Consider the following 66,896-nt stretch of genomic DNA (forward strand, 5'->3'; position numbering starts at 1 on the left):
TAACAGATGGATTTGCTTTAAAAAAAATGATAATACTTTTGAATATTTGAGGTCAAGTTATATGTTCAAAGAATATTTACCAACGTCATAAATGATTTCTTTAGATGCCGGAATGTAGACTTATATTCAAGTAAAATATTGGGGGATTAAAAAAAAAAAAAAAAAAAAAAAAAAAAAATTGAAATTGACTAAAAGGACATTGACTAAATATGTATTCTGATTACATAATAATGGACCTGGATGGTGTTACACCTTGCTCGAAAAGAAAAGCGTGATATTTTGTCATATCACTTGCCCAAAAAACAAAAACCCAATTTTCGTCAAAATTGTAAAGTATGAAGGCCTATATAGTAGCATGGAATCATGCATACATCAACAGGAAAGTGATCAACGATACAGAACGGAAGTATTCTGAAAGGGACACAACACTGACGGAAATAACAATTCCATTGAGTAAAAGTACAGATAGAGGAAGATGGTGAATGAATCCCTCAGTATATATGAATATATTCTAGTTTGTGCTCCTCATTTCATTGACGGTGTGGAATTGACTGAAATCAGCGGAAAAGGGCTTGATAATATGCCGACAGCAAACAGCAGCCATTCACCGGCTTGCCTGTATGAACCCACTACCCTGGATCAGCAATGATTGCCAGGTACGCTCAAAATAGATCTTACAGCTGCCAACTATTGCAAACAATATCCAGTCTGTGCGTTTCTCTCTCTCTCTCTCTCTCTCTCTCTCTCTCTCTCTCTCCCTCTCTCTCTCACTCTCTCTCTACCTATCTATTTTTCCTTGTCTCCCTTTTCTCTAGTTTTTCTTCTTCCTCGCTCCCCCCCCCCTCTCTCTCTCTCTCTCTCTCTGTCTGCCGTCCTGTAAACACTGATTAGCAGACGATATTCGGAATAATCTTACAAACATTCTATTATTGGTTGCATATCGTTTTATATTGATTCAGTATGTGACTTCAGCTGAAAATATTCATTTTTTGGCATACTTGGTAGATTCAATAGAATCAAGAGTAAATAATATGGTTGTTATTTTAAAATTTTCCTTTTTTCATGAGTCGCATCTAAGATTTAGAGTCAATGAGCAATGATAACGTTTAATTTAAGTTGTTATAATGTATATATTTCTATAAAGTTGAAAGAATACATTAACATTTACAATTAATATGGGAAGTCTTTGGGGAAGCCGACTGGACACAGCGGGAAGTATAGTTCCTGCTGTTACCATAACAACGCCAATACGTCATTACGTAACACGTCTAGTTGAGGGTTATTGTAAAATTAATATTTCCCTCCTTCAAGGCATGTTTATTCATTCTGAAAAAGAAGGATCCGAACTTTTGGAAGAAACACAAAATTTGTGGTTTATCGGTTTCCCTGCGCTTGCCATTTCCAATTAGATATTGTCACTCACATTACTTGAAATCTCCTAGCCACATTTCTTAAAAGAACTTTTCACGAGAATTCATCATCATTCGTTTGTAATATGACCTTATTTCAATGGATATTGTGCTCATAGCTCTCATCTATTTTGCTAGCATTTATTAAGCTTGATTTACAGTGTAGAAATCTTTTCACTTTAAGAATTAATGAGTCACAATGCTAGTCATACAGTGATATTAATAAGCTCATAACACACCCAATTAAGAATGTATTCAATCAGATCACCAACACTGCATGGATATTGTATCAATTCTGTAATCTGCTTCGGTCAGGAATTATAATCGTCGCTTCTTTGGTTGTTCCAGCTCGATCCGAGTTGTTTGAGCATAATGAGAAACATAATTGACTGAAATGATTGTCATTCGAATGTTTCATCAATGGGGTCTTTACAGTAATCCTTTCCAAAAACCTTCACAGCAATTACTTCAAATAAAACAGAAATTGAAGTCCTAATTCCTCATATTTGCATGTATGCCGTTTTAATGTCTGTTTTAATTCTTTGTTTCATCCTCGGAGTGCATGGAGTTTGAAGAGGGATTAGACGGATCAGAATTAAACGAAACTGATTGCGGGAGGAGAGCGGATCAAAAAAATAAATACAACAAATGAATAGTGAAATGATTCAAAAAATAATTAAAATTTGCAGCAATCATGTAAAAAGTGGAAATAGGAAAAGCAAGATTCATTAAGTGCAAGCAACAATGACAAGTATTTGGAAACATGACTTGTTGAAGATTAATGAGCCGCCATAGTTCTGAGGGCAAATATTAAACAACTGGTTTAACTTGAAAAGAGAAAGCGGTGTCATCCCAGCGGATAGGATGATCTAATCATTAGTTTGTGTAAGTTCCTTTCAGATATAGATGTCTCTCGGCTGAGAATTAATGCTTTACGGTGCTTCCCCTATTTCAGCCGGGGATGGATAATCAAGGGCCTACACGATAATGATTATGATTATGTAATGATATTGAGGCGTTTTCATTCCTTATACTGTACGTGTATGTGATTTTCTATTGGGTTGTTAAATATATGCCTCTATTCTATATTAGGGCATGTTCTTTTATAACGTCACAAACCAAGGGCTGCAAAATGATTTATTATAAGTGTTCCAAGTATTTCTAATTAGTGTTCATTTCATGGATCTGATATCCCTAATGATCTTCCTTCTCAAAAAAGATCTCTGAAGTGGGTTAAAACAATTAAACCAAATTTCTAATGATGTTTAGTTTAAGGTCAAATGAGCTGAGCGGTGATCCATTTATCTTGACCACAACTTGGGGTCAAGACGACTTGTTATAAATCCACTGCTTCTCAAGCCAAGAAAGCTACTTACAATCCTCCTAAGTCCAGTAGCGCTCGGCCCGTGTCGGCTTGATCAGGGGATACCTAATGTCCCAAAGCAATTTAACGTGAGCCAAGTGGCGATTTAAATATCAATTAAAGCCGCATTTTACGTCTCTTGTTGCCCATCACTTATGCATTACCGACCGGAGATAAAGGCTTAATGGAGCGATGTGATAATTCCTTTGCTTTCCATAGTTTGGTCAGATTCATAAGACTTACCATTCCTTGAACACATCATGTTTCAGATTTGGTGGCTTTTAAATTTAATCATTGTGCGACTTATAAGCCAAAGCTACGTAAAACAAATTAAAGATGAGGCCATTGAACCATTTGAACGTATTAATTTTCTTTAGAATTTTAGAATCGACATAACGCACCTTAAAGATAAACTTGAGTTTTGGTAAAAAACGAAAATGAATTCTCACAGAATCTAACAAAACTTACACTGAATGTTCAAGATTACAAATAAATGTCATGTGCCAAACAATTTTGGAAGAAAATGTATACTGGCTGAGTAATGAGCATAGAAAGATAAGGAAATCCGGGTAGTACTAGCCCCGACACCATGTGTGTTGTCCCATATACATATTTCTGTGTAAGTGATTGTTACTTTACCAAGACTCTGCCAAATTTATGATGATTTTGATGACTCCAGAACCTTGCATTACACACCATTACTTACATGCTATATGATCAACTTTTCTGATCCATTCCACACCTTTTCTTTCACAATGCAATCGCATTACCAGAACTCAAGCTTATCTTTAAGTAGACTGACGTGAACTGATTCTCTTCAGAAATATCAGAATGGTTTAGATGAGGTGGGGGGGGGGGGGGGGGGGAGGGAGGGGAGGGATTTCGATAATCATGGAAACAATTAATAATTAATTGGCCCTTATTTAATATGAAGAAAAGAGGAAGCTACTCCTAGCTTGATCATGATCATGGAGGGATCTGAAACTAAATATGAATATAATCAAATTTAGGGAAATGTTATCGACATCCATGAAATCATGAATTTCGGATGAAAACACATTTTCTTATATATATGAAAATACATTTTTTGTATTTTTTTCGCCACTAAAGTTATTTAGGTAAATACGCAAAATAAACATTTCTACTAGAAACGGAGATGGCCTATGAAGCATATTTAGTAGTCTGAACGCATACAAGGACTACATTTGACACAGGAACGTGTCTAAAATAAAACGATCACTACACTAAAAGAAGTCTTTAGAAGAGATAAAGCGAGTTTACAGCCCCCCTCCCTTTTTCGAATAGTGACGTCATCCATGATATCGGACCAATAACAATCAATCAGTGCAACTCGAAAGATACCTATATAGCTGGGCTACCCCCCCCCCCCCACTACTTCTACGCAGGACAATGATTAAACACACGAGGGTTTGTGCTTTTTTTCTTCCAATTGGGCGGGGGGGGGGGGGGGTGACGTGGCAGCACCTGCTTATTTCTGCTACAGAAAAAGAGGGGAAAATAAGTAATCATCTTTGTCGTCCTTTTTAGAGGCCGCTATAGGATGCCCATGGCTTTTCCAGGTCGTAGAACACAAGGTTTCAAACGACTACAAATCAGGGGAAGACAAAATATCATCGACAGTCCTCTACATAAGACAACACAGATTGTGTTTTCATAAATGAATTTGCTTGTGTTGTAGGAATAACAAGACCTGGATCGTGTACGGGACATTGGGTAAATCAACTTATCCATGTCAAGAAATGCTGAAGCTAAAATACCATCGGGTGGATAAATGTCTAATCAGGCTGAAGGAGGAGGACGAGGGCAAGGGAGAGAGAGAGGGGGTGGAGGGGTATAGAAAGAGATATAAAGACAAACACAGTTAGGAGAGGGCGAGAGAGAGAGAGAGAGAGAGAGAGAGAGAGAGAGAGAAAGAGAGAGAGAGACTAAGAGAGAGAGAGAGAGAGAGAGAGAGAGAGAGGGAGATGGGGATGGGGGGGGGGGGGTGAAGGTCGTGACCCCAGGGAGTCGATTTATAACAAAAAATGCCATGAATGAAAAAAAAATATACTGAGAATATATGTATATATACTAATTTGTCAGAACGTCAACCCTTCAGTAGAAATACGGAAATATGAGAAATGATATTCGTAAATTGACAATGAATTCAATGATTCATGTTTCTCAAAACTGTTCAGTTTCTATTTCATCCAGGCAACAATAAAATCCTCGAAGTAGCCCCCAAATCAATGAGATCTATCTGAATCCGATGAAAGATCTTATTTTTGTTTACTTGTACGTATGTCCTGCTTGATAATTCACCAATCAACACCATTTAGCTTTTCCTCTGATCTAACAACTTCTCATTATGGCGTATTGCATGAAGAGGTTTCAGAACTAAACGTGTCAATAATACATTCGCACTTATAGCGTTAAAAATAAGAAAGAGTTTGAGAGGTTCACAAGTTTTGATCGATGGGTTAGTTGTGATTTTCAATGCACATGGAAGTCTCATTTTCTTTAATGACAAGCACAAAGGCCTAACGACGGGAACCAAACGCTTTAGATTAAAATCACTCGATCAACTGATTTGAAACCTGTGACGTAGATGATTTGTAAATTTACGCATTTGTCACGTGTGTCGTCACGTCACTATGGCTATCAAGAAATCTAGATCACGAAGTGATTTGCCCCCTATTCTTGATATTGTGTCTGACAAGCTGAAATTTAATCACATATCCACAAATTATTGTGCTTCTTTAAGATATTGACAGTAGTAGTAGTAGAACTAGTAGTAGTAGTAGTAGTAGTAGTAGTAGTAGTAGTAGTAGCAGTAGTAGTAGTAGTAGTAGTATAGTAGTAGTAGTAGAAGTAGTAGTATCATCATCTCGTCACCATCGTCATCAGTTTTTGAAGGGTTAGAAAATTAATACATAATTGTAGTTATACTATAGCAGAAATCTGTATACAACATTGCCACCCCATTGTAGCTAGATATACCAATTCAACAGCATAGCTCTACCTCGTAACCATTATCAACGATTTTGTTCAAACATTCTAATTCTTCTAAACTCTCAAAAAGTTCAAGCCGAGAATCTTTTATAGTTCATCGAAAGGATACCACAGGTGATGTTAGATATACCTGTCATCAAAATAGAAAATGATGTCATATAATGTGGTACAAACGGATGAAAGTACAAACTAAGGGTACCGCTATTTCTTTCCTCTCGTCTTCCTTGCTTTCCTCTCCGTGACAGAAACAACGTCACTCGATTCCACAAGAGGAAGTTTTTGTTGGCTTGGCGCCTATTTTTGTCTTTACTGAGAGCGCGGCGTGTTTTATCAGTGGCACACCGCGGCAACAAATTAACCCTAATCGGTAGCGTGGAGATAACAATGCAGAAGAAAACACGAAGACGCCCGACATACCTGGCTGGAGACGTGACAGAATGAAGACAGAATGAGCAGTAGGGTGGGGGAACCATCGGGATGGGGGCTCAGGGGCACTTTATTCTGCCTTAACAAAATAATGGCGGGAGCCGAGGAGAGGATTATTTTCTTCATTTTTATTTTGTTTAATCAATGGATTTTGGAGAGGTACAAAGATTTAAGCAACTATAATATTGTTTTTTAAATACAAAAAATTGTATTTTCTTTTGGACCCCTGGGAAAGAGGAAATAGACGGACGGAGAAGCAGAAGAACATGTTTCAGAGAGAGAGAGAGAGAGAGAGAGAGAGAGAAGACACAGAAGGAGGAGACAGGAGTATGGGTGGTAGTTATATCGGCCATATACCCTACTTTCCCTACTTATTTTTTGCTTTTTGCATTTTTTCTCAATAATCGCCATAATCTCATTGGAATACAATAAATAACCCCATGTCCTCCTCTCGCCTAGCATACGTTAGTTTAGCTTTGTCATGTCACGGAAAGTCCATCCTTGCATGTCTTCCTGATTTATTGTCAGTTTTCGAGAAAGCTGCTTCCTTTTCGTTATAATTATCAACAATGGTACCATCATGAACAATAAATGGATCGAGTTATACAAAAAAAACTCATTTAATGAATGTGGGTCTCGTAAAATATCAAGAGCAGTCCCCGTTGGCGACGGCTATTCACAATGAGTTGATGATATCATAACTGTGTTGACCATCTAAATATAATGATACAGCATTATCGCATCATTGATTAAGGGGGAAAACGGGGATTATAAGCAAACAACCTAAATATGAGAAACCCCGTTGGTCTCATATTACATCGTTAAATCCCTCCCTTGTTGTATAACTTTTCCCCTCTTACGTTTGTCAGTTTGTATCCTCTTGACAGAAATTGTCATTTTACGAGTGGCTCCGAGACCACGGTTTTCCTGATCTCTGACATTTTCACCAAATAAGGATTTTTCTAGTCCTTAAAGACAAAGTCGAGTTCTGGTCATGCGATTGCATTATGAAAGAAACGGTGTGGAATCGATCAGAAAAAGTTGATTATGTAGCGTATCAGTGTTGGTGTGTACTTCGGGAGTCATCAAAATGATTAGAAATTTGGCCCAGTCTTGGTAAAGTAACAAGCACTGTACACAAAAAGATGCTTATGGGACTACACAAACTTATGGCATAAAAATTTGGTCTCATTTTTAAGCTTGTGGCATAAAGACCGGGTCTCATTTCTAAACTGTTACTTGTTATATTTACAATATGAAGGCATTTGAAGAGCCATACTTCCGCACTTGCATAATAACAATGAAAACGATCACAAATTATTGTTCACCTCTCCCAAGAACTCAACATTCTCTTTTAACCCTCTGCTTCCGTAATGTTTCAAAGTCGTAAATATCTACGAGTGCCATGCAGACTGCACGTGCATGGAGGAGTGAGGTCAATGCATCTATCATTCCTTTCAAAAGTCGGGTTAAAGATGATGTCCGATTGATAAAAGTGTATAACAAATGGGAAGCTCGTTATGATAGATGATAAATAGGAAGTTCATTTAAATTCAAAGAAATGTTGTTTAGGCCTAGACAGCAGTAGCCCATAAAATTTAGGGGAAGGAGGAGGAGGTTAAATGAGGTTAAAATTTGGATGAGGAGAGAAGATTAGAGATTTAAAAAAATAGGGCAAAAATATTATACACAGGGACTAATGCTAATAGTATACTCGTATAGTAAAGAAAACAAAAGAGAGTGTGAAGAAAATGATGAGATAATAAAAGGGAAAGCAAGGCAGTTGATGGAAATAAAATTGGATTGAATAATTGATGATCATCAACAAATATACAGGTCTTCGTAAATGCAAGTTCATACTTCATTCTTGGATTACTGTGAATTGATATTACCAAGGAGATATAACTCCTTGATATTACTAAATAATTTCATTGTTCATAAGGACAACTTTCAGCAAGTCCTGATTTTTTAGAGTTACATTCCTCCACTCATCACACTGTCAACAAATAGGGTGAAGCTATGCCATTCCTTCGATCATATTCCGTCGTGTTTCATTTATTTCTCTCTCTTTCCCTTTCCTTGTCTTTCTTTCTATTTACATACTGTCTCGTTTGAGCCTTTGTCAGAGTTCTCTTCCGTCTACATTGAAGAAAAATAATCATCACGATAAAACTTTTCTCTCTCTTCCTCTTCCTCTTCTTGCATTCTTCGTGGTATATCCCTTAACAATCATTCTTTCCTGAAATGTTTCGTCCTTCCCCTTCCTTGTTCTTTCTTCTTATCCAAATCTCACCCCTTTTTTCCTAAATCCATACACCTGAGAGACCTGCCTTAACGAGGAGTTAATCTAATCCGTGGTGCTCAATCTGAAGACATTATTGATTATTGGTGTCTTGCTCTGGTATGCGGATACATAATTATTCTGGAGCATTTATCATTTAATCTTGACCCCCTAGTAAACCTATAATAATTTTAGTTAAATGAATTTTGAGGCATTACTTCTACAATGAAAATATTCCTGATGCATTCATTCTGATGGGCATGTGATATGGATTTCAGTTCAACTTTAGTTATTAATTGAAAATTCACCCATCCTCGCTGTAATTCAATGGTTCCTCTCAAGTTTGAAATTGACCATTTTCAACATAATTATAGGCGAATTACAATAATGTTCTCCCATTGGTTCCAACGATCGGCATGTACGTAGTCAGCCAGAGGTTCACAGGAAATAGTGAGATAATTCCTGGCAGTTGTTAAAAACGGCGTTAAAGTTTCTGACATCTCCATTTAAGCTTTTCAACGAAGTATTTCCTGGTTTCATTTTTTTCTCCAGATTCATGGTAGTCTATATGAACAGAAGAAAGAGTATGGCTTTTGTTGTTGTAGTTACAATACTTCTGAGACTTTAAGCGGTGAAGAATTTGAAGAATAGACCTAGTACAAAACCAATTACTTAGATTCTCATTTTGTTTAAGTATACTATACAACTCGATAAGCTTGTTACAAGGCATTATTAAGCAGCCTTTCATTTCTCGCTAATGCCCTTAACTCCTTATGGATGAACTTGAATGTTTTAACAAAACTTTTTTTAAATCTTCTTAGCGGTTCTTTCATCTATCACTTTCCTCTTCCTTCTCAATGTCATAATCTCGGACAGAATGCTTCCGTGAGTAGTCATGATTTCCACCCTTTTCCTATGTGCACCGTTTCCGCATTCTCACTTGAATTTCATTCACAACTAACATTCTTGCACAACTTGCACATGGGAGCGTCAGTGCCCTCATTGATAGGCAAATCGAAACCAGGCATTGTAGCACAATAACGGTCATATTTTGATAAATCTTGGGTGGAGAGTTGTTAAAAAATTATTATTTTAAGGCGTACCTAAACCAATTTGGCAATATTTGACCAAGTATTTATCAAAGTACTGTTTGCGTCTGCCCCCTCTCTCTCCCTCCCCAACTTTGTTATTCGTTCTTTCCATCACCCATCTCGCTATCCTCCTCTCTTCCAAGGCTACGACAGAAAGTATTATCGGGAGACGGTCATCAACATAAATGTATAAACAGCAGTAAATCATCTTTCAATTTCCATTTTCAGATGCATTCCTTTGAGGGTGTTTATTACAAAATAACCGGGCACGCGAAGCGGTAACTTAATACGACTAGAATTTCATCTCGATATCTCCCGAATATGAGAGGAAAGGAAACGTCATTATCGAGATAGCTCAAAGCCTTCTATTGATATCATCACAGAGTAAACGTCACATCCTGGGAGCTTGATAGCCTTTCACCACGTACTGTGCCATACTAAACCAAGGAGATCAACATACCGTTTTTCACTTTGCCTTGTGGTTGATGTTTATAGAGTATTAGATTGAGAACATGAATATTATGTTCTACTTTCTGTTAACCTTTGTTCATTCATGGTTTACTTGAACCCATTGTTGTAGCCAATGAGAGTCGATAGTGAATGTAGAGAAAATACCATCATTAACTGGCTGAGGAGAATCGTTTCTCGCTATAAAGACTATTGCCTGATTTACAATAAAAATATTAGAGGTAATTTCTTTTCGTCGGGAATTGTATTTTTTAAAGTTTCATAGTTTAAAAAAACATTCCATCATGAATTGCATACTTTCTTTCTATATAGATGGTGTGAGAATTAGTGATTTGAACGAATTGATACTGGTATCTTTATACTTCAGTATAGGCCTACATCAACTTCAATACGGGATTGAAGGGGAATATAGAATGCAAATGGGAGGGGACCTCGCAAGATACGTCGCAGAGTTACCAATTTGTGTTTGATTGATCGCAACTTCAAAAGTTCATAACTTTCTTATTTTTAATCAGAAATTGCTCAAAGATTCACTGACCTGTTCCTCTCATTTTCTGCTTCTATGTAAATAACCTTAATACCAGGATGGACTCCCACTTGAACGTTGTAAGCTTTAACGGACGTGATACTAGTGCACAACTTGTTTGCGGCGGTAAATAAGGGAGAAAAATCAATGCAATAAACAGATTTCCCAGGAAACATAGTTATGAAACGCGAGTGTAAAAATCAATCTTTTAGCGATCGATTTTGCACTGGCACTACTTTCATTTGAGTATGTATCAATTTCACTAAAGGGGGAGAGGAGGAGAGAATAGCGAGGAGTACAGAGCTGGGTAGACTTTCAGGCCATTAAAGATGAATATCAGTACTCATCATTTTATTGTGCCGTTTGCCATTTAGACATTATACTGCATCATTTTTTGTTAACTGTCACACCAATCCTGAAGTTTTGCCAAAGACTGATTGTTTTTTTTTAATTAATATTAATTGAATCAAGTTGAAATTTTTCGATAATCTTTTCTTTTCTTCATTGCTATACCATGTATACAGTTTACCGTATTTGTGGCTTTAAATAAGGTGAGGGGGGGGGGGCGTACGCCGGGTCTATCACACTTTGGTACGCCTGTTATTACTGTGAGCATCTTTCCTGTTTCCATTATCACCGTCATCATCAACATCATCAACCTCACCACTAACATCATCATCATTATCAACATTGTCACTATTAACATCATCATCTTCATCACCACCATCATTAGCATACTCGTGACTACCATTATCATTACCATGCAACATCAATTTCAATATTTCTTGTTTTCTATATACTAACCTATATCGTCATTATCTTTGGCACCACTGTCACAACCTATTTACCAAGCCAATCATCTTTATTATTTTCATCATCAAATTCGTCATCACAAGTACTATAGTTCAGTATTAGCATCACCATCTTCATCAAGCTCGTCACCATTTCCATTTTCATCGTCATCTTCGTCATTACCCCATTACCAACAGTATATTCATGAACTTCGTCGTCATTTTCATTATCATCCCCACCAACAGTATATTCATGAACTTCGTCGTCATTTTCATTATCATCCCCACCTCACTACCACTACCAACATCATCCAGCCCCCCTCACGATGACCGATATCATCATCATTACGCCCCCCATAATGCTCACCGTCATCATCACCACCACTACCAACATCATATTCATCATCCAGTCCCCCCCCCCCTCCACTGATGCTCACAGTCATCATCACCACCACAACCAACATCACCTTCATCATGACCATCATCATCACCACCACTACCAACACCATGATCATCATCCAGCCCCCCTCCCCTGATGCTCACAATCATCATCTCCACCACTACCAACATCATCATCAGTATCATCATCAACACCACTACCAATATCATCATCACCACCACTACCAACATCATCATCATCAGTATCATCATCAACACCGCTACCAGCATCATCATCATCAGTATCATCATCAACACCACTACCAACATCATGATCAGTATCATCATCAACACCACTACCAATATCATCATCACCACCACTACCAACATCATCATCATCAGTATCATCATCAACACCGCTACCAGCATCATCATCATCAGTATCATCATCAACACCACTACCAACATCATGATCAGTATCATCATCAACACCACTACCAATATCATCATCACCACCACTACCAACATCATCATCATCATCATCATCATCCAGCACCCCTCACGATGCTCACCATCATCACCAGGCAGGAACGGACGGACGAACGAACCACGGACGCTGGTCGCTAGAGGTCATGGTTATACCAGGCAAGTTTCTTTTGTGTCACTCGCATCCTTGTCATTCCGATGGACCGTGGGAAAATACAACTCCATCTCTCTCCTCACCATCCTCATCATCCCCCTCTCTCCTCCATTCCCTTTGAATCATCTTACTCTCCCCTCCAATCTGTGTGTCATCCCCCGGCATTCCGACCTGATTATCTTCCATAAGAGAGAAATCTGTGACAAGCGAGGTGCCCCCAATCCAATGAGAGTGTTTGCTATTATGATTATTTCCATATCATAATCATGCAAGCTACTCCATGTGGGTGTGATGCAAGCGAGAACCAGGTAATCAGATTTGTTTGGTATGAAAATGATTACAATATTATGGCTGTATGAAAGTGAAATCAAAAGTTTAAACAGGAGTCAATGTTTATTCGGGAAGTACGTGGTTACCAGGTTATCAGAGATCTAAACAAAGCATCCAGACATCCATGGTATCAATAACAGTCTTTGTTATTGTCTGTGGATATTCTCATCAGCTCTCTCTTTTAAAGATAATTATATGTAATATCATCATCATCATTATCATCGTCATCATCATCATTATCACTATCATCATCGTCATCACCCTCATTATCGTCCTTATCAATATTATGTAATAATTTAACTTCATTATCATCAGGTTTCTCTCCGTCACCCTTATGTGCACTGTTTTCTTTAGTACTAAATCCATCTCCTACTATTTTTCACTTTTCATATATCAATGTAGAGACATTTTCAAACAACATGTATCGATTTCATATAGCTGGTTTCCATAAAGTATAGCCTACTTTATTATTATTATAAAGTAGTATAGCTCCCAAAGCCCAATTTCCCTTTACACAATACGAGGCCCTGTGGGTATAACATATAGAACGTGAATAAAGAGATAAATCAAACGGTTGGTACCTCCAGATCGAATGCTCATTTTCACTCGCTCTCAAAAGGGCCTATTCATCGACTTTCAATTTACCAAGTTTCCGGTCAGAATATAAATTAAGCCCCCTTTTCACCCCGACCCTCCTTTTTGACAAAAACTTCCATTTTGTGGCGTGGCCCTAATCAGGTTACCCTCTGTGCGCAGTACCCATGGCACGCGAGTCGAGTTAGATGCCGAAACTAAAACCACCGAAATCTAATTTCAACTTCTAACAAACCAATTACGATATAGAACCAATGGTTTTGATAAGAAAAAAGTACGAATGCCTGCAGTTCGTTCTCTCTTTTGCTGATAGGGAAGATTTTTTTTGACAGTGCTATCACAGTAAGGCACACAGTTTGAAGTGTAGCCTAGTTTATTGGTATCCTGGTAGTATATATGTGTCGTGTCCATAGTAACGTCAGATGAGACTAGTCTTCAAAAACACCCCTGTGTCTTTATTTACATGAAAGAAGCCTAAAACAGTAAATGGATGCTCATCATAGGTTATACTGTAATTATGATGATATAGATTATGATGTACTGTTTGTCAGTCCATAATGAAAAACAACACGCATACATAACGACAAGCTTTATTTGGAGTCATTTGTTAGCTTTATTTGGAGCCTTTTACTGATGGCTATCGATATATCATGAAAATTGTATATTTTGTTGGAGAAAAAAAAACTTAAACAAATTAATTTGTTTGCTAAAATACAAGATATTCAAGGATTACCAGGCTTTTCCATTTGCTAGCCTTATCCTTTCTTTTAGTGTGTACAAGATGCAGTGTATGCTGTTAATTATTTTGACCTTTCAAAAAAGCTAATGCAGCCGTTAGGAAAAAGCCAAAATCAATGAATAATTCCTGAGAAATCCATTGATTTGGAGAAAATTGCGATTTTATTCAGTTGGCACACAACACTAATCATATAGTTATGCATGAAACTTTGAAATATTGATATCATTTAATTTTGAGTTCAAGCTGTCCAACTTATGTTTTGGAAAGTAATGGGATCTCGATTTTGTTCGTTTCAGTAAAAAGCGACCATTGACATCAACACTGAGAGGTCTGAAAGACTAGACTGGGTTACCTCAGCGAGCTCTCGATTCTGGCTCTGTACTGGATTTTGGAGGTCACAATAAACGAGGCCCCCTGGCCCGAGCCGACCCCGGGACGCGTCGGAGAGGCACACGACATTCCGATACCCCACTACCCAACGGCACGCAACCCTTTGCCAAATAAGGAAGGCGCGAAACGAGAAGCGTGCGAGATCGGGGCTCGCCAGACCAAATATGGAGGGAAATCCACGCGACCCGGGTCTATGGCTGGGACCAAGCGAATTGACGACCCAGGCGGGATGGCAGTCGCTTCTCTCATCCGACGCCGAAAACATCCAACCCCACCCTGCATACCATCATCATCATTAATCCACATCAAACTTGACAAGACGTGCATCTGTTTTTCAGACCAGGGGTACGCCATTTCGAAACAGAGACCCCATGCTTACACCAAGACTTCTCCAGAATAACAAAAAACACGACTAGGCAGCATAAATCAAGAACTCTTTTCATCGCGAAGCCTGCACGTGGCACCAAATTATTGGGGTAAAATGTGTTAAAAGTGGGACTTCGCCATTTACTCGCTGTATCAGCTGTGCTCTATTTTCGGGCTTCGCATAAACACTTCTATTATTCTTCTCCTTCCGTACCAGACAGTCTGTAAATTGGCTAGGTTTCATGCTTATTAAATTTTCTCTGGCATTTATCACGGAGAACTAACTCTTTTCAAGAGTTTCATTGAGAGTAGAAATGCACCCCTCCTTCTCCAATGTTTTACCACTTGTTTTTATTCGACCTCCTCACATTACCCCTCTCTTCTTACTTAGCAAACCTTTCCTCCATCACGATCATAAAAGATTAATCAAAGCTCACAGAGAAACCGATGAGTGAGTCCCATTTCCTTTCTCATTTACATGCACGGTGGCCCTATGGTATACTCAATGATACAAACCATGTTTTAATAATACACACTAAAGCCCCCGGAAAGAGTATGGGGAGTTTGGAATGAGGAAATCTTCTCCCCTGGATTTCAAGTCCCTTGGATATGCTTTGAGGTGTATAGATAAGATGAAGTGGTATTAGCTGTATTTGGAAAGGAATCAAACATTCTGTAATTGAGAATGTTTTCACATGGTTTGGGGCTATTTCCGCCATAATGGATAACACACTAAACCACATGAGTTTTGGGAATAGGAGTACAAAATATTCCCCCCCCCCCCCCAAAAAAAAAAATAATTGTCGAATTGCTCAGAATTGAACAAGCAGTTTAAGTTGTTAAAGTTTAATAACTTAGGGGACAGTCACGTGATATTCATCATGAATTTTGTAGACCTGTAATAACAGACTTCTGGAGGTAGAGAAAAGTTGTTTCAAAGAGAGAGAGAGAGAGAGAGAGAGAGAGAGCGAGAGAGAGAGAGAAAAGGAGAGAGAAAGGGGGATAGAAAGAGAGGGGAAGGAGGGATGGAGATAAAGATAGTAAAGAAGGGCGAAGGAAATAGAGAGACACCGGGGGGAATGAGAAAGGAAGAGAAATAGACATAGGAGAGGGAGAGAGAAAATAAAGAAGGGGGGGGGGGAGTGAATGAGCAACAGGGAATATTTGAAGCATATGCGACCCTACAATATTCAATGGTCGTTGTCGCGGTTGAAATCGAGTCTAAAGTGATGAAATTGTGAACAACTCTTTATGTTGTGCAGCTCCCTCTCAAAGTTGATATTACTAATAGCTTCAAAACAATGTTTCTTGACTAAAATCGACCGATTTTTTATTCCCGTTTGGAAATTATACATCAGAGCTGAATATTCCGAGATTTTCATAGTACGACCGTTTAGGCGCTATTTAAAATTTATCGGGAGCATCGATAAACTTGATATTCAATTTCTCGAAATCTTTAGCATTTTAGAGCCCATTTTTTTTCAAAGTTGCTTCTTCTAACACTAGGTTTCACAATGGTAATGCAAATTTTAAATTTCATAATCCAATCCTGTTGAAATATTACCAAAATTGTATTATCTTTGTATTTGACCTTCCAAAATGATAAGCCTTTTGCTGCACATCTTGTTATTCTTTTAGTTCTTAATCTGTTTAGTGGCACCACATCCTCACGAGCTGAACATTAATAAATGAGTGATTATTGGTTAATAATATCAGTAAATGAAATAACCATGCGGGAGACTTGAATGTCTTTTCAGGGGGCGGGGGCGGGATGGGTAGTTTGTCAGTGTCTTTTTCAAATATAATATGTGCTCCCTCCCCGTGTCAGAGAATCCTGGATCCGCCATTGATAATTAAGCCTAACCCGAATTCAGTTTGTAACACCAGATTGCATTCGTAGAATTAACTGTTTGAAGTACAATAATGTTCATTTGGGGCACATTTTGCTCGCGGGATCGAGACGGAAAAAGCAAGCCAATAATCAAACCACAACGAACCCTTCTGAGAATAGAAACCACATTGAGAAATCACAAGTATAATGCTCACAAGTTCAGAGTGATTTCACCATTCTATGGCACCCACGTGGATTCAAAATACCACAAGACGGTTTATTCAAAATGTGGAGACCGCTCCTAACGAAAGAATTCATTAAGGTCGAAATCACCGGGACAAAAGAAAATGATAGATTTTTTTGGATGCAATTAGTTTGCTGATTTTCATTTTGATAATGAACATGATGAATAGGGGATATGAAGAGGAAGGTTAAATGACACGGGGGAAGATAAGAACGGAAAGAGGAGGTATGTATGTTGAGAGAACTATATTATAATTAAAGAGGGTGAGGGAATGAGAGCTACAGAGAGAGAGAGAGAGAGAGAGAGAGAGCAACAGGCAGAAAGAGGAAAAGAGAGAAAATGAAAGAGATAGGGGAGAGATTTGTCTTCATCTTAATTCGTTTCACAAGAATTATCGCTGAAGAAATAAATGATGAGATCATTGTTAAAATAAGGAACGTGTCAAAGACGACAATAATAGATGAGAGAGATAAAAGGAAGACTGACAGGGAGAGAGAGAGAGATAGAGAGAGAGAGAGAGAGAGAGAGAGAGAGGAGAGAGAGAGAGAGAGAGAGAGAGAGAGAGGGAGAGAGAGAGAGAGAGAGAGAGAAGGGGGAGTGGGCAGAGGAGAAAGAGAGTGAGAAGAAGGAGAGATAAAAGAAAACGAAAACAAAAAATTGAACGTACTATGTCTTGACGACAATAATCGTGATTCAACTAAAAAAGCAATAATACGATGTCTGATGGATATACGTGGTCGGGAGAAGAAAAAAAAAAGAAACTGAGAAAGAAGAATTGTATTATGTCTGCGCTACGTCTGCGGACAGTCTTGTGAAAATTGTTAGCTTTTGATCAAATTGTGGTTGATGCTGGTCGATCAATGACCCCTAGGAAAGTGAATGGAGTTCCTCTCAGCTGCGCAAATCTCGAACTTAAAGGCAGAGTGCAGACATCAAGGCAGTTCTTATGAAATTGTACGTTTAAGTTCTTCTTTAAGGTATCCTAACTTTAAATTTTAAAATGACAGCTGTTAAGCATCTGTGACAAAGTCGATTCATGTGATCTGAAGTTTACTGTTTATCACATAGTGCAGTATGACTGAAAGGTTTTTGTCAAGCAATACAAACGTAGAGTAAAAAATAACAAATATTGCAAGATATACCATGCTCTGATTTTTTTTCCTCTTAAATTCAAATCGAGAGGGATGACAAAATTAATGGCCGCTGTGATGCGATGCACAGTAATGCCATTCCATTTGTGCTATCGTTCTTCTGTCCCCCTACCTTTATACTTCCTTTCTTACATAATTACATTTTTATCTCCTACTTCGCCTCTCTCGTAATGTCATTTTATTGATATCGATATCAATAATAATTAAATTAATTGGAAATTGTTTTGTGAAAAATACAAAATATTAACGAAAGAAGACTGAAACCTTTTTGATATATAGGCCTATATAGGATACAGCCCCCAAATCCACTGTGTAAATATATAGCAGGTTCCACGAGAAAAACAAGACAGAAACAAACAAAGTCACATAATTCAAAGAAATAATTAGGGTATCACTACATGATAAGGACAGGTCATGTGACCTCTCACGTGACTTAAATACATTTTGAAGCAACGATACAGTTTCTTTATCCGTCAGCTATAGTATTGTGTGAATATGACGATGTTGTGTACGAACCCGTCCTGTTTGTCATTTAATTAATAACGGTATAACGGAGTGACCTTCTAGAAGTGTTTGCCTAGTGATATAGCGGTAAGAATTAGAGGGAGAGCTTCGGACCCGATACCACTAATTAATCTTTTCTCTCTGTCATCAAGGCGAGTGGTGCAAATTACCAGAATAACGGATAGAGAGAGAGAGAGAGAGAGAGAGAGAGAGAGAGAGAAAATATAAATATTCATAGAATAATTGTTACTGATATAGGCCTATATACAGCAGTAACTGAAAGCAGAAACTCTTATAGAGTATATTCACGTTGATGGCTATATTATAAGCGTCACTGTGGCCGGGGGCAGGGATAAAAAGTAGTCTATTATGTAGCACATTTCTATACTTATGATAAAACGCACTTTACTACAATGATATTATCAGAATAAGTAATGCTTTAGTGGTTATTATAATATCGAGATATATCGAAATAATTATCGTTGCGGGGTATTCAGTGAGAGATTTTGAGCTTTTTTGTTTACATTCAGTAAAATGTTTCCGTTTCACTTACGCATTTAATCATTCAGCATGACATCACATCGTACCTTAACAGTTATGTGAACATGATGTCTACATAATCATCATAAACGACAATTCTGTATCATTTCTATAGAAGGCAATATTTTTCAATTTTGAATTCATATCAAAACATTGATAACATCGAATCGATTGCCAACGGACTGTTATAACTCCACATATTTCGAATTTCATTCTTTGAAAGCTTTATCGATCGGGAGAGGTAATCGAATGCATGGTGGAAATTGGGAAAGGTAATATGAACAGTTTAATGTAAACCAAACTGTTTTCCTATGATTTATTCAATAATAAAGTAAGAGGAAATGGTTGATTTCTAAACATTATCTCGCTCTAATAATTTGGAACGACATTGAAAGCGTTTCATCTCCATTAATTATGAGGATAAATAAGATAGAAAGCGAATGGAGAGAGAGAGAGAGAGAGAGAGAGAGAGAGAGAGAGAGAGAGAGAGGGGGGAGGGGAGAAAGAGAGAGATGAAAATAACATAGACATATCACATAACTATATACGCATCATCATCGCTTGCCGAGAGAGAGAGAGAGGGAGAGAGCGAGTGAGGGAGAGGGAGAAAGAAGCTATCTGTCAATCGATGAAAAATGAAAATACGGTTGGGCATCTCTAATCATATTGCATTACGATTGAAGCACTTGTGTCCCTCATGATACCACGGCCTTGAATAGAAAAGGATAGATAGCAAGAGAGAGGACGGGGCCAAACGGATCGTACGTGACGGGCGAACAAGCTGAGAATGGAACAATCTTTGTCGCTAGAGGGAAGCATTCCATTTGAGCTCACGGTGCAGTCCTGGGATGTTGGTGAACCTCGACGCAATGTTTACATCGGCAGTCCTGTGTTTGACATATCCTCTAAAAATCATTCAGCCAATCTTCAAGACTTGCTATACAATGTATGACATTAGAAGACATTTTCAGATTGTTCTCATGGAGGATTTGGAAGGAAAAGGGGTGTCGAAAATGGCGTGTGAGTCTTCCATGAACATGTGCAGAGATATGACATTCAAGGAACGACTCAAGATGAAAAGGTGACGACGTAGCGTAATAAATGACCTGAATTTAATCAGAGAAGAGATCAAGAACATAAAGAACCATGGGTAAGTAAGACTTGACCTTATTATGTATTATTCTACCCATTTAGCCCATGATTTATACAATTTTGTATGATGTGAAGGCATGCAAAACTGCTGTAACTCTTATAGACACAGCGTTAATCATCTTTCTCTGGGCATCGTATGCGGTTATATACCTGCAAACTGCCGACATTGACTGTAACTGATTTATTAGATAGAGAAAAGGGAGGGGGCAAGTAAACAAAAACCCGCTTTTACAGGAAGGTAAAACTATTCATACTGTATTCTCCTTTAAAATGCACCAACTCATTTGGTATGAGATTAATTTTCCAATTCAGGACAGATTTATCAGCGCATAAGTCATAACATAATGCGGTTCAAACGCATTTAAAAATACAAAGAGAGCCACTGCCCCCACCACATAAGCCGTACACATACTTAGGATTAGCCAGCAAGAGAACAAAATCACCTATAGAACATTATGATGATGATGATGTGGTAGCCCCGCTTGTAAAGAAGATGGCCGTCTCACAGGAAGAGACGAAGGACACTGCCACAGGGTATGGTAGAGGAGTTGAGTAGATGATTCATGTTCGCCTGGAGGATACATACTCTGTGGTTCCTTGACTTGAAAGAGTCTCAAGTACTTGGTGACCGCTCAGAGTTTGCGGTTCCTAAAGACGGATCCGAGTGTGCTATAGAGTGACCGCGAGAAGCATCCGTGTGGTCAGTGTACTACATGACCTCACATCATAATCAAATATCCCAAACTAAATGAGAAAAAAATATATATTTAAAGATAATTAGAGAGAGAGAGAGAGAGAGAGAGAGAGAGAAAGAGAAAAGGAAATGGGGGATATTGAAATGAGTGTGGAATCTGTAAACAAAGAAAATTAGAACGCCTGCTTTGATTAGTAATAAAGTTTTGCAAAATTCAAAGATTTGATAAATAGGTTTTGATGAAAAAGATGTTGTTTTTTTAAATAAAAATAGTCAAGGAGAAACAAATCAACCACGATAGGCCTACGGTATGATACATGAAAAAGGGAAATTTAGTCAATTCATCACGTCTAGTTTCGCGTAATGTGACAACAAACTTTCGTAACGTCATCAATGAATGTCAGCAAAACAATTTATTAAACCACTATTTCCAGGCAAATTTCCAATAAACCGTGTTTGTCTCAGATTGCGCCCTCCGATTCGATTCGAACACAAAATAGCAATCAATCTCGGAGTAAAGACATGGCCGTTACGTAATTTTTAAATTATAAAAAACCTCGCATTTACAACTTGTTTGAAATGTTGAGTAATTCTATTTTGTTGTTGCTGTTGTCACGCAAATAATTAAAAACAAAAATCATACTTATACTTGATGAAATTAACGTTTCGAAGACCAAAAGCTTAATGCTAACGTCAAATGAAATAAGAAATCATGTGATATTGACTCTCTTAAAATTGAAACGGTTTCTTATTTATCAAATCATAAAAGACCCTTTCAATGTATAGGTAAATTAACTTTGTGCGCATGTTAGTGAAGATCTCTTTATTTCCCTTTCGACATCATTGTTATAATAATGAAAAGAAAAAGTGGTAAGGGTAAGTAAAATCGAGAACAAAATAAAAACAACGTCAAAAATAAAAATAAAAACAAAAAACGAGAAACACACGTAAATGCGTCTCAATGCAGTGTAATTTTCATCGTTGAACAGCTGTCTACGTCAAGCAAGGGAATCGACATTTCGCTCACACCTCGACGAAATGTGTTTTTACACCCGCGGCCCATTGTGATATGGATAAAGAAGAAGAAACTTATGGGATCAGCTAAATTTAGAAGCTGCTAAAGTTTACATCATTCCTTTATCCGTTGTCTCATTTAGACGCTGTTGAGTGTCACATCGCTGTATAGTGGTCCTTTCATCCATACTGAAAATGAAAGAGAATATAACAAAAATTGAAGGACAAAAATGAAGAGGAAAAAAAATAGAATAAAGGGAAAAACATGCATACTAATATAAACAGTCCTAATTTCCGTCATCCCATTATGATCAACACGATTATGTTGATATAATTATAGTGAATACATTGTATTGAATTGTTGTGAAAATAACGGTAAGAAAATGTAGACAAACCAAGATAGTTAATTTGATGAGGACGGGTGGCGTCAAACCAAACATGTTCACAAGTTAGCACAACATTTCACCTAAAAAGGGGGAACGTCGTCAACAAATTTCCCGATTTGCCAACAGAGGTCGGAAATAATTTGTTTAATTGGCTGAATTAAAAAAAATATATCCGCGTACAGCAACATGTTTGCTGACAGGTATCGGGGAGGGGGTGACTCTCAGCCCTGCCTCTACGCAATTCATAACATTACCCATTTTCATGAATCTTGCCAAGAAGTAGTCTGTCAATCCATGAAAAGTAAAGAATAACACACATTAAACGACAGCATAAGAGTGATAGAAAGAGAAACAAAAAGCAAAAGGATGTCCAGCGAAATGGAATTCGATGTATACATGCATGAAAGTTGATTGCTTGATCGATCAGACCTGACAGTCCACCCGTAAACTGAATTCATTAGCTTCTAACATGATTATAAAGTACTGGCCTAAATATTTTCTTTAGGAGTCCAGTCTACCCTAATTCAAAACAAGGTCACTCTCTGTGCACGCCACTAAACCGATATTGGATTTTTCACGATGGAAGTAATTCAGTCAAATATACTCGTGCCGCTTGCATCAATTATTAATTTTTCATTTTTCCCTTTTCAAGGTCACGTGCTCGAGGTAAACAAGATCGGCATGATGACGAAAATTATTGATGTAAACGCTTCCTTGCATTTTTGCAAAACAACCCATTGGGCTTTTGTAGGAGGCTTTTCATCTTCGGAACAATTATTTTTTTCTCGGTTAATGAAACACCTATATCCGATGTCAAAGGTAATTTCTTTATTTTAATTCAACTCTAATATAAATTTAGTCAGATTCGATCTTACATTTTAATCGAACGAGACAGTGGCAATAGATTGTCAATAATTTTGTATTGAATAATATAAAGAGTGGAGAATTTTACTGCTAAAAAACTTATGATAATCATAAATACAATGAAAGTTTTGTTGGAATGAATCCGGAAGCATGTCATGAATAAGATCAATAAAGGAGAACAAAAAAGAAACACTTTTTCGTAAAGGAAAGAATGAAAAGCAAACGTTACTTCCTCCCAATCAACACTTTCCTTCTTATATCTAGAAAGAAACAGACTCCTGATGATGCTATTGTTATGATCTACACGTCTTCGGAACATCCAAGAAACTAGGCTTTCAAGGTTTTGTATGGCCTCATTGACCATGCATGTCAAACATCCTTTAGGTGTCGTAGTAACATTGGCCTTGGCCTTGCGTTGTATGACATCGCATAGTCTGCGTAACTCGCAGCCCTTGGCGACTTCATTGAAAGAATACATATAATTTTAATCAGCGACTATGACTTACAAAGGAATACAAAATGTGACAGCGGATTGAGTTGTATTTGGCACAGAAACAAAAATGTGGATGATATATCCTTCATACGTTTTACGTATGGATTTGTCCGACATTAGATGAAGCGATTGCAAACGGCGTGTGGATTTGTAGGCTAGGGGATGACGTAAGTGTAGAGCGATTGTGACGTCAGAAGACGCGAGATTTCATTCAGATGGTGAGCAGATTTTTCATTCAGGTGAAAGTTGCCTTGCTTGCTTGGCCGTCTAGTCGGTGAGTGGGAGGATGATGTTGATGATGTCGATGAGCGGTAAATGCCTCGAAGGTAACGAGCACAGACCGCTGGTCAAACATGACCAGGTTGAAGAGGGATGATGAATGAAAGAGAGACGGGAGAAGAGAGATAGAGAGATAGAGAGAGAGAGAGAGAGAGAGAGAGAGAGAGAGCGAGCAGGGGGGGGGGGGGGGGGAGGGGAAAACACTCACACTCACGGAAAGAGAGGAAAACTGAGAGTGACAATAACTAGCATGATGAAAATGATAAAAGCAAATACCAGTAGTTCTAAGAGCCGAGTGAAGTACCTAATATACTTTGTTTAAGATGGTCATTGTACATCGCTTCGATAGGCCCATGCCCGATCATAGGCATACAAGATGTGCTTTTCTAACATCTACGAACTTCTTAGAAGAGACCGTGTTACCTTTGAGCTCGAGCCGACCCTCTCCCCCTCTCTTTATCTTTCCCTCTCTCTCTCTTTTCTCTTTCCTTCTCTTTATTCTCTCTCTCTCTCCCTCTCTCGCCCTCTCTTTCTTTCTCTCTCTCTCTCTCATCTCTCTGTTCATTACACTATCCTATCAATAATTATTTATGATTGAATACATTCACATCTCATGAAGACAGTAAGGTAAGCTTGTACAATAATGATAATAAAACCACACGTTTTGACTGTGAACTAGAAGTTATGAAATAGGAAAGAGTAAACTAAACAATTAATAAGCATAGAAATATACATTGATCCTTTTATTAGGAAATTTATAGAACTTACAGTGGACAGAATACATGACATTGTATATAAGCTATGTATACATAGTATTTTACACGCTGGTCGAATGGTTGTAGCGAATAGAGATTCAATGAGATCATCCAAAAACACTTAAAAAAAAAAAATTAATAATATGGCCCATAGACCCTTGCTGTTTTACGTCTCTGTTGATACTCGACGTAGTGGAGGGATGGGGATGGGGGAGGGGGAGGGGGGGGGGGGGGTCACTTCCATGGCCCTGCTCCAATCATTGTATCACAGTATTGATACTATTGACCTTTAAATTTAACTAATCTATATATACAGATCAGCTACACTATATGGTTTCGATATCATAATTTCCCATTTTTATGAAACGGAGAGGAAAAATCATGAGTGAAGGACACGCCCATAATTATTTATAATGACCGTTTGGTGAACTCCCATGAATGCGGTGTTGATGGACAGTTCTGTAGACCAGTCAACCAGCGGGTGAGATACAGGGTGATACGAACCAGCCTTCTCGCTATGTATTCAGCTGAACTGGGTCGATTAAAACATTACATTCTGAACACACATGCTACGGGACTTTCATGTCAAAATCAATCTATTGCGTGTGAGAGGTTTTCTCTGAATGACATGATTGCGAGAGTTTTATGATGAAGCTGACATTGACATTGGTGTGAAAATATGGAAGACCACAAACACCACCATGCACCAACACGACGACCGCCACTACCTCCACCATCAACGCCATATACCACCATGCACCACTACCTCCACCATCAACACCATTTACCACCACTGCTACCATCATAACCACTACCACTACCACCTTCATCACTACCATGCACCACCACTACCACCATGCACCGCCACTACCACCATGCACAACCACCACTACTACTACTACCACCACCACTTCCACTATGCACTACACTCTTATTTCCACGGAGTCAAATTTCACTCTAAATGGCGTCAGCTGGGAGTCAACTCTTTTCCTAGTTAAAGTGACACGGATTCCGAATAAATTTGACTCGGATTGTGTGGCATCAGCTGAGAATTGACTCAATTCAGAGTCAAGATGACTCCTTTTCCGTGTCACTTTAACTAGGAATAGAGTTGACTCCCAGCTGACGCCATTCAGAGTGAAATTTGACTCCGTGGAAATAAGAGTGTACCACCACCTCTTCCACCACGCACCACCTCCATATCACCACCACCATGCACAACCGCTACTACCACCACTACCACCAACACCAACACCACCACCACCACCACCACCACTTCCACCATGCACAACTACCATCAACACCACCGCTATCGTTACAATTTCATGCTTTACCTCGATAGATATGTGCTTCTGCATGCTTATACCATACTACCATGGTATCTTTCTCACATCAAGATTCAAGCCAATGCTCCTTCATGCTTATGGCACAGTCACACGGCCACTTACGGTAGCTGCGGATGCTTACGGATAAAAGTCCGTAAGCATCCGCAAGGATCCGTATCATCCGTAAGCATCCGTATCCATCCGTAATTCAATCCGCAGGATCCGCAGACATACCCAGATCCGCAGCGGAATTTTGAAAATCTCAAAATTTTGCTGCGGATGAAATATACGTAAGCATCCGCAGGTCCGTAACATGGCCGTGTGACTGTAGCATAACAGACATGTCATCGCAACGCAAAAAATTAGGCACCCTGGCAAAGCTGAGCTAATAATTAACTCGGTTACTCACCCATTCCCTCTCCTAATCCCTCTCCGTTTCTCCTGACATTTCAGGGGTCCTTATGTGAGATACAGACCCCCGGAGTAGCCGAAAGCCAAACCGTGGTGTGCTCTAAACTTGGCCTCTTGCTATTTAAACTCTAATTATTGCGTGCCGATAAAAGAATTCGGGTTAATTAAAAGTTGAGAGCTAGCGGGAGTGTTTTCACAGTCCTCGGATCGGGATCGGCACATGGACATCAGATGTGGCGGCTTACAACAAGATTAATCTTCAATCTTTCACGCTAAAGGTGATTCAGCACCAGCTAAGTTGCAATTTTCCTGGTATTAAACCCGTGATTGGATATAATTGTTAACAGAATTTGATCAATCTTCAGAGATATTTATTTGAACGGGGCATCAACCCCTTTTACAACTAGCACTCGCTTGAGGATAATTTGTCTGTGTCTGAGACGCACGATTGCATTATCTACCATCTGAAACATCAAACATGAATTATACCAACGACAAAAGAATAAAAATGCTGTCGTTCCTTTTAAAATAATTTTCTGTCATGTGGGTGAAGATTGTCGTCATAGCATTAAAGACGAAAAGGAAAGAGAAGAACGGAAGAAGAAGAAGAAGAAGAAGAAGAAGAAGAAGAAGAAGAAGAAGAAGCAGAAGAAGAAAGAGAAGAAGAAGGGGAAGAGCAGAATAGTGAGAATAACAATAACACCATTAATTCATGATAGTTATGAATGATAATGATTATGATGAAAATAACAATGATGGTGATGTTGACGAAAATGATATTGATAACGATTATGACAATAATGATTTTAAGTATATACTTCAGTAAGATAGTATATCATAATAATTGATGATTAATCACAAATTCTTCAAACGGACTCAATAACAGTTATACTTGATAAAATATTTTTACCGTTGCTAAGAATTGCTAAGAATTGAAACCGACATTCGGCAAAAGAATATTATGCTTTCTCACTATTGATGTAGATTTTTACAACTTTCCTTAAAGGTAAAGACCAGTATTGGCAACGCCCCAATTTCAAAAAATGAAATGGAAGCTCTCATTACCAATCATGTGAAAGAATATGTTTTGACTAATACATGATGATAAAAAATTTGCCGGGAAACCGCCTACTAATTCATATATTTGGTAAACTTATTTCTCTCATGGTCTGGTGAGAGAGATAGGGTAGTCCCATATACATCTTTCTGTGTAGTGCTTGTAACTTTACGAAGAATGGGCCAAATTTCTTATCATTTTGATGATTCCAGAACCTTGCAGATGCTAGATGCTAGATGATCAACCTTTTCTGATCGATTCCACAACGTTTCTTTCACAATGCAATCGCATGACCATTACTGGTCTTTACCTTTAAACCGTTACGTACATAATCTTGCATTATTGTATTTATGAAATTTATGGCACAACACTAAATGTCATTATCAAGTCACGATACGACTTAGTGCTTTATTGCAATGTCTTCATAGAGAGCTGAGGCGTCTGGTCCGTTGGTGGTTTTCTAAACTCGTGCAGGGTTTGTTTGATGACGATTGTCCCCTGACTGTTAAAAAGCATGTACTATATGCTTGTGATTCGCCTGCTTTGGGTCCTCTCCGAGGGACTCGGTTTCGGATTCGGGACTTCTCGTGCAAAGCTATGTTAAGATTGTTGAGTCATGAAAGAGGATTTTGTTTAAATGTACGAAATAATGATAAGGGTTCTTTTCGTTGAGATGGTTCTTAATTCATGCTTACTCCGAACTATTACTAGTAGTGACCAAAGTAAACGGGCAAACGCTCATTTAACTATTGTTGGACAGCGGCATAACATAAGGTATAAGAGAGGCAAATTGAGAGAGAGAGCTAGAGAGAGAGAGAGAGAGAGGGGGAGAGAGAGAGAGGGGGTGGGAGAGAGGGAGGGAGAGGGAGAAAGAGAGAGAGAGAGAGAGAGAGAGAGAGAGAGAGAGTGGGAAAGAGGGAGGGAGAGAGAGAGAGAGAGAGAGAGGGAGAGTAAGCAGTCATTATAATCACGGTCATCAATCTTAATGGTTGACCTTAGACTGGTCGACTGGGGTTGCATCAAGTTCAATGACATCGTACTCGAAACCTCGAACCCCACTGAGACGCTAGCTTATGATAAAGGATACACGTTATTGGATAATCAGTTTTTCTATAATGTAATTAAGCCACTTAATGTTATTGAATAATATATGTATCTGTAAAGCGCTTTGAGAGGGCCTTCGGTCATGAAAAGTGTTATTATATGAGAATTAGCTAGTATTATTATTATTACTGCTTGGAATGTACACAAGTTGGAGAAAGAGACAAAGAGAGTTTTAATTTCTTTCGTATAATCATGTAAAGACATGACTAACACAATGTATAATGTGTATAATTTTGATAATAGGCATGGTATGACCAGGGGCGGATCCAGCCGGCAGCAGGGGAGGGGGCCAAATTCGTGAGAAAATATTAAGCTGCGAAACAGCCGGCCGATAATTCGACAAATCGCACCCCCCCCCCCCCCCCTTGAGCGCCAGGGGAGGGGGCCCATCTCCCCAAAAGGAAAAATTAACGTGTTTTTACACGTTCTTTCTCCAGGGGTAGAGATGACCACAAACAAAACATAGGCCTAATATGCAATATTTCTTTCCACCCCTTTCATCCAGACCCCCTCTCTCTCTTTCACTCTCTCTATCTCTCTCTATCTGTTTATCTCCTTTTTGCATGTTTCTTTGTGCATCATGGGAAGCGAAGCATCTTTCTTATCGTTTAATTCAAAATAAAATAATTCCATTGATTTTTAAATTTCGACCTCTCTGCGGGGCAATATAAAAGTGCCTTACGTGAAGGCACTTGACGTAGCTGATGAAATTGTTATGCCCCAGTATCTGATTTTGGTACTATTTTTATACTCTTTTGATACCTGTACTTCCGAACTACGTATACGGATGATTATTTGAGCAAAATAATCAATCATTAATCCGCATAACGGATATGAATGTCTGGACTGATACATACCAAGTATTGTTACAGCTCTCAAACTAATTTGCTGGAACACTGAAGTGCAGTGTAAATATATTCTCTTTTGATTGTCTGGTGATATGGCCGCGTGAAGAAACATGTTCTACAACACGTGCTAAAATGGTAGTGATTAATTAAAATCTCACGTCATTTTCTAGTTATAGTTCCGTCTCTTCAGTTATAGGAAAAAGGGAGAGAGATTAAAATAAACGTCAAGAAGTTTAAATAAACGTTTAATAATACATCGCGACATAAACATGAGATATTCCGGAAGGTTGCATTAATTATGATATTGGATTGGATTGTCTAATGGCTGAACGTCACTAGCTTGCGTGAGTTTCAATTTCAGTTCCTTGTCATGAATTAGATAGGGAAGCAATTAATGAGAGACAAAAAAGAGAGCGAGAGAGAGACTCAAACAATACACAGACATGACTATACAAAGATACAGGAAGGGTCGAGAGACAGGGGAAATCCCTCTATTGTGACGTAGGTTTTGGAACATGTTTTCATATCTTTATACACGCTTCTAAACTAAGGAAAGGGACTGACTTTCGACATGCAGAACTTCTTGGAATTTCCTCAAAATATAAAAAGGTAATAAAAAACAAATGAAACAAGTAAAAAATAAATTGCTGTTGGGATTTAAAAAAAAGAGTTTTAGGTGCATTATTCTATGAGTGAACTAATTATATTAGGTTCACCATAGGGGTACGTGCCCCCCCCTTTAATGCCCCTGGATCCGCCAATGTTTCTGAACGATAGAGTTAAAAACGAGTTCTAAGGCACGCGATAGGGTCGTGCCCTCATAATCAGCGCCTCTGAGGAGCTAGGAGGGACTAATAATAACTGGTGTCAAAAGTTCAACGGAACCCCTTGCTTTCTTTCTCTCGTCCATGGCTAACGAGCTCTGGACATTCTTCAAATTATCACCAGTAACAGTTGGCATTGATCTTCACTTGAAGAAGACGAAAGGACAGACAGAGGGACAAGGACAGAAGGGTATATAACCCAAAACAACATCGAACTCCATGCAACAGCCATCACAGTATGTAGGCGTTTTCTTCTAAATCTGTCTATGCGCGAAATGTAGGCCGCGATAGTGCGCTTCCCTAAATATTTCAGAACAAAAATTGCAAAAAAAACACACAACAATGAAAATAAATAAAATAAACAACAACAACAACAACAAAATATCTTAGTGTATGTTACTTTTCGTCTGCTTTATGATAACGTCAAATGTTAATCTTGGTATGATATTGGAATTTAACTTCATTTAAACGAGTTAGTACATTATGTGAATAACCAATATTTATATGTTATACGAAGAATCAGGAATAATTATGTGACCCGAATATAAAACATTGACAAAAATACAAGATCTGCTATCCACAACATAATGCATTCATGTGGATGTAAGCATTTAGTGCGTCGTACGTCTCCATGTCAACGATACGAGTAAAGGGAATCTGTGGGGGGAGGGGGGGGGGTACTTCAATGGAATTTCACAGTCGTAAACATCTATTCAGAATGTTTATTTCCGCTAAACCACATAAAAAACTGCGTGGGCAGATCACGTTGGATTGCTTGCATCAGATTTACGCACAAGCAAGATTGCATCATATCGTTCGCTATCTATATATAGCCTTCCGATGACTAGCCAATCATCGCGCGCGTTTCTTACGCATAGCGCTGCGCACCCAATTAACACCGTGTGCCATTGGCTGTAGTGTACGTCACAATCGAATAGTATGCATTATTCATGATAAACAAACCGGTGAATGTGTCAAGCACGAGTGAGCTGCCTCATGCATTCGTGAATCACAAAAAACACAACGTAAATTGATCAGCTTCAACATACTGCAGTAATCGACACAAGGCGGGCACATCCTTTCCAAAGGACAACACATTTTTATCATCAAATCAAGTCATCAAAAACTATCATCTGAACTACTTTTTCAGGCCATTTAGACGGAGAATCTGGTGGAAATCGGACGGGAACATGGCACCGCAGACATCAGACAGTGACAATATTGTATCAGCAGAGGAGATGATGGCTCAAGATTGTGTATGGATCTTCGGCTATGGCTCCCTGATATGGCATCCAAACTTTGAATACACGGAGAAGAAGATTGGCTATGTGAAAGGCTATGCGACTAGATTCTGGCAGGGCAGTATATCACATCGTGGCACGCCTGATAAGGTATGTATTACATCTTCAATTTCTTTCGCTTGAATACCTGCAGATCACTCTAGCAAAATTGTCAAAGTGAATGTAGAAAAGGGGAATGATCTCACAGCACAATATAATAAAACACATTAGGCCTACTACTGACTGTATTTATGCAATATTCCACATTGCTCCAGAGGAAAGTGTATCATTAATATTTCACACAATTCTTAATCTTATTTCACAAAATAACACATTAAAGTTTGTAAATTAAGATTTACATGTAATTGGTAGTTTTGATGGATGGAGAGGTGTTTCTATGTATGGACAGCAGGTAGTCATGGCCATGTCAGAATGAACCATTGTGAATATTTCTTAGACATGCAATGTGGTAAAACCACTGTGTATGGTCCAGTGAGTTAAATCATTGTGAATGCTTTTTTTCTCTCAAGTAGTTCATTAAAAAGACATGCATCATTGAAGTGAATTGAAAATGATAATGAATCAGTCTAGTACATGAATAATGTTTACCTAGGATTATGAGTAATACTCGAGGTGCATGAAAACCCCACACATCCCCTCATGAACCTATCTTGAACCTGAGCTATCTCAAAACCACAACATAGTGGTTAGAGACACCACAGGGAAGATATGTTATCTTGAGTTTGAAGATTTTGTCATGCCTATGACATCATGGAAAGAAGAAGGGAAAAGACGTTTAAGTAAATTAGAGAATACAGTGAGTCATTCGGACAGAACATATATTACGGTGACATTAATATCATAATCTTGGTTTCCTGTTGAGGATTACATGGCTGGAACGATATCAATGTCTTATCTCCTTGTCATTTCTGATAATGGCAGTCACAGAGTTAAACAAAACATGTAGTGTCCATTGTCCGATTGTCATGTCATTAGATATGACAGACAATGGATACATGTCACATTATATTGAAATATATATTGAGAATTGAGAAATTTGCCTTTGGATTTCATTTGTAGTGTTGAATAAGAATACATGATATGAGTTTGTACATGTATACACATGTACTTCATAATGTTTGTATACTATATCATTTCCATAATTTATATTTTGTCATTACCCTTTTTGAGCAATCTCTACAATAATGTTAATACCGGTAAGGAATAATTTTCCTTTGGTATTATAGGATTTTTGATGCTAGTTATGATTGTTTTTTTTTTTTAAACAACTTTTACTATGATCTTCTTTCTCTTTTCATTACAGCCTGGGAGAGTTGCAACAATGGTTGAACAAAAAGAGGTATGTAAAACTTTCATAATGATTGGAGGAATGAGACAATCTTCCAGGAAGATTTGTTTTTTATCAGATGATAACTGCCATGTAACCAACATAATCAGATCTGAGACTCATTGTCTAGTATCCTAAAAACATATTTAAAAAGAAAGAGACAAGGTTCCTGCTAATAAAGTAATATTTAATACAATGGACAAAATACATAATAAACTAGCATTTGCTTAATTTGAGCAGAAACACCAAGAAAACAAAAAGCTTGTCAAACAAATTAAAACAAAATCACCAGCAATTACTAAGTTGAAATTTGCTTCAATCAACTTTCAATTGAGATTATTGATGGGCTGTTCATCCAGGTATGCCTTGACACACCTTGGTAGTCACACAAGCCTAAAGGGTCAACCCCTCAACCTTCCATGGTTAACTGAAATTCATTGATCAGCTAGCTAGTATTGATTGGCAGATAATCCCTAACCTTGGTGTGCATTATTGGGACTATGAATAGGGTTAGTACGTTAGTGTCAAACAAATATACTTCCTAGAAGCACCATGTAAAGGCAGTCACTCTAACAATCAATTGCTTAACATTGTGTATACAACATGTACATATATTACTTTTTGTTTTGTTCAATCTGGCAATATCAAATACTAGCAAATATTTAGGCCATAACGATGACAGTATTCATCCAACATGCACAAAGGAGGTGGAAGGGTATTTTTTTCCCCCAATTTTCCTAGCACACTTTCCAAAATTTGCACTCCTGTTAAAGGAAACAAAAAAGTGAAGGATAAGTTAACTTCATCAAATAATGCCCTGTTCTTGTTGTAGAGATAAACCCGATATCTAATAGCCAACAAAGAAAGAACTTGGGGTCAAAGGAGGATGCAAAAATAAGTCAGTGCTGTAGTCTTTTTGATAAGGCACACATCAAGATATCATGGGTCGATACCATGCACTAACATGGGAGAGAAGATGATACACGTTCCTGTACAAGTTTCTCTAAATTGATATTGATGTGACAAGTGTTTAATACGACGACGGAGCATGTGACCTTTGCAAATGTCCAGTCGTCTGATGATTATACAGTATTGAGCTTATAGGTCAGATATAGAACATTACATAGGCCTACACAGGTCAGGAGGGATGGTGTGTTATTTACTGTTATTTACTGTTATGGTCAAGAACAGGGCTCAAATTAATTTTTTGCCCACGGGGGCTCTTCCAAAAAAAAAAGAGCCCCTGTGAGCCTTTTCACGGGGCGCTTTTAGTGCTGATGGGGGCTCTTATTTTAATACAAATTTCCATTAAATTGGTACCCGTGAAACTCCTTGGTATTTTATCATTATCATTTATCTAAGTCGGTATTTTTCCTCTTAGAAATTTACTTGTTACATAGCTGTTATTGACTTTTATACCCGTGAGGACATTTTCTCCATTTCTTCCCGTTCTGCACATAATTTCCTCCTCATTATTCGAAGCAACCTTATTTACATTCTTTCTTTACTTTTAGTCTTTACCATATCCTTCCAAAACACAGGGGCGGATCAAGCTTTTTGCTAAGGGTGGGGGGGGGGGGTACCCCAAATATGATGTGGAGCATCGTTCACGAGCCGCGTAGCGGCGAGGCGATTTTTGTTGTTGCTATTTTGAACCCCCGTAAGTGGTGTTTTCCTGGCATCTACTAACATGCAGATCATCATCCATGAGCCGCGAGGCGGCGAGGCGATTTGTTGGTGCTTTTTTGAACCCCCGTTAGTGATGTTTTCCTGACATCTACTAATACTGTGTAGGTCTGGACACATGTTAGCATTTTTCTGTGCACATCACATTTTTCCTTGGCAGCCCAAGGGGGAGGGGGGGGGGGGGGGTTAAACCCCCTAAACCGCCTAGATCCGCCCCTGCAACATCTTATGCCTTCTTCTTCTTCTCAATATTGATTTACTGGTCGGGTTACATTATTTGCTGGTCTTTAAGAATCACCAGATTTCAGAGGATTCAAACTTTCACAACGAAAAACTTCTCCATGTTTCAGTCCTTGCGCGATTGTCGATTTCCAGCTCCAGCAGAGGGCGTCAGCGTGCACACCGGTACTGACGGCCGCACCGCGAGCTTCCGTTGTTTGTATTGGGAATACTCGTAGAGATGGTAGAGAAAGCGCCATCTAAGTTCCATTTCATTGGTTTAAGGTTTGAAAATTAATACTCAATATTGTGATAAAGTTATATCAGAAAAGATAATCTTAATTTTATAATTCCACGGGGGCGATTTTTAATTTTGCAATCGCCCCCGTGAGCAACCTGACGGGGGGGGATTATGGAGCTCACGGGGGCGAATCGCCCATCGCCCCCGTGTATTTTGAGCACTGGTCAAGAAAGTCATAGGCGTACATAAATGATGTTGAGGCAATGACAATCCAGTGTGGTTATTGCATGCAAGGTGTATATTTTCTCTCATGCACAACGTCTTCAACGGTGTCTGTATAATGCAGACTAGCCTGTCTCCAGCATTCTTTATCGATTGTAAGTGCTGGTATTAGATGCAAGAGAGGAAGGCAGTGTGAGGAAGAATAGTCTTAGAATACTCCATTAAAAGTTGATCAGAGGCATATGTGGGTTTAACTGGCAAATTATTAGTAAGTTTCATTGACAATCTGCTATGGAAACGTATCACGTGATGAGGAAGGCATCTTTGCTTCTAGAGTACTGCCAGATGATACCTGGCTGGTCATGCTCCATGTCTAATATCTCAAAGTCACCTTCATAAGTCAAATATTGTTTGACAACAATTCAGTTCAGTTCAGACTAGCCATGTCTTGTTTTACTCTCACCAATACTACAATATGTCTGTAGAACAACACTCACAATGAAATTTGTGCAAAGCTTGCATTTTCTTAATGAATTCACTGATACGTCAGCTATAGAAATGAGGGAGGAGACAGAAAACGATGTTGACATTGAGGTTGACATTGAGGTGTAACAATGGCAATGGTTTCCTGTAAGTCTTCTTTTCGGAAGGGTGGAGAAATATTGGATTATCCTGACACTATGCAAAGCTTGCAATTTTTCAATGAATTCATTGTTATGTCAGCTTTAAATACCAGGAAAGAAGAAAAAAAAAAGCTCTAGAGCTGACAATGTTGGGTAACAATGGGCAAAGCCTCTCTTCACATCACCAGAGAGAGGAAGTAATGAATTGACATTATAATTAAAACTTTCCATCATACGTTATGATCATGGCTGTGCAGCATGATGTGGATATAAAAGAACGAGAGAAAATAATAATATGACATCACATGAAAGTCATTTGAAGGACGTTGACAATGACAGCAGAAAGACTATCAATGTACAAGGAAAACATTCATTTTCTCTTTTAATCCAGAAGGTCGATTACTTGGGTTGGGTTTCCTTGGTAACATCCGTATATTATTCCTAATGTTCACTCCTGGATAGTATCTTGTGGATTCAAGCAGATTATCAATGACAAACGTGCACATACATGCTATCATTGTGAAGACAATACAAGGTTGCATCTTTATTGTTGTTTCGACCTTGGAACAATCCATGTATTGTGTTCTCTTGGAAGTTTAAATTTGTATGTGCCTATTGTTGTGATTGGTATTGCCTCCTCCCCCCCCCCCCCCCTGTGCTATTGCCTCTCTGTTCTGTTCCTGGAAATGAGATGAAGTAGAATTTAAAATACGATAACAAGATGCATTCATCCTCTGAATACCATCCTGTAAGAAACAAGATGAAGTGCCTGGTAACTTTAAAGGTAATACAAAGTTTTGGGATGGGGTCATGGATTTGGTTCAAATGAACATATTGGAAACATATGCGATCCTACAATATTCAGGGATGGTTGTTGCGGTTGAAATCGAGTATAAAGTTATGAAATTGTAAATAATAAACTCTTTATGTTATATAGCTCCCTCTCAAGGTCAAGATAGTAATTAAGCTATAAAACATGTTTCTTGACTAAAAATAGACCAATTAGCTATTCCTGTTAGGAAATTATATATCACATTCACAACTACATATTCTGAGATTTTCATGGTCACAGCTACCATTGTACAGCCGTAGGGCTATTTGAAGCTCCCGGTAAATTTTTATATTTTATTTTTCTCGAAAGGAGAAGTGTGTTAGGGGCTAATTTTTCTGGTGCTTATAATACATTTACAGGGGCATCCAAATATATCAAAATTGTAAAGAATCACTTTCCACCCAATTTTCAAATTTCCCAAAACTTTGTATTACCTTTAAAACTTAGAAAAAAATAGCTGTAATGCATCTTGAAAATTGATTAGAAAGAACAGTTTCTTGTGGATCAGTGTTTCTAAAGAAAAGTACACAGAACAAACCAAGATGTTGTAGTGTTATATGTCATGTATTGGGCAAGTTATCATTTTGCCCTAATTTGGTTTGGACAGGGGTGTGCGGCTGAAGCCTTAAAACCCCTACCCATTTTTAAGGGTCCTTTTCGGGGATTTTTCACGATTTTCAGGCACACAAAAAATTGAAATTTTGAAAAAGCGGACCCATATTAAGGATATTTTTGTTAAAAATAGGACCCATGTTTAGGGATTTTTTTGGTGAAAAGTGACCCATTAGAGCGGCACCACCCCGTATGTCTCAATATGTGAGTACCCCCCCCCCCCCCCCCCCCCCCCCGGTAATAAACCATCTCAGATGAAAATCCTATTCACTCTCATGAGTGGATCAGATGTGACCTGATAGGTTAATGGGTGGGGTATGTCACAGCTGGCTATGTAAACAGTTCTTACCTCCACTCTGCACTCACTTGACAGTAGAATGCTTCTACAATAATGTTGCATCATGCTTTTTGGCAGCTATTTTGTTGGATGAGGGCGTAGACTTGACATCTAGAATTTGAGTAAAGAATGTTTCGCGTTTTTATATCCTATATGATTCTTGTTCCTCGCAATGACATTGGCATTGCAAATGGTTTGAGTAAATAATGCTGAATGGTTGAAGGATTTGATTTGTTTGGTAACTAATTAGCTTGACATAAACAATGATCACACATAAGGCATAAACACAATACAATATAATGTTCATACGTTACATTCATTGCAAAATAACAATTACGGTAAGTAAACTCTCATGGCCTTGTGTAGTATTACATTACAAAATAGTTTTTTAAAAGCATGTGATTCTTGTTTAGTTTATATATTACAAAATATTTGTGTATGCACATGAATGCATATACAACGGATATAATAATAATAATAATAATAGTGGGTTCTTGTATAGCGCTCATGTCAGTCAGATTTGACCCTCCTGGCGCTCCCGATTATTACCCTGGCTTTAGCACAGCTGCCATACGGCGCTCTAGCATTTCAAGGAATAAATTCCTGCCAGGTACCCATTTACTTCACCTGGGTGGAGTGTGGCAAATGTAGATCAATGTCTTGCCAAAGGACATATAAAGAAGAAACACAATTTTTGAATGTTCACAAGAGCATAATGAGACAAACTGTTTCAGAAAATTCAATAAAAAAAAGATAAGGATTGTTCTATTGTAGGAGCAACTAGAATTTGTGGAAATCCATTCTTCATTTTCTAATAAACTGAATAAAATTTTGTATTTCTTGTAGCCGAGTATATCAATTAACATGTTAGCCAAAGTGAGCATATTGGAGCCAGTAGGGTATTAGCTTATATACTTAAACACAGGCTTCTGAATAGATGATATTATACTTCGTAGCCTTCACATCTATTCTTCTTTCTTTAAAACCAGCAGTAATCATCAAAGATAAAATTCAAAGAATCAAAAGATGTGATCAGTAAACAAGTTCCTTCAAAAGATAAAAGATTGTGAAATCATGATATAATTATCATATTCTTTTGTTTATGTTTTTGTGTGCAGGGTCAAGCATGGGGTGTAGTGTTCAAGTTAGAGGGCAGTGAGCAGATCACCAAGGCCTTTCTTCATCTCAACATGCGGGAGTGTCTTCTAGGCTGCTACCAGGTCCAGCAGGTTACCTTCAACATCGTCAGTGACAAGGACCAATCCACCGTGCAAGCGATCGCCTTCCGAGCCACGCCCGACAACGAGCTCTTTGTGGGACCAGACTCGGTCGAGGCTGCGGCAAGGGTTGTCGCTTCTTCGTGGGGCAGGACTGGACACAATGCAGAGTACTTGTTCCGTCTGGTTGATTTCATGCATAAGACGGTCCCTGATGCAGAGGATCGCTATTTATTTGAACTAGAGAGGCTAACCCAGAAGCATCTGAACTGTGATTGTTCATCAAACACAAGTACAGGTCATAAAGGGTCAAAGGTTATTGCACATAGGACAGTTCGGTCAGACCCACGACAGTATTATCACAAGTGCTATCTTCATGTCTTGCCATCTTCAGTTGATCAAAGAGTTCATTAATGAATCTTGTCTTTTCTCTGTGTGACAGTTGTGAGTGTTAACTTTAGAAAGATATAAAAGAATAAATGAAATATTGAAGGGAGCTTTCTTGTCCACTTTTGAAATGTTGGATTATTGATCATGTACCCATCTTGCCATGCAAAGCATACATTGTTGAAAAAAGTAGTACGTTTAAACATTATTTGGGGTACTATAGTTTAGGGTTCTAATATTTCCAAGCGTTGTCAGGAATTGTAGGGGTAGGAATAGGCCTTGTGTCAGTTGTGTGATCATCAAGTGTTACCCATTGTTGTTTTTTATACCGCGAAAGAGACTTTGTAAATAAACAATGTAAATAGTGATGAAACATCTCGTATCATTTTATTAGTATCCTGACACTTACAGTTGTATGATCCCTTTAAGCAATGCCTAAACTTAATCAGGCACCAACCAAATCAAAAAATCAATCAAAGTACATATATTTTGTTAGACAATTGACTGCCCATCCCTATATACACCTGTAGGCTAAATACAGATTAATGAGATATTCCTGTATTGATATCTATAGCATTTTAAACTGTCACTAACAGTATTTGTAGTCTACTAATACAGACATTATTCTAGCAAATTGATGCTAAGCTTACATCAGCTGTAAGTTCTTTGGTTTATACATGTAGTCTTCTAATTCAGTTGAACCTAACCATAGGTCTTAATTCATGTTATACAAAAGTAAAACTTAGATGTCAGACTAAGTTCCTTTGTTAAACCTGATTTTGAACAAAAGCTTTAGCCCAGCACCAGGTTTAAATTTGAGTAGCATAATATGTGCCTTTGTGTCTAATTGATTGGAAGAACCCATGGAAATTTAGTCTAGAAATCATTCAGTGCAGGCATTTTTTAAAAATTTGGTACGGATTTCCAAGGTTGTGCAGAACATTGATACTAAAGCAAAACAGAATATATATATATTTTTGTAAATAATACGATAGAAATACTAAATTGTAAATGGAGGATGTCAACAATAATCTATTAGGTATGAAATACAAATTTACTGTTTGCTATTCACCTTTTTCATTTGTGTGCTAACTATATTTTAACCTTGACAGGCGATCATATTGCTATGGCATTCCAAAACACTATATAGTCGGCCCTGTGTGTGAAGAATTTATTAGGAAGCTGAATGATAAGTTTTATTTGACGATATACTATAGTAAGATCTTTAGCATAGTTTTAAATCATGTTCAAGATCATGTGAAATGTGCTCTAGATTTAAATATATCAAATTTCTTAAATTTATTTCTTGTTTTATCAAGTTAAGAGAACATCAAATGAAGTATTGAATATTAGTACATGTATTATCCATATATCTTTTAAAGAACCATACTGACTTCCATTAATATAAGCATATAAAGACTAACATCATTAAACCTAACAAGTGTAATGTAAGAATTATTTAGAGTATATAACTAACAAGAGAAATGCAGTAAAATGAAATAATGACAATCGCTGAAGAAAATCAAGAAAAGGAAAAGCAGAGGGTGAAAGCATATAACATTCCTAAATCTGTGCATAAGGACCGACTGCTATTGGAGAAGTACCAGATCATCTACCAAGCAAGCAACCATGAAGAAAAGAGGGAAAAGAACATTTTAGTAGTATTATCTGAATTTTTTTAAAGAGGATACAATACAAATTTATGAATGTTTTAAACTTTGTTGACGTTACTGGCATGACCTTTAAAGCAAATCACAGAAAAACATAGATACCACTTACAGTAACACTGCCATGTAATGAAACTATTTAAATTGCGTTTTTATCAAAATGTGATATTAATACATGTAGATGAGCAATATCATATGATGAAATGGATACAGGACTTGCCATAAATCATTACAAATTACATGTTTTCTTGTTTTTGTTGTTTTATATTATTTTCATCGTTAGAGGGATTCTCCTGAAAAATAATTGACGCCATATAAAAACGTACAATTCCTTGTGATAAAATAGCTCTGATTGTTTTACCGTAATCATGATATAAACATATGAATTCTTTATTAGAAATTAATAAAACCAGACTCTCAGATTTTATTGGAAATTGCAAGATTATAAACGTAGGCATAGTGGTTATGTCCTAAAGTCAAGTCAGAGGCACATGATAAATGTCTCAGCCAGCCTGCAATATGAATGAGCTTCCATTTCTCTTTACTTTTGTAATTCTTTCAAATAGTTTACACTGAGAATTAAGCCATTTACAGTAAGCATCTATAAGAGAACCCCTTTTTTTGTGACCCCATTACGGTGGCTAAGTGTTCTTAAAAATTATGGAAAATATGAATGCTTACTTATTTTCAATTTGGCATTCTATTATATCTCAACATGGACTATCAATGTGACTGAAACTGTGCTTAATTCATCCAGTTTGGATGGGAGTATTATTGTATAGACATGACACTATTTTATTGCATCAATAAAATCTATATATATATTTGACTGAAATGTGTGCATCTATAAATTGTGGATAAAGATGTAAATCTGTGTAAGATAATGGTGTGGGGTGGAAAGAAAACCCTGTAATGAGATAGGAGCAGTGTGTACCCACATAGCCTGTAATTGGTTCTATGGACAAATTCAATTTCACAAAGAAAGTTAGTATCTGGTTAAATTCATTATGGATGGAAAGAGAGTGTGATAGACAGATACAGTGTGTGAGAGAGAAATAAAAAGTGAAGTATACAAGACAGAGGAAAATGAAAGAAGGGGTAGGGAGAGGGGAGAATGTTATAAAGAGGTGGGTGGGATGAATAATACAGTCTGGGTGGGGTTTAAGATGATGGCCTTTGCATTATGAATAGAAGGTAGCCGACAGTGACTGCTTTGACCTACTTAGCTGTCTTACCTCTTCATGGGTAGGAATATACTGGTCATAACGATGTTAATTTTCATGCACCATTTCACCCCATCAATCAGTCCAATCTAATATCATTATGAGCCGTCTTCCATCCTTAATGGAAGCATTACAGGCCTTCCTTCCATATCTCCTCTTCAAATATATTCATCTCCCCCATCTCTCTCTTTCTCGTTACCTCTCCCTCTATGATCTTTTTCCACCTCTCTCCCTCTCTCTCTCCATTTATCTTTCTCATTTATATCTCTCTACCTCCCCTCTTCATCTATGTTCCTACTCCACATCTCTTTCTCCCTCTCTATCCCCTTCTTCATTCATTTTCTTGTCTTTTTCTCTTTTTCATCCTCACCTTCTCATCTTACCCTGATTCCTTCCTTCGTGCTCTCCCCGTCTATCTTTATCAATCTCCCTGTTTCTCTTTATCCCTCTCTCATTCTATTCCTCTCTTCCCCATCCCTCTGTTATTCATTACACTCCCCACTCTCTCTCTGTTTCTCTCTCTCCCTCCCTCTCTCTCTCTCCCTCTCTCTCTCTCCCTCTCTCTTGTTGAATTATTTTACTCATTTTATATAATATAAATGTAATATAAATATAAAATTATATTCATATCCTACTAAGTTATCATTATGTTTCAGTGATTAATAATGACAAAAAGTAATTTAAGAAACACGCATGATATAGTGACAAATGAATACAAAAAAGAAGAAATATTAACCCCCCAAAAAACAAACAATAATAAACACAAATAATATCTTTTCATTTAATATTTAATTAATCTGAAGTTTACAACACGCTACCATTATACATGTATTATATGTATATAAATGATAAATCAGAGTATTATTAAAATCATGTTAAGGGTTGACAAGCTAACAATCTTTGTACAGTGCCAACAAAAAGGCTTTGAATAAACAATAGAGTTTGATTTTGAAATGTCATAATTTATTTGATCAGTGTGCTTTCACCTTGGTGCCTAACACTGATCCGATGGCAATGCTAGAATTGATTTAATGAAACAAAGTATTTCTTTTAATGATAAAGAATGAAGAGGATTCCAAAATCTTTGACATATGGAGATGATTCTCTGGTTAACCTTTCATTTTTTTTTTAATAACCATTTCATGAATAAGTGATTTAATGAGGAAGGATTCTCTTTAGATCATTACACTGCCAAGAGCAATGTATATATCATGAATGAATGAAACACAAATAGCCCAGCAGGGGATGTTGACAGCCTGCATGAGAGATAGAGAGATGCGATATTAAAATATGAGAGATAGACGGCAGTAGGAGAAGGGAGATTCATCAATAAGAAGGTAAAGGTAGGTAGGTAGGTAGGAGTAGGAAGAGAGAGAGAGAGAGAGAGAGAGAGAGAGAGAGAGAGAGAGAGAGAGAGAGAGAGAAAGAGAGAGAAAGAGAGAGATGAGAGAGAGAAAGAGAGAGAGAGAGAGAGAAAGAGAGAGAAAGAGAGAGATGAGTGAGAGGGAGATAGATGGGGAGAAGGGGAAAGAGAGGGAGAGGGGAATGAGGGAGAAGAGGGAGAAAAAGATGGGGAGGGGAACAGATGAAGAGACAGGGAGCAAGATTGGGAAAGCATACAAGATAAAGAGATAGTGGGGGAGGAAAGGGGAGAAAATAAGGAAGAGAGGGAGGGAGGGAGGGAGAGAGGGAGAGAGGTACAGTCAGAAAGTCAGACAGACCTACAAATGATCAGGTAGGGGTCTCCTGGTTTTCAAGGTCCTCAGGCAATATCTTTCAATCAAGGCTACTAATTGAAATGTCAACATTTATAACTTCAGACTCTCCCAGAACTAACATCAATCATCTTCATCTCTTCTCATGAGCACAAAAGAATCAATATGAAGATCAAGTTCGGATGTGGGGACCACCACCTTGCATTATACTTGCAATCTTAGCAACAGTAACACTTATCCAGTAAGCCTATTATAGGCTATGCAGTCCGAGGTGCATTGGATTTATTATTACACTGATTTTCCATGGGTAAATGTATAACAGCCTTAAATCACGCATCAACAAAAAGAAGAAGTATCAAGCAATGTGGAAAGAAATGCTACCAATATTTAATTTTAATAAGAAAAATAAAAGTTCAATTTAAGAACCTACAACTGTGAACTATATACAGAATATATATATGTTAATTCTTTTCATTGCACTGAACTTCTAAAACCATAGACAAGTATACTCTTTCCTTATGTAATTAAATTAATGTAGGATTCATGTGCGAAAAATGCAAAGTATAAATAATAAGTGGAGCACAAATAATCTGCATTGTAGTTGTGACTTTTGTACAGCACAAGACTCATAAGACTGATGAAAAATATGAAATAAGTTTTATTCATATGTTTAAAGGTATTATAAAGTTTTGGTAAATTTGGAAAAATGGGTGTATAATGATTCTTTACAATTTTGATATATTTGGATGCCCCTGTGGATGTATTAAAAGCACTAGAAATTTTAGCCCCTAAAACACTTCTGCTTTTGAGAAAAATCGAATATAAAGATTTACCGGTGCTCCCGGTAAATGTTGATGAATTTCAAATAGCTCCTACGGCCGTACAATGGTAGCTGCGACCATGAAAATCTCAGAATATGTAGTTGTGCTATATAATTTCCGAACGGGAATAGCTAATCGGTCGATTTTAGTCAAGATACATTGTTTTATAGCTTAAATAATATCTTGACCTTGAGAGGGAGCTATACAACATAAAGTGTTTATTATTTACAATTTCATAAATTTAGAGTCGATTTCGACCTCGAAAACGATCACTGAATATTGTAGGATCGCATATGCTTCCAATATGTTCATTTGAACCAAATTCATCATCCCATACCAAAACTTTGTATTACCTTTAAACACAAGAATAAGTTTATTCTACATTATCAAATTAATTTGTGGCTATTATTACTTCTGGTATCTATTACGCACATACATGGAATGAAGGCTATTACAAATTAAAATGGATTTTAAGGATGTGCATTTATTTCAAGAACATTAAAAGTAATTTCTCCAATTCAACAGGAAAATAAAATCTCAAACAAGAGCAACTCCCTCAAGCTGTCGTCATTTTACCTTCACTAGTCCTTGACGAAGAAGCCACATATTGGTTAGTTCTCAAGGACCCTTTAAGAAGCCAATATAATAGAACAATGAAAACAAAACAATTCAATCGTTATGTCTTGATGTACTTTTTTGCTTTAATTAATACTCTATATGGAAACAAGAAAATCCAGATGATTTGTTGATTTGATGATTTGTGAAAAATCTGTAGGTATACTTATAAACATTAATAAGAATAACCATTTTTACTTAGCATACCTTTAAAAACATCTAAATGTGCCTAGCACAATGTGTAAAAGAGAAATTCAATTAGGTAAAATAAAAGCTCTACACATGTAAATACCACAGATCCATTTGTTAAATTTAATTCTGACCTGGCATTTTCAAATATACCAAAAACAAGTTTTCAAATTTTGAGAAAATGAAAACACAGTAACTATGGTAACATGAATGTAATTTACCATTTCAATACTAAAAAGGAGAAGAGAATGGAAAGGAGGGGATTGAGAGACAGAGAGAGAACTAGGAATGAAAAAAATAAAGGAAAATTGCTGAATATTTCCTTGTACTGTATGCATCTCTGCACCATGGCGGTTACTTTGATCTCCAAGCGATTTCTTTCTATGCCTTTGCAGAAAATGGCTTCAGCACTCGTCATCGTCGGCCGATAAGAGAGCATTTAATCTCTTGACGATATTGAATATTATATTAACTTGATTTCTGTGTGTTTCATTGCCGTGGTGATGGCAGGCAGAGTTTGATGTTTAATGGGGTAAGTAAGTGTAGATCAGCGGTACCCTTTGTGACACTGACTCAAGTGTAAGGTGGCTAAAGAGATATATGAATGGAATGAACCAGGGGAAGCTCTATAATGGCTGGCCAGGCCGACTCAGTGACAGGGTTGTTGTTAGAGAGTGGCAAATGCAGCACAGGAAACATTAGTAGCAGGCAAATGGGGGTAGGGGAGGTATATGAGGAATAGACAGACAGATAGAAAATGAGAACAAAAATGACATGGAGAGAGATACAGAGTGAAGAGCAGTGTTTAAGGTACTGGTCATTGCTCTTTATGACCTGAGAACAAAATTGTGGGCCAAAATTAATCATCCAAACAATGTAAGACGATTTTTCAAGTAATCCTTGTTTATGTTTAGTTTGAATTGGGAGTGTAGATCATTGAGGAAGGCTACTAATGCTATATCATAAGCAAGAAAATTGGGCTTCTTAAACAAAATTTAAAACACACAGGGAAGGACAAGTAAAAGATTAATAATATGAAAAATTAATCAATGTCAAAGACCATAAAACAAAAAGGATAAGACGGACAGTGAGAACAAAAAAGGTAGTTTTCGTTACTTAATACACAGATTTAGAGGGGTAGGCACTAGGCACATGCATGTGGATATTTTCATATTTCTTCTGAACTCATGATCAAATCAGAGAGTATGAAAGGAAGGGAGAGAGAGAGAGAGAGAGAGAGAGAGAGAGAGAGAGAGAGAGAGAGAGAGAGAGAGAGGGGGGGGGGGGGGGGGGGGGGAGGGGGGGGGGGGGGGGGGGAGGGAGGGGGGGGGGGGGAGGGGGGGGGGAGGGAAGTAAAGGTATAAATAGTAGTAAATGGTTTACCAATATAAGAAAGTATGGAAATGTGGGAAAATTGATTCAGAAGAGAGATGACAGCAAAAGAGACATGCAAATATGAATAAAGGGGAAGGAGAAAAAGAAGTGATTTAGGATTCTTAATACTTCTACTTTATAACATCAACGGTACCGAGTTACGACATTTACCATGATAAAGTGATCCACTCTTGTCTTATTATTGAGTTCAAAGTGTAGAAGGAGGTGCATCTTGTATAACTGTAAATTATTCCTCTCAGAAAACAAATTAATCATGTTTTATCCCCTCTCGCAGTTACCATATCTTTGCAATTAGTGCTAGCAACAGGACCGGTCTCTGAAATGCTTAATTGGGTCTCTCTATGATTTACGAGGGCATTAGTAACACCGTGCCACGAAATTGAAACCCAACCAGCTAGGGATTTGAACAGAATTTTTAGCAGCAGAAGGAAATACCCTGAATGAGCTTTCTTTTATATACTGGCTATGGATACTGTAGGCATTCCAATGTTTGGTATATCATATGAGTCAATTACTTTGTTTTTGGCCAGAATTAGGCCTTTATTCTGGATAATCATTATTTTGTTATTAATTGCAAAACATTGCCCAAAGTGATTCCTTTTTAATTGCCCAATCCATACTCTCTTACTCCTCCAAACGGTCGGCTCATTTTCTATAATTATCTTGTTGCATATAAAACCTGACATTACAAAATCAAACCCTTGGTTGAGTACATCATAGACAATGTATTTAATTAACTAGTGTGAAACTTTAGTACAGAACATAAATTTCAATAAGCCTATCACTCACTTGAACTGATGGCATCAAAACCACATCATTATTAGATGTGAACACAGCAGCAATACATGAGTATGAGCTGCTTCAACTCAGTATCCATTGTGTACAGTCATGTAAACCTGCAAAGAGCAAAAAGAAAAGAGCAAGGGGGAAGAAAAAAAGATAAGAGAGAGAGAGGGAGAGAGAGAGAAGAGGGTGGGGGCAAGCAGGAAGAGAGAGGGAGAGAGAGAGAGAGAGAGAAAGAGAGAGAGAGAGAGAGAGAGAGAGATTAAATGTAGTTTATACACACACAAACAAGGTAAATACCATTTAAGTTAAAAAAAGAAGTATAGGTATGTAGTGCCCTTATACACGCTGACCCCCAAATATACATAATAATAATATTTATCTTTTATATAGCGCTTAATACAAATGTCTCTAAGCACTTTACAAATATACTATGACATGTAAATAGGACCTGATTGATGCAAACAGACCCAAACATTTTGCTCAGCACCCCTCTGGTGTTACAACTAACAACTTAAAACTACTTACAACTAGTTTGAAGAAGAAAAATAATCAACTTCTAAAAAACAATAAACAAGGTTCACATAGTCATAAAGAGAAAGGGGGGGGGGGGGGGGCTTCTCTTACAAAACCTGGCAGAATTCTCCCTTAGGCTCAGTAGAAAGCGTTTAGGTTGCTAGGTGAAAGAACCCATATTATCCATCAAGATTTGCATGACAAACACAGTTTCTATCCCCAGGTAAGGCTTCAACACTAAATCAATAGCAATCTAATGAAACCTAATTAAGCTAATGCCAAGCTGTGTGACAGGGATAGGGAGAACGTGAGAGAGAGAGAAAGAGAGAGAGAGAGAGAGAGAGAGAGAGAGAGATAGTGTTAGAAACATAATTCAAGAGAGATGGAATGAGAGAAGAGAAGAGAAGAGAAAAGGCAGACAGAGATAAAGAGAGAGGGGGAAAGAGAGAAAGGGGAGGGAGAGAGAGAGATAGAGAGACAGAGAGAGATAATGAGAGGGAGAGAGAGAGAGAGAGAGAATTAAATAACAGATATATAATGACACTCGGAAGTAGTACAAATAAAATTCCACTTAAAACTGAAAGTTAACCTAAACACTGACTTTGTACCATTACATAATATACTGTCATAAACGTATGATTATATTATATGCCACTTTACATAACATTCCAAAGATTTAAGTGGGAATTATGATGTTCAAAGATATAGTACAGGGAAAGCTTGAAAAATACAACTTTCAACAACAGATGGCAGCATGTATACACCACCGATGAAAAATAATAGAACTTTTATGACATCTTGTATAAAAGGATGTGAGTGAGAAAAGATAAAAGCTTCCCACTCACTGCTAACATTTACACGAGTGCTTAATTATGCAAACCTTGCTTTTAACATCATATCAACATTTTCCCATCCATCCAAGCAATTATGATAATGAGCATGTTTGCTCTACACAGGGTCAGACATATATCTTCATTGATTGAACAAACAGACATTTCAACCAATTATTTATGCAAATTAGCATGAAAATAGCCAGTCAACTTATTCTGTGAATCAATATACATCAACCCGTCTCTGTATGCATGCAATAATTTGTCTTTCTGCAAATGGAATAGAGAATGTGTCTGCAGAGGGCAGTTACTTATATTGCTTGTACATGGATTTTACATTATTTGAAACTTGCTTTATTAAGAACAATGTGTAATTCCTTAATCATTTGAATCTACATATGTAATGATGTCATGTATTATGTGAAATTTTCTTTGTTAAGAAAAACATACTAATGACATCGGTAAACAGAATTTCTCTTCAGGTGAATGGAATATGTGTTTATAAAAACAACAAGTAATTCACATTGTTCTGCACAAATTGAGTATTTTCTATCTAAGAATTACTCTTCAAGTAAAATAAGAAAATAACATAGAGATGGAGATGGGTATAGAAAACAGCCTGACCTGAGAGGCTGAGTCGCTTGATTCTTATTAATGAATCAAAGACAAAAGCCCGACGACAATCCAAAAATACAAACCCATTCTTCAAAAAGGCAATCACAAGAGATAGATTACTCCATCTAAGCTCACAGTTATGGTAGCATTAATATCTTATCATCACAGTCAGTAGGACAAGCTACAGCTAGGATTTCTCTTTGACCATGATTAGAGTTTGTGATGTACTGGATGGACAGTTTAGCCCTGGGCCCGACAGAGAGTGTTTGTGTATGTCAGGAGAGTAGTCCGGACAAGGGGCGATGAGTGGACCTAAGATGAGATTTGATCATTACGCTGCACACCTGCAGACTAACTGACAACTCTTGCCCTCTGAACAAGGTGTTGATAAATACAGTCTGATTCAACAAATTCCCTTTACCTGCTTAAGGCTACAAGTCAAGGGCATCACCTAAAGCCTATATCTGTCCACATTACTTACTTACAACAACTTGGCTCAAATTTAGCTCCTGTTCAAGCCTCTGCATAATTTCTTTGATCGTAAGTTGGTCTTAACTGATATTTTTTTAAGTCAGTAGATTCATCAATATATTCTAGGTTGAAATTGCCTGAATATAAAGTTTCAGAAACTAATATTATACAATTCTTTTATATGAATTCATAGGGAAGAAATCAAATACTTAATTAAATCTAATTAATTCCTGAACCAAGCCTAGCATCAGTCAAGATTGAAAATATAATTGTAAGTTCACTAAACTCAACAAAAAGTACTCTCATTCTAGTCATTTTTTAATTATCTTATTACACAAACAGGTCACTGATTAATATTTGATTGAGATAGGCAAATGTACATATCTCTGAATTGAGTTTCAAATAAATTTGAACACATTCCAGTTAAGACTATATCAGGATATGTTATTGGTGCTGGTTGCAGTACATGTACATGAGCAGACTAATAGGCTCACATCTACATTAGATAACAACAAAAAAACTCAAAACAAGGAAAGGAAGAAAAAGAAAAAGAAAGAGAGAGAGAGAGAGAAAGAGAAAGAGAAGAGAAGGGAAAATGAACATAGTTGAAGATGAATGAGAGGTGGAAACTGAACAGAGAGAGAGAGAGAGAGAGGGTTTAGGGGGGGGGGGGGGTAGAGAGAAATTGATAAGAAAGATAAGAAAACAAGTGAAGAGAGAGAGAGAGAGATGGAAAATGAAAACCAGCAATGGTGGAGGTTGTGTGAGTTCTCTTCGCATGAAGTGCAAGGTTGACTCCTCCCCCCCCCCCCCCCCCCCCACTGCCTAACACTGAGTCATACTCATAGAAATGTGGAGATCACAGTTGAATCAATCCACCAGTTTACAGGAAAAAAATGCTTTTTATTCTCCATCAATCTGTATGAGGATAATCTCATATCCGAATTCACTTTATTCTATACATAAGAACTGCATCAATATTAAAATACACTGATAGTATGTGATGAGAATGCCAAACATGCAACTTCAAATGTAATTCAAGGTTAGCTTTAGAATGTTTTCATTAGGATGGATAAATTGATATAGATGTAGTTGCTAATAGTAGAATTAGTAATGAGATATAGAGATTCCAATCCCTGTATTTTCTCCCATAAATAAAACATCAACAACCAATTCCATCAACGCATGAAGTGTGCAATCTTTGTGCATTTTACTTTAACAACAACCTCTTACATAATCCAATCATATTTCAAGAGGCAATACAATACTGCATTCAGATTCCCAAGGAGACATATACCATTACATTTGATGAAGATGTGTGTATGGATTTATGGAATACTATGGCTCTCCGCACACAATGAAAAATAATATGAAGGAGATGGAGAGGCAATCATGAAAAGATAAAAAAGAAAGGAATGATAATTAATGAAAACTAGAGAGAATCTTTACTTGTGACTGAATGAAAAGGAGGGCATTTACAAGGCAATTTCTGACAGAATGAGGTCATGATGTCAAAACAAATGCATCTAAATGGATCAATAATTATGACATTTTAATGTTGTTATGTATGATGAGTGCGAGTTCTTTTCTGTGGGGGTAACCAGGTTGGGGGGGGGGGGGGTGGGTAGTGGTTGTTTCCTGCCACACTTATTCTCATGTAAGCCTTAGGTTGATACTCCACAAAGAGTGAATACTGAAGAATAAAACCTACTTTACAAACTATCGATCCCCTTTTCCCAGGTAGATAAGCTAACCCTATTCACTATTATGGGACACAGGTGAGTCAAAGTGAAGTCGAGGACGAATCTTGATGTCCCAGATATTATTCCACTTTCCAAGATGCTTCAATACACCCCGATCCAATTAAATATATGCTAGATAATGTCAAGGGCGGGTTGAACGAATGACACTCGCCTTTTAACTGGAAAAAGCATGGTACTCTCTCATCAGATTTCTCTGTCTGTATCTCATTTGTTTTCTTCTTTCTGTGTCTCCATCTTCATCTCTCTTCTATTATTCGTCTCTCTCTCTCTTCCCTTCATCTCTCCTGGTGTCTCTGTTCGGATGTTGCTGCGTCAGAAGGCGAGCTTCACATTTCTGAGAAAGAGGAAGGCCGTTGACTCACATTGATATATAACCACAGTCATAACATATACTCTGCTTTGAACCTTGGTTCAACCCAGATGGAAAGGAAGCTATCGATTCAAAATCAAACTATCGCGAAGAAACAAACAAAAAAATAGATGAATTTACTAATACTTAAAATCATATTCCCTGGGGAGTGCAGGACTGTAAATAGTGTATTAGAATCCATTGACTGGGGTAAACAAAAACATGTATTCCTATTGATGAGTACATCAATATATATGGTCAGAAAAGTTTCTCATAAAAAGCTTATTTGCATACAGAACACCTGAATGATGGCATTAAAAATATGTTGCATTTACTTCAACAAATGGTTTTACTTGTATATCAACATATAATCAAATATGGACGAGAGAAAGAGGGCAGAAGAGAGAGAGAGAGAGAGAGAGAGAGAGAGAGTGTGTGAAACAGGGAGAGAGAGAGAGAGAGAGAGAGAGAGCGACAGAGAGAGAGAGAGAAAAAGAAAGAAAGAGAGAGAAAGAAAGAGAGAGTGAAAGACGGAGACAGAGATAAAGAGAGAGCGAGAGAGAAAGAGGGTGATAGATACAGAGAGAGAGAGAGAGAAAGAGAGAGAGAGAGATGCCCATTGAGGCCATCATTTCTGGGGCAGTGTCCGTGACATAATATTTCTAATGGAGCAATTTATACGAGGCACTATGGTTACCAATTTACTAGCAAATTTATGACCCATAACTGCAATATTGACTATCATATGATGGCAGTTATTGGGATTCCATGAGAGTCCACTTACTAATGAAAGGATCATGTATAGCATCAGTCTGCAACTACAATACTCTATGAACAAGCAGTTATCAAGTCTTTGCGAAATTTGGTTTGTTTTTGTGCAGAGAGTTTGTGAAATCCATATATATATAGACCTGTACAATTACTTTAATACAAACCTTAAACAAGAAAAAATTGAAACAGACAAGAAAAAAAAAGAAGAAGATTCACCTAAACTGTAAACAACAATGAGAAAATAATCATTTTTGGTCTTTAAGAAGGAAAGAAACAGAAAATTTGAAGAAAAATTATCCTTCTGCACCCTTTCATACTCACATAAGAAGTATCAAATAATATGCCTACGTTAGCTTAAAGCAATCTGCTATACAAAATCTCTGTTATTCTATGTCATTCATCAGGGAGTAGAGAAATGATACTGGGTAGCCTTGACGATTATTACCATCCTCACACCTCTAATTCAAAACCTCATCATCTTTCCGAAGCTCTGACTCCGAAAACATAATGAAGCACAGATCTATGTCCAGGACATACAACAGATTCAGATAAACCTTGGCAATGCAATATAAACGGATATCTATACCCCTGACCGTCGAGTGACCCCTACCCTTTTTCATCTATTGCTTCATCTTCCTGGATTATATCATGTAGCTAAATAATAATTTGAAACATGACACCACGGCAGTTTTCAATTTTCCTGTGGTTGTCGTTGCTGCATGCGGATCTCGGCTATCCACCAGAGGCCGGGCCGAGGCTGAAGGTAATTTACGTCGGGTCCCACATCACGTCACGAACCCTCTTCTACCAATCAGCAATAATCATCAAATGGAAGAGTCCGGTGCAAGATGTTTTATGCCCGTATCTCTGTTTCATATTCATATAAATAATTACCAGTAGGTATTGGATATCACTAAGTGATTTACAGCTATTACCATCCTTGTAAAGAAGTAAAAAATGTTTTGTAGCAACTAAATGTGTATGTAAAAATGATTTAAAAGCACTATTATATTGAGTCTAAATTTCCTCTAGAATTTCTTTCAAATATACTGTTTTACAACATTACATGCATTTTGTACATAATCTAAATGAGATAAGATTACAGGTGTTCTATGATAAATATAATCAATAAAAAAAATTGTTACTAAACAAATTAACATTTTGTCAATATAAAGTCTGTAATAACTAAATTATTCTTCCACGCTGATAGGTTTCCCCACCTGCACCCTTTCTCTCTCTTTCTATGTTTGTGATATATCATCTCTTCGTGTGATCCAAAGCATTTGATGTGTTCATGATTCAATGTGTGCTCTATTGCATGACACAGCAATATCCTTTTATCAGGTACCTTGAGATTATAAAAGGGTTCACATCATGACTTGCATTGATGTTGCCTGCAGGTTAATCTTTTCATATTTCTCTTCTCCAGTGAATGTATCTATGTATTGTTTGAAAGAAAAGTTCATGACACCGCATGAGAAAGGAAGATGAGCTTTGAGGGGGGAAGGTGAAGTTGAAGTAGATGGGATCGTGACTGGTTATTCGTCCATCGTAATAACGCCATGCGAGTCAAGGTGAGAGAGGAAATGACGAGGCACTGAGGCTGATCAATAACTCAGTGTCTTGTAATGAATACCGATATGGGATAAACGCAGGCTATAAAGATGACTACCACTCCAAACTGTGTGGCTCGCAGGGTCGCCAACGATCGTTTTTTAATTAAGACTATCGGTAACGAATCCTGTAAACAAAATACAAGGAATATATTTTTTCTAGTTGGGGGGAGGGAGGGGGGGGGGGGGGGAGAGGGTGTTATTTCACAAGTTCACAACCTTTAGGGGCAACTCGAGTTCTTGGGGGAGTCAACTAATCAAAACAACATTGCATATAGAATGGTCTAGGGGTCTAATATAGTTTTTAGTTAAGTAGAAGTAAGGAATAGACAACATTTTGAAAGTAAATCAATTACAAGAGGGAGAGGCACATGAAAATGGGAAATTCAGAATTAAAAAAAAAGCTATGTCCACTTTGAAATGAAAATGTAGAGGACTGTATCTACCGTGGCCTCTCTGAAGAGCACGATCCCCTTTCTGCTCTGCACATGAATAATACTGGTCCATGGTCTTATCTAACATAGGATGAGACAGTGAGCATTTATGAGCAGACAGACAGCGAGCTAGCTAGCTACCTGGGCAAGGTGAGACCCTAATTGCTCAACCTGGAGGAAGAGCAGGGATTTTAGGAGTAGAAGATAGAACCAGGGGAGGCGAGGGCACGTTCAACTCCGGCTATTCCAAGAAAAATCATCAACAATCGTCTCAGGTCACCTACACTTTCTGCCATTCAATATAACCCATTTTCTTTTCCATTCTTCACTTAGGAGTATCACTGGATGCTGCACATGGAGTAGATTGGTGATGAATGAATTCATTCACAATCTCATTGCAAATATAGTAAGAGAATATTGAAAAGACAGTAGAGAGAGAGAGGGAGGGGGAAAGAGAGAGAGAGAGAGAGAGAGAGAGAGAGAGAGAGAGAGAGAGAGAGATGGAGGGAAAGAGAAAGAGAGAGAGAGAGATGGAGGGAAAGAGAAAGAGAGAGAGAGAGAGAGAGAGAGAGAAATAGAGAGAGGTGTATGTGTCTGGGGGTGGGGGGGGGGGGGGAATGAATGAGTATGTGTTCTGGCAATTGTATAGAACGTCAGGGATACCAAACATAGAACTGGCAGTACCCCCCAACCCCCCAACCCCCACTGTTAATATATTTTAAATCATGTACAAATAGTTGATTTGATGAAATGATGTTGGTCACTGGTTACTTATGGTAGTGTCCGTTTCTTATGTTCGGGATATTTGATTCTGTACTTCGGTCTAATGAGGACGGTCGCAAACTATCCCGCTAGTTGGGAAATAGTGGGATATTTTGCAAACTAGACCGAGATATCTTGGGATATTATCCCGACCAACTATCCAGCTAATTCGCTACTTCGGTCTAATGAAGACGCAAATTAGCTGGATAATTTGCGATAGGGATAGTTCAAATAGCTGGATATTTGGCAATCTCGAGATAGTGAAGACGGGCCTACTGAGAACTACGAGAGTTTTAATAATTATTCCACACATTATGGATGAACTCTGCATCTGTGCAGAGGAGAGAATTAATTGTTTCTTCTCTATTGCAATGATATAAACACAGTATTATTATGGTGACTGTTAAGTTTGTTTTCCCTTTATTTCTCAGAGTTTCAAAACAAGAGACCAAGGGGCAACCTTTCATCTCGCCGCCGCTTATTACTAGATCAAAAAGGTCTCGATCTGATAAGAGATACTCTCCATGTGGGTATTTATAATCAGATCATATTACCATTTGAAGAATCAAAATATTCTACTGGGTTATAACAGCACATGTATTACACATAATTTCAATACGGAAAAAAAAATTGGTTTAAAAAGAAATTCACAAACATCTCACTAACGATGTTCTTTTTTGATATATGGCTATTAGCTATCTCCTCAAAGCTACAAATATTGAGACTGCAACTATTGCAAGTGAAAGAAAAGGTCTCTTCCATTTTTTCGCTAATAATTCAAAAGTAATGATATCATTGGAAATGAATTGTGCACAGGATGTTTTTCTATTATGATTTACACATGACATAAACATCCATAGACACAAAATAAAAATAAACTTTTTCTTCATCATATGCTTCACAGATTCATGAATACTGGTAGTGTTAAAAGCACTAATTAACTCTGATGAGTGAAAGGAAGATCTTCAATGTGAATACCACTTTGGATTGCGATCAACCCCTCCCTCGTCCTCACAGTTGGCTAAATCAAATGGATGCAATAATTGACAAGGTTAAAAGAGACTTCACAGATTTGTGCGCATCACAAAATGTTTGACGGAGCGTGATACATTTAGACAAGGCCTAGGTGACTGTACTCTCTCCCTCTTCCACATCTTTCATAAAGGACGGCAGTGATGTAGAAGGATGCGGTGAACTTGAGACTGTGTAACAGTAACGACCAATGCAACACAGTAAGATCTCATTCAAGCTTGCAGGGGATACAGTAGAGGGTCAGTTCACACTGCACTAGTAGCTCTCAGTAACGACCAATGCAACACAGTAAGATCTTGTTCAAGCTTGCAGGGGATACAGTACAAGGTCTGTTCGCACTAAGCTAGCTCTCAGTAGCGACCAATGCAACACAGTAAGATCTCGTTCAAGCTTGCAGGGGAAACAGTACAAGGTCTGTTCACATTGAGCTAGCTCTCAGTAACGACCATTGGAACACACTAAGGTCAAATTCAAGCTTGTAGGGGATACAGTAGAGGGTCGGTTTACACTGAGCTAGCTCTCAGTAACGACCAATGCTACACAGTAAGATCTCATTCAAGCTTGCAGGGGAAACAGTACAAGGTCTGTTCACACTGAGCTAGCTTTGTAATTAGCAGATCGAGAGGGATTGGTTGATACCTACACAGATCAGGTCAAGGATTCTCAAGATGATAGTGAATAAAAAGCTAATAATTGTGGCAACCTACAAATACGTGATGAAGAGACTCACACAGCTTGGAGGTGGAACTTAGGGTGCGTTTATCTTGCCTTGCTACTCAGAATCAGCGTTTCTATATGTACATATCAAACCCCACTATATGAACGTGATTTGCGGGATGTCGCGTTTATCGCTTCTTCATGATTCAAATAAAGGCCTTGTTTCTGCGCAGATGCTTTGCACCTTTTGACCCGGGAAGCAGACAGTTTCTCGGAGGTCAACTTGACACAGCACATGGCCTGCGCTATTTCTCTGAACCGGAAATTAGCCTGGAAAGGTCCGATTTGTATGTGGGGTTCAAGTTCAAAACAGCTTTGTGTTTATCATCTCTCAGAAACATGATTTTGGCTGTATGTCACATGCAAAACGCCCTTTTTTCGGCGTTACAATACGCCCATATCTAAAGACGTTTGAAAAGGCTGATTCTGGGCAAAAAAATTGACAATAAACATAACCTTGGTCACATGTGAAAGCCAAATAAGAATGATCTTGAATGGCTGGGCCTGCTCTGTTTCCCAGAAAAGAAATAAATTTGGTCCAAATCTTGGTCAAGCTTTAGGCCTAAGGGTATGTTTATGCTCAACTTTTTCTGGCCAGAATCAGGTATCTGTTACGCGTTTAGTTCAAAACACGGTTGCGTCCTTTCTCATTTTTGTAGAATCACCGAAAAACAGCGATCACGATCGCAAACTCACAAAAAGGTGCGTTTACGATTGGCGATGCTGCAAAATTGGCGATTCTGGGAAGCATAAACGCACAATCATTTGTAAACACATTTAAATGGGGTCAATGCACTGACCTCTAGTGGGTCTACGTAGCATGCGCAGTGCAGGTTTGCGAATCCAGCTGCAAGGCCACCCAGCCAGATTTGCCTGGAGGAGCCAGAGAAGTGAGCATAAACTGTACACCGTGGAACTGCGACTACGATGAGCTTTACGATGAGCGTTTCAGATCTCTCATTCTACTTTCAAAATCAAGCATAAACGCACCCTAAGTCTATTCATTTTCCCCCTTCTCTAACAGATCAAAATCAAATCAATCAGCACCTACCCTATCCTGGACAAACCTTGAGTCACTTTCATTTACAAGAAAACATCTTTCCTCCAAGAACTGTATAAGATAAAATCATCTGAAATGCTAGAAAACTATAATTACTTGCATCTCATATAATTTCCACATCACTCCTGCACCAGTGAGAGTGGTATCACATCATCATTAGTGGTCTCTGCATCAGACGCAGTCTCTCTTAGATGGAGAAATGAGCACATGTCAATCATAGGAGGGTGATTGTACTCTAGTCACTAATTAGAGCCAGGTAACAGAGTAGGGAGTATACCACAGACAGGGTTTGGCATTCAAGTTAGGTCTGACTGACCTACCAAATCAAATGTTTACATACCAATTGCATTTGGAGTTCAACTAAACCTCTTCCATTGATGATTGCATTATGACTTCTTATTAATGCAGTTATGATTTAGCTATCAAAAGAGAAAAAGAGCCAAGCTTCACGATTGACCCAACACAACAAGAAGCCAACCATCAGCAGTCGGAAGATGAATATGGATTCGTTACATACTTTTAATTCATATAAATTATGTATTTTTTCCACAGATGTAAAAGAGATTTTTGTGAATTATTAAGAGAAATTATGTATTCTATCATTAGTTGAATAATAAATTGAAAAGCTATGGATTGAGGAAATATATGAACATCAGAAGTCACGCATTATTACCCAGTATCATTTCTCTACTCCCAGATGAATGACATGCAATAACACATTTGAAAAAAAATTAGCAGATTGCATTAAAGGTAATACAAAGTTTTGAGAAACTTTGAAAAATGGGTGGATAGTGATTCTTTACAATTTTGATATATTTGGATGCCCCTGTGGATGTGTTAAAACACCAGAAATTTTAGCCCCTAAAACACTTCTGCTTTCGAGAAAAATTGAATATAAAGATTTACCGGTGCTCCCGGTAAATGTTGATAAATTTCAAATAGCTCCTACGGCCGTACAATTGTAGCTGCGACCATGAAAATCTCAGAGTATGTAGTTGTGGTATATAATTTCCGAACGAGAATAGCTAATCGGTCGATTTTAGTCAATAAACATTGCTTTATAGCTTAATTAATATCTTGACCCTGAGAGGGAGCTATTCAACATAAATTGTTTATTATTTACAATTTCATAACTTTAGAGTCGATTTCGACCGCGACAACGATCACTGAATATTGTAGGATCGTATATGCTTCCAATATGTTCATTTGAACCAAATTCATGACCCCATACCAAAACTTTGTATTACCTTTAAGATCCTGTGCTTCTAAATTCATCTCCCTGATATTATATAAAGGGTATGAAAAAACAGCATGGAATTTTATGAAAGGGCAAGAAAGGTGCAACTTTCAAAACAAGTATTTCATAATACTAAAAGCACCTTCATCAATAGGCAAACTATCTGAGAGGAAAAACAAATCTTCTGTGATTCATTAAATGAGAACTGTGTAGCCCTATTAGCTGGCAAGACTATCAGGTTGTAGGCCTATATCATAGAAAATCAAAAAGAGAGTCAAAATGGACATCTGCATACTTCATCCACAAGAATGTTTCTATATTTAGATTTGATTAACACCGGTTTCACTTTCTATTATCTATACCCATAAAACATATATGGATAAAAAAATAATATCATCAATCACTCTTTTGCTGGGATGTATTTTGAAACACACCCAAAGGTCAAAGGTCATCTACCATGCCCAAAAGTCAATAGACCATAACATTTTCAGGTTTACATTTCAGAGATGATGTGAAGCCTAACTCAAAAACTGATCAAATAACAGAGGGACAAATTGTCTTTTTAACTCTTAAATAAACAAAATATATATTTTCTCTTGACTGCTTTCAGTTCCAAATTTTCTTTTCAAAAGAACAGATAAGACAGAAGAAAGGAGAAAGAACATTTTGTTACAGACAAGGTATGCATTATACTGAAACCTATACACTTATATCCTTAAGGCTTACAAGACATGAACGTATGAATCAAAGAATTCTGCCCAATAGATTTTGTTACAAATATAGGGAGTAATAATAAACAGCCTATGGTTTTGACGGTTTGTCACAAAAATGATTATATGATTCATGCATGAAACCATAATTTTTACCAATGGTCATACATGCTTTAGAGGTCATGTTTAGACTTGTCTGAGGATTTTTAGTGAAAAACCATCTATGGAGGTCAAATGTCAGTGAAGGCAAATAACACCAACTTCAATTCTTTAATCATTTTGCCATTTCCATCATCCCTCTCTCTCTCCCCCTCTCTCTTCTCTTCCTCCTTTCCCTGTATGTCTGTCTCTCCCCCCCCCCTCTCTCTCTCTCCCCCTTCCCTCTCCCCCTCTCTCTCTCCAGCCTCTCTCCAATGTGCTTCAGAATGTCCATCACTGGAAGTCAAGATTAGGAAAGTCTTCCTCAGAGATCAGGAAGCAAGAATGTTGTGCCTGACATACTATCACAAGTGAGCCCTAATGTTTGGCACTTCTTAATTAGCTGATATGAAGGAAGCATGCATTTTCTGTTGTTTATTTACGAGACAAATGATTAGTAATAGCACGGTCCATCCATATGTACTAAGAAGGCATCACTACACCTCTATTTGTTCTCAAACTTAACCTTGTTGAAGTTCTTTCAGATTATCTTTAAGACTATAAAAACTTCCTGCCAGACATGAGCAAATTACAGGACAATTACTGACACCTCTTTAGCACTAATTGTTTTCAGTGTGGTCTTATGTAAGCAAGCTAATCTAACTCTCTCTTGTGGAGTGGAGGGTGATATAACTGTGTTTGGAGTATATTCTTATCAGAAAGACATCCTCTTTTCAGCCCTCTATCTCTTTATCTTCATTTCAACAAACAAGAATGTGGTTCCATTGGAACATCCAATATGTCCACTTAAAGAGAAGGTTGAGTTCTGGGAAGAGGTGAAAAATAATTTGTGAGCATTACTCATTCTTATTATGCAAGTGTGGAAGAACATCAGTTAAGACATGTTCCCTGAAAAGCATGGTTCTTCAAATGCCTTCATATTCTAAATATGCATGTAACATCGTAAAAATCGGGGGGCCGGCTTTTTACGCCATGTGTTCGTGTAGTCCCATATACATCTTTCTGTGCAAGTGTTTGTAACTTTACCAAGACTTGGCCAAATTTCTTATCATTTTGATGATTCCAGAACCTTGCAATACACACAAATTCTTATATGCTAGATGATCAACCTTTTCTGGTCGGTTCCACACCGTTTCTTTCACAATGCAATTGCATGACCAGAACTCAACTTCATCTTTAAATCACATCTGCCAGAGGATAAAAAGGCATTTAGCACACCAAGTATGTTATCTGGTGAAAACTATAAAGACGTTAATGTAAATTAGGATTTTTTTTTACTTGCACTCAACTGATGTGACAAAATGCCATGAGCATACATAGCATGTATCTTGCTTCCAAAACTCTCACTAAATTATTATTTTTTTCTCCAAAAAACATATTCTCTGTCTCACAGCTGCATCAGTTTTTTTTCTTCTCACACATACAAACACATATATTTATCAAGCCAATTTCATTAACTTATATAAGATCTAAATGTCATCATACGCACTTCAAAATGATGAACATCTCAGTGCCAACTATATAGTAGTAGAGGTATCAAAATTACTGCAAATTCCCCCAAGACCATAGGCATTCTGATCCAAGTTGAAAGATTCTTGTCTTTGCCTAACTTTATCCCTATCTGACATTCAACAAACAATGAATGAGTTGATACCAGCTGGATGTTTGGTATGTCTGTCTGGGCTTATCTTGATATGAAAGGGGTAAGCCATCATTTCCCCCTGACCCACCCAACTGGTCTGGTCTGGTCTGGTCTGGGATGCAGGGGCAAGAAAGTGGATAAGGAATATACTCTGCCTAACTCTAGGAGAGTTTCAAGGGCAAGAACAGACTTGTTTCTAAACCACACTTGCTCTATGACATGTGAGTCTACTGTGGGAAAGTTTGAAGAATAGAAACTTTGATAGGCTTTGCAGGTTTAGTTACTGGAAGTAATGAATGTTTAAAGGTATACCTTTTTTGTTTCAGTCTTTGAAGGAAATCTATCCATACCATTATAAATGGCAGATATATCCCAGAAAAACAATGAACTAAAAATTAATTTAAAAAAAAACAAAAAAAACACGCCAAACTATTGCAAATAATGTTAATTTTGCATACTTGCATATTGGGTAAACTACTAAATGAAATGAAATAAAATTACTAAATTGTGCCATCATTGAAACATAAAGTCCAAGATATTGATGATTTCTCATGAGTTTTAAATATCTGAAAGAATAACAAGACATCCATTGTCTGTCTAAAACTTATAGAAGTGCATAGCATATACTAACAGAGGTTTCTATAAATGCCTGCACAACAGATGTATTACTCTAGTCTATCCGAGAAAGAAAAAACTTGACAGCAACCTAATTTTATTAACATTGTGCTATTTATCAATCATCAAAGAAATCTGGTAAAAATTGTTAGGGCCTTCCTAAAATTACAAAGAATCACATATAAAAGAAAATATTTGCACATAACTCGTAGTTCACATCACACCCCTTATATAGAATAAGGGGAATCACCATTTCACATGATTATTTATAACTGATGAACAATTGAATAGAAATTGACCAAGGCTGAACTTTTGTTTGCTAAGTTGAGGTTTGAACCAACCTTCATAATTCCTCAACCAAATCACATTATCAGACTTCATTTCTTCTGGAATTTGTCACTTTATACCTCTTTTTTCTTCTTCTAAAAAACCAGCCAGCCATCGTGGGAAAGTCCAGCTCCATTACCAATGACTCAAGAGGGGCAAGATGGAACATGATTTGGCCCTGCTGATGGTGTAAGCTTTATGAGATTATGGCCTGATAAATGTGTGGGAAAGTTGAGATATTTATTGGTGCTCATAACATAAAAAGGGAAAAAAATTCACTAATACAAATAAAAACCAAGAATGTAAATGGACATTGGAAAGTACTTTAATTGGGGTAACTGATCTGGTAAATTTGTTGGATAATGATGGAAAATTACCCCATTGTGGAAGTGTGGGAACTAAATCAGTATAGAGTTATTGGATATCCCTTTCTTCTAGGCTTTTATGGTCAGCGAGTATGATCATTAAAGCATAAAGGAAAGCCTTACGATACCCCAAATCCTGGCATTTTGATGCGTAGTTAAACTCTTATATCACTATTACACATATTCTGAATGATAATATTGAGTTATCTTCAGTTTCAAAGACTTCTGCTCAACAAGTAAAATAGTTGCATTAGACTGAGTTGTGGTAAATAATCAGGTAAATGACTATAATCTTATGTTGATATATTCCAAACTCTTCCATTACTGTAAACTTCACCAGTCCTCTTTTCTGACTTTTTCTGCTTCCCTTTAGAATTTTCTATTGACATTCCTCCCCCCCCCCCCCCCCCGTAAATTTCCAGTAAATATTGATGTTCCTATCCCACATTTACTACAATTTTCATGGCTATCCCTTCCATATACAGCAAAAGCATATTGACAGTTCAGAGCCAGAAGGGCACTAACTCTTGTGTAAACTATTATGAGTTACTACCCTTCTGGCTTTTGGCTCCAAAGTCCAAACAGAAAGAAAGTCAAGAGATTGTCTGTTTCAAGCCATTTCCATAAGGTTACCTAAGGTCGGGGTATACTCCAGTTTTAAAGCAAATATAATAAATGCTGCCACCAAATTATGATTGATTGAAATACAAATTAAAGTACACTACAAAAAATATTGGCTGCCATGTCTTCACACAGGCATTTGCACATACAGGGTATTGCTTTTCTATTTGATCCAATACCCATTTCACTACATGTAGTTATATTTGGTACCGACTAATACACAATTCAAAAGGCCTGCTGACCTTTGCTCTAAAGATTCATGAATAGACATTACTGAAGTAAATCATCATCATCATACAGGCAGAAACCCTCTCACCACTGTCAGATGTAATAGACCTTTATCTCTTCTCAGACCATTCTTTCCAAGAAACCAAGGATGCAGAAAGTTAGGTGATGCCAAATTGATTTGATACCAGTCTACCATATTCCACCACTAGAGGGAGGCATTGCATAAAGGTTACTGATCCCACAGGGGTGTGTGTAAGAAGTAAAAAGAATTAACAGTAAATATTGACATGAAAAGCTAGATTAACTAATAAATACTTATTTCTTTCAGTTCTTGACCAATATATATTTACAATGGTCAACAAAGTGGTATCATATCTCATACTTATATTTTGATTACTCAATTTACAGCTATCATGGATTCAGTAATACAGGAACATTTGTTTTATATCTTTCATGTTTCGTGTATGTTTAACTACTTTCAAAAAGTAAATTCGGGGCAATGTCAATACCCTGTTGTATATCCCATCAAATTAATGCTCGGATAATGTAATTGCAATGTTAGTACATTTCAGAATTCATTTTGGGGAAAAACTAACAATAACGCTTCAAAAAGGCGGTACATACGCGCTATTAAGGTTATACACATAGTATTGCAAGTTGCGCAATTACTAGGAATAGGAAAGATGAACAGGTGATGGACAAGGCTAGGTATTGAAATTGTTTTGTGAGTGTGTCGTTTGTACATTCAACTTGAATAACCTCAAGGATAGTAACGCAGTATATTCTGAAAGGCAAAGTAACCACTGGAAAAATGGGATGCAAGTTCTATTCTGAAGACTTTGTAGGTGAGGATTAATGCCTCAGTGAAGAGTGAAGGGGTACCAGATTTGTTTTTGAAGCAAATACATTTTGGTCTCAAGCTGAGACCAACTACACTTGAATTGATACGGCCTACACCACCTAACAAAATGCACATCCAATACAGTAGCCTGTTACATAATTATCATATCACTATCATTTCAGAGGGCAATTCATGAAGGTATTAAAACTGTCTTGGAAGAGTTTTCCAACTACATGAATCCATGACAGAAGAATGATGTATGGATGGATAAGAATGCCACGATTCTCAGAAACATTTGCTGTGAAATCATATCCATCATTATAATAAAAGAGCCTTTTGCTTAAAGATACTGTCTTTAAGTTGTTATTGATAAGCATGATGTCATTTTTATAATACACTGTAAATGACAATTTACTTGCACGTTTCATAATAAGGTGTCGTTCATACATCCCGGGTCTATTCCAAGAATAACCCCAATTTTAAAATGAACCTATTTACATTTGCAAAGTGCCAATATCTAGCTGTCCGAGTCACTACACAGGCATTTATCTGAGTATAGAACTATTGCAGGTGTTTTAAGGAGATTCTAGGCTTGATTCAAGTTCAGATGGCTAAGGGCTGATGATCATTCAGCTCATACACCTTCCTACCTCTTCAGGCATGAGAAGGGGTGAGTAGAGACCAAGAGCATTGAGATTTCTAAAGCGAACTCTCAAGACCTTTATTTAAACGTAGTAGTAGTAGCCAAGAGTAAGTACCTGGCAAGATGGATGGCAAGATGGATGGCGGAATGGAAATAGAGAGAGAGAGAGAGAGAGAGAGAGAGAGAGAGAGAGAGAGGGGAGGGGGAGGTGGCAAGGAGAGGGGAAGGGGGCAATGAGAGAGAGAAAGAGAGAGAGAGAGAGAGAGAGAGAGCAATACAGATGCAATTCGATGCATCAAAAATACATAGCTATAGGGAAAACGTGAGGAACCAGATAATCTCCTTGAGAGATGCGGGAAGAGAAGAGAAGAGAATTAGATACCAGGAGATAAATAGAAGATGGAGATTGGAGAAAAGAAAGGAAGGAAGGAGAAGAGGAAGCTCAAGTGTGATCCCTCTTCCCAGAACGCTTCCTCCACCGTTTCAGAGGATGAATGGCGCTGGAAAGCTTTAGAGAGTGTAGCCATCGATTATTGCAGCTAACAGGTGCATAAGAGTCTACTGGCGGATGCTTGAGTCTCTGAGCTTAGCACTGTAAAGAGCCCCCATGCATTCACGTCCTTGCCATTATACATGACCTATCATTGTATGAATGCACATCACAGTATCGCATAGATATTATATTGTACCACATTATCATCTTCTCATGTTTTCTTAATTAATCATTCCTTGTAATCATAATTTTTCTCCTCTAACTCTGTTTCTGTAATTTCATCAGCATTTTGCAGTAGCTGGGATACAACTCGATAATACAGCTACCCATGAGGATCAAATTGTATTTCTGCTGAATACCGGTAGTTGAAAAAATAAATAAACAAAGCTA

General features: G+C 37.6%; 1 protein-coding gene across 1 annotated transcript; it reads left to right on the plus strand.

Moving 5' to 3' along the window:
- The first annotated feature begins 31,209 nt into the window (after positions 1–31,209).
- LOC584671 (glutathione-specific gamma-glutamylcyclotransferase 1) lies at positions 31,210–41,780 on the plus strand. Its single transcript, XM_784525.5, has 3 exons — positions 31,210–31,671; positions 32,885–32,920; positions 38,799–41,780. The coding sequence occupies exons 1-3, from the start codon at positions 31,471–31,473 to the stop codon at positions 39,309–39,311; spliced, it is 750 nt and encodes a 249-aa protein (XP_789618.4). The 5' UTR covers positions 31,210–31,470; the 3' UTR covers positions 39,312–41,780.
- The last annotated feature ends 25,116 nt before the right edge of the window (positions 41,781–66,896 follow it).

Source organism: Strongylocentrotus purpuratus, unplaced genomic scaffold, assembly GCF_000002235.5.
Source record: "Strongylocentrotus purpuratus isolate Spur 01 unplaced genomic scaffold, Spur_5.0 spur5_scaffold_5, whole genome shotgun sequence".
NCBI classification, from domain to species: domain Eukaryota; kingdom Metazoa; phylum Echinodermata; class Echinoidea; order Camarodonta; family Strongylocentrotidae; genus Strongylocentrotus; species Strongylocentrotus purpuratus.

Bases quoted from the DNA above. Each gene is read 5' to 3' on its own strand.
- LOC584671 (XM_784525.5), top strand. From the start codon at position 31,471: ATGGCACCGCAGACATCAGACAGTGACAATATTGTATCAGCAGAGGAG. The intron at 31,672-32,884 runs GTATGTATTACA...TTTTCATTACAG, and splicing joins ATCGTGGCACGCCTGATAAG to CCTGGGAGAGTTGCAACAAT. The intron at 32,921-38,798 runs GTATGTAAAACT...TTTTGTGTGCAG, and splicing joins CAATGGTTGAACAAAAAGAG to GGTCAAGCATGGGGTGTAGT.